Genomic DNA, 72,089 nt, shown 5'->3' with positions numbered 1-72,089 from the left:
TGTAAGTAGAGGTGTCAAAATCTGATCTAACCGTCCCGATCCAAGAAAAACCCGATTCATATTCGACTTGCATGTAAACAATAATTTAACTTGACTTTAGTTTAAATTTAGATCGGACCTTACCAAACCCGACCCAAAAACCCAGATTGACACCTCTACCCTTAATAAGGCCCTAAACACGTACAAGTTATACAACACTAAAAATTTTTGGCTTAAAATTATATACTCCATAAGTCCATACTCTTTAATTTCATTACCAATTGACTTAAATATTTGCAAACATCTACTCTCTTCCCTCCTCTTCCCTCAAAATCTTTTCTACCAGTTCTTCTCTTGCCGTTTTACCAGTTCTCAGTACCGTAAAAGCCATGGAAAAATATTAAGTGGAGTGTTCAAACTGCAAGTGCATTTGTTTCGTGACTGTGGTACTTATCGGCGTTGGCGTTGGCATGAGTATCAGTCAGTTATGCAAGATTTCTGATACTTATTTGCATAGTCGTTTCTAATATTTTGGTGGCTCGGGGCAAAATGATAATACTTTTATTGAATAAATCATTTGTTTTTATAATTATAAATATTTATGTAATTTGTTAATTAATAAATAATTTTATGTAATTTGTTAATTGATAAATAATTTTATGTTTGTTAATTACTTCATCCTTTCAGTGCTTAAAATCAATTTTTTTTATTGTGTCATGTATTTTTCTTATTAGCTTGATCTTGTGCAGTTTTCTACCCTTTCCTGGTGCTTTCTTTACAGTCCTTTTACATTCAGAATGAGCACTGTTGAGATCTATTTCCAACAAATATGAAGACGAGTTGTGTATTTAGGACTTAGGATTGCAACAATAGAGTGTTAAATTGTTGAGGTTTTAGTCTGGTAACCTCTAGTTTTTGAAACGTGTGTTGAGTTGCAGATACTTACTTTCTCGGGTAACAATCTTCTGAAATGAAAAGATCTATTCCCAACCAATATAAGTTGTGTATTTGGGACTTAGGATTGCAACTACAGAGTGTGAAATTGTTGAGGTTCTAGGCTTATATATTGTCAATTTGAGGGTATGTTGTATCTCTGCCGTTACTTTGTGAGCCACTGAGATTAATGGTAACTGTCAATGTATTTGTGGCATGTAATTGAGTGTATATTGCTTGAAATCAGTTAAGATTAAAATTTCATTTTGTAATTATGCAGTTTCGATTTTAACGCCTATTTTTATAGGTGGGATGTACTCTGAAGTGGTTGAAGTGTTCTTTGATATATGCATACTACAAGTGTACTACAGGCGATGCAGAAAAGGTACGGTGTTGAATTTTAAACAAGAAAGACTTGGTAATCTTGTAATGGAAGTTCTTGAATTGTATAGGAGAATTCGGGAGGATGACCTGTCAGCAATAGAATTCTCATCGTTGTTGTCCTCGCTACATTTTCTTGGTGAGTCTATGAAAGTTGACATATCAATGTTCAGTGAGTTTTTTATTTGACAACCGAATGTTCAGTGAGTTAAAGCAGTGAATAGGAAGAGACCTACTAAGTAGAAAAGTAACAGGAGGGAACTATTAAGTAGGAAAGTAGCAACATTTTGATGTTATTGGCATGAACTAATTCGGTAGCTTTGGAGATGTGTACTAGGGTCTAACTGTCAAACTTAGTCTTTCCTTATGCATTATCATGTTTAGATTTTTTTTTTTTTTTTTTGGTGCAAGTGTTCTTTAGATATCTTGATAAACAACTACTGTTTCTTTATGCACATATATACAATGAATATATTGTTTTTTTATGCAAATATATACAATGAATATATATGTTATCATGTTCAATTTTTTTTTTTTTTTTCATAAAAATCATTTATAAGTTATTTGTATTCATACATCAAGAAAATTTCAAATAACTGTTTAAAAACCTTAACCCACAAAGATGATTAATAATTATATTCGTCCACTCATCAATTTTCTCATTATTTTGTTCTTCAACGTACAACCTAATCTGAGTTGGATGAATCTTTAATTTGATGCCAGAGCAAAGAATGCATTAAAGGAGTGTAATATGACTAATATCTAGGGAGAATACTTTGCAAATCACAAGTCATAGTCACTCTCATCTCCTTGCTGATATGGCAAGGTTTTGGGCAGTGATTACTAGGGTACTAGGAACTTTGTCACAGCAAAAGTACACAAGGTTTCATTGATTAACTATTCGAAAAAAAAAGGTTTCATTGATTAAACTTCTACTTTAATTGTACTCGGGGTTCCCTTGCTATCTGCGAGAATGTAGTTAGAATATGCTTTCGCCTTATTAACCCCCCACCAAGTTGCCTATAGTTCAATTCGTAGAGCAATTTGCACACTGGTGGCCATATGGAGCCATCCTGGAGTGTCACATTCTCATCAATGATTAAAGAGATTGGAGTTGATCCGCCACTATCCCCTTTGGATCAGAAGGAAAGCATGGGTCCTTAAGGTAGGATGAGTGCTTGGTCATGTTGACATCAAAAACATGTTTCAGTCGAGAGATAAGACTCTTTAGAAGAGGCATTAGTCTTTTGGGTTTAGGATTAGTATCATGCTTACCCTGTCATTGAGTAAATATTGGAGAGATTTTTTATTTTTTTATTTTTGTATGTAGTAGGTCCGGATTTGGATGCCCAATGGCCATAAGCCCTAAATTACATCATAGTAGACTGGTTGACACATGAGAACATTTATGTCATTTGCGACATTCAACCTCCAAAATTCGTATTGTTCATTGCTTGTGATGTTAAGCGCACCAAAACGATAGTTTGTGATGTTCTAGCCAATTTTGCTTATTTTTCTTCTTTCAATTTCACCTAAAACTCCGCACATGAAGAATTGGAGCAAGTATTTAAAAACGGAGGAAGTATTAAAAAAAAAAAAAATCAATAAGAAGGTGACATGTGTCAAGTCACCTTCTTAAACCGGTTACTAATTTGACAAACCGGTAAAAGACTCGTTTTAAGCATATGCGGGTCAAAGGTGGGATTGTTTCCAGATTTTGAAAAAGTGATATTGTTTTGAGAAAAAACGCCAAAGGTGGGATAATTAGATTCCATTTTTCCAATTTAAATTAAAGGTTTAAATCAATACTCATAATATAAGGCACGGCCATCCGTTTTCTTCAAAAAAACAAAAAAAAAAAGATTAAAGATCGTAAAAAAAAAAATTACTCCACTTCTTATATCTTAACCTCGAAAAATATTGTTGGCTGTTAAGTTTTTTGTATAAAAGATTCAAGGTTATAGAATAGACATCTACAGTATACGTCTCCAAAGTTAAGGTTTTTTTTTTTGGTTAACAAAGATGAACGTGGTATATGTTGACTATATTGGTATATTTTTCAATTAAAAAAAAAAAGAAAAAATTGTCGAAATAATACAACCTTTGGGCCGTTCTTTTTAAAATACAACCTTTGAATTATACCTGATTATTACAACCTTTATGGGTGTTAATTTTAAACAAGATAAAAAACTTATAACCTAGTAAATCGGTTACCCATGACATGTGTCGTCATGTAATTGATCTAAATATTAATTTTTTTTTGAAATAATTAATTTTAGATTTAAATAAAACAAAAACAAGAAAAACCAGCCCTTTAACCCCAACGACCACCACACGCAGCCTTCTTCTCCGGCGAACAACCTCTCCCCGCCGACATCACTCGCTCAATCCCCCACTAGCGAACACTATGACGCAAGCCCCCCTCCCCCGACGACGCGAGCCCCACCGTACCCCGATGCGAACATCGCCACGATGCAGGGGAAGGGAACGGGTTTCAGGGCAGAGTAAGGGGCCGAATAGCTGACATGGGTTCTTCAAATTGAGCAGAATTTGGCTGAAATTGGGGCTGCCTGACGGTTTTTGGTGCGGTGATTGGTGGTTGCCTCTGCAATTACGGGCTTGTGAATTGGAGATGGCTGGTGGTTGTTGGCGGTAGCGTGAGGTGATTGAGCGGGCTGCGGCTTGGTGTGTGCGGGTTGTTGCTGATTGTTGCGATTGGGGAGGTGATTGGTGGCAGCGGGGTTGATGTGGATGCGCCTGCCACTGCAATTTGATGCGGGGACTCGGGGAGCTTGTGACTTGGATGGGTTGTGAAATTGGGGCTGTGGCTTGGTGTGTGCGGGGTGCTTTGGTGGTTTTCGTGGTGGCTAGACTGCCATTGACATGGGGGAAGGAGGAATAAAGAAGTTGAAAAAAAACACAAAAAATAGCTCATCAAATGATAAAGCAACATGTGTCCCATTAACCCGTGAAAACAGATTACCAACCGATTTTTGCCTGTTTTAATTAACACCCGTTAAAGGTTGTAATATTCGAGTATTATCCAAAAGTTGTATTATTTAAAAAGAACGGTTTAAAGGTTGTATTATTTTCGACAATTTTTCCTTAAAAAAAAAGAAAGAATAAAAAGAAGGAAAAGGTAAATTGGGTGGGTAGTTAGTTTTTTTTTTTTTTTTTTTAATTTATGAAAAGTATATAATATTGGTTTGTGGGTAGTAAGTTAGTTTTTTTTTTTTTTTTTTTTTTTTTTTTTTTTTTTTTTTTGAGCACTTATAAACTTTTATTTAAAAGAAAATAATAATTAGTAAATAAGTAATTTTGCAAATTGAAAATGACATTTTGGAGAAAAGGCTAATTTATCAACCAAAAGGATCTTCTCTGTATATATTACTATAGATATAGTATATAGAGTTAATCAAATGTAGATGGTCACTAGAAATCGTGGCAAACTATTTTTACACCAAATAGAAATTTTCAATCTTAAAGGCCACATTTGTTCAAAAACAAAAAAAATCTTGAAGGCCACATGTAAAATTTTCATTCTAGGATGTATGATTATATTATGCACATAATACACAATGCCACGATTGATCGTATACTAATTAAGTGATTAGGCCCTATTCACTTCACCTTAAAAAATTAATATTCAATAAAAATAATTTTAATTCAGTAAAATTAATTTCAGTTCAGCAAAAATAATTCAGTTCAGTAAAAATCAGTAAACTTAAAGAAGAAATATAATAGAAAATCAGTAAAAATAATTTCAGTTCAGCAAAAATAATTTCAGTTTAGTAAAAATAATTTCTATTCAACAAAAATAAGGTGAAGTGAATGGGGCATATTATATGACAAACTATTGATTGGTGAAATGGTGAGAATATTTCTTTAGAGTTAAAGAAAATAGGAAAAATTACTTTAAATAATCCAACCTTTGCCCATTCACCCAAAGTAAACCAAACCGTTGGACCCCATCTTCCCATATCGAACCCAAATGACCTGCTACCTTAGCAACAGGTCAAATTTTTATATTTCTTTTTTTTTTTTCCCGTTTTGATCACCCTTGACCACCTTATACCAAAAACAACCACCTTGTACACCTTTGGCCACCATTAATAGCACCCGCAACCACCTCAACACACCAACATCACCACTCAAGATACCATCACCACTCAACACAGCACCTACCGCCACATAAACAAACACCTACCTATCGACAGCATTCACGCGCATCACGTAATGACCAGCCTGTCACCACCGCCGCTTCCACCATCCTCACCCACCAAAACATAAGAACATACAAACCTCACCACCATCAAAACTCCCACCATCCACACCCCCGTCCACAACGAACAACAAACACCACCCTACACCCATCAAAACCTGTCAACACCACCGTTACTCACCACAGACCACGACCAACACGAACCCCAAACGACCCTTAAATTTTAAATCCCAACCTTAACTTTTAAAATTTCAATTATGGTTTTATTTGGTTAAATTTAACCATTAAAACCTCACACTTGAGAGCTTTAATGGTGGTGAAGAATTGAAAAAAAAAAAAAGGAATTTAAAGTAATCTGAATGGAGGTGGCAATTATAATCCGGAAGGAGGAGGATGAGGGAGAAGAGAGTGAGAAAGCAATTTTGACAACGGTGGTGGTGGGGAGGAGAGAGAAAGACGCGGTAGTTAAAGGAGAGAGAAAGAACTAGTGGTTAAAGGGGATTCGGCTGGGTTTGTGGTGGGGGTGACGGAAATTGAGGTGGGTGGGGATTTGGGGCCGGATTCGAGGTGTTTGTTGTGGGTTGTAGTGATGTTGTTGGTGGGTAAGTGGGAGGGGAGGTAAGGTGGTAGTGAAGGAGGTGGTCATGGACAAAGAGAGAGGAGGGAGAAAGAAGTGGTGGGGGTGGTTTTTTTTTTTATAAAAAAAGAAAAAAACTTGTAAATTAAAAAATAAACCAATAAGAAAATAACACGTAGGTAAGGTAACCGGTTATACCGGCTTGGTAATATGTTGGGTTCGATATGGGAAGATGGGTTCAAAGGTTTGAATTATTCTAGAATAATCCAAAAGTTGATTATGGGAAAATGGAGAAAAAATTGGATTATTTAAAGTAATCAATAGAACATCCCAGGTGACTGACGTTCTACATTACACGAGGGTCCCCCTGCAAAAGGAAGTGCTACAAAACCCTCTGTAATATTTCCCTCTCTATTTCTCTCTCCTACTTCTTCAGCTTCAATCTTTAACTACTTCGTCTTCTTCACCGATCATCTTAGGGTTTCAGAATTTCTCTCTCCTCGACTATGGATTCCTTCCCCTTTCATGACGGCAACATTTCCAGTTTCATTGACAGCCGTAATATCGACTTCCGCCATGTATATTCTCTCTTTTTTTTCTCTCTTATTGATTGTGTAATTATACTGTAAATTCAATTTTGATCATTTTCTTTTAATTTTATTCAATTCGATCATTTTTGTGCTTCGGATTATGCTTTGATTGGTTTTGTTTTCAGTTGTAAATGATTTCAGCTTTGATTTTGTATTCTGAATGTTTGATTTTGGAAGTGAATTTTTGCCTGAAAGTATGAGATTGTGATTGTTGTAAATATGAATATGAAGACATGTGTTTAGTAACATGCTAGTGTAAGGTCAATGTCTGACAAATTGTATAATTTGGAAGCAGGAAAACAGTTAGAGCTGATTCTTGATTGTTCTTTGTGTTATTAGGCGATGGATAATTGATTGTTATTGTTTTTTGAATCATCGAACGAGGTATATTAGTAGGATGTTTGTGAACTTGTAAGAGTATCTTGCCCTGACTGGTATAACTGGTGTTGCAATAATTTTCGCCTGAAAGTAGGAGAGTGTGATTGGAGGGTTGTTGATCAAATTCTATTATTCGGAAGCAAAAAAACAGTTTCTTGATGGTTCTTTGTATCAGTAGGCAACTATAATCGTAGCGTGTAAAATTGTTATTGTTTTATCAGCTCATTGAATGAGGTATTTGTAGGATGTTTGTGAACTCATTGGAGTATCTTGGTCTGACTGTTGTATAGCTGGTGTTGCAATGATCTACTGTTTTGCTGAAAAATTGTGGTTTTCAGCATGTTTGATGTGCATATAAACGTGTCTCTAAAGTTGTTTTACCGCCAAAAATTAGTACTTATTTTTTTTGTTTCGTATTGTAGGATGTCAAGCATACTTTACAAATGCACTCGTCCATGGTGCGGAGGCTATCATTGGAAAGGGAAATGGAGGTTTGGTCTGCTAAGCCAGATTTTTACGTTTGTTTTCATGAAGTTTATGTAGTTATCATGATATTTTAGCTTGAGAGTGTTGAATTTTTCAATTAAATGCAAAACAATGTGAAGGTTACTTTTACTTTTCTTCCGGTTTATGTCATTGATTATCAAAACACAATAAAATTTGCTAGATATATAGTGTTATTAACACTATAATTGACAGTTTAGATTGTTGTTAGTTGGTGAACATGTAGCCACTAGAAAATTTTAGTCTTTTCAAATTTGTTACCGTGCCACATATTTTGCCAAGCAAGAGTAATTCTAATGGAAAGTATCAAAAGATAGGTTTTAAATTGCATTAAAGAGAAACAATTATTCAGTTGACCATTGATTATGTTAGCACCTCTATGTAAGAACAAACAAAAACTATACAGTGTGTCAAGTGTGTGGCTGATTTATTGTCCATATAGTTCCTACTTAGATTTAGATAGCGGTCATAAAGGGAGAGTTAGACTATTTAATATTTACTACGTCAAATGTGAGTTTTATCCCAAAGCCAATTGACAATGGTTAAGAGGGCTTATGTAAAAGTTAATTGTTTACGCATCTGCTCCAATATGGGCCAATTTCTTTGTTGGCACATAAAGGTATAGCAGTATCCCTCCTCTTCTTGAAGTTTTTCCAAGTTAAGCAAATTGGAAAGATGAAAAAGCAATTCTCATTCTGGCTTGGTAATTGATGAAGACCAAGTTGTTATCTAGTTTTATGGTTGAAGGGCCATTATTCTTAACCAAGCTGACTTGAATTCTAATACTATGCTAGATTTGCTAAGTTGGAATTAGGTCAGAACCACACTCATGAAAGGCTTTCCAAGGCGAGTAAAACAATGTACAAACTAACACATTACCTTATGAGGTTGCTCTTTCCCCTTGTGTCTAATGTGGTATGTCAGTTGCAAGCTTATAAAATGATCTATTTTGGGATTGGATCGTTGGATCTTAGCAAGGGCTAAATTTTTATCTAGTTGTATAATTTGAGGGTCATAATTTTAAACAAGTTGACTTGAGTTCTAATACCAATTTTTAAGTATGTATTGAAAATGGGTTTTTCTCACATTTGTGAAGGGCAAAGAGAGTGAGACATTGTACAAACCCTAGCGACAATTTCCATTGCAAAACAATATGGAAAAAACAGGCAAATAACACAATGTATAAAAAGGCGCGCCTAGGCCCAAGGTGATTAGAGATAGGCGTGTGCTTTTTTTGGTATAGGCGAGGCGATTTAAAGTGATGTCCAATTTTCTCTTTTCACATTATAATTTTTAATTTTTTTTTAAAATTACGTGTACTCTCTTCATTGAGATGCAAATAAACTTAGAACCTATCACCTCAATGCGTCTTGAGCCTTTTTTTTTTCTTACATTGGATACAAGGGTAAATTAGGATGTTGAGGAGATTTTTTCCTCCACTTTTCCAATGTGGGAAACTAATTTGTTGGCACATAACAAGATCTCAATGTAGTATTGATTATGCTGCGAATTCTGTAAATTCTTATCCTTGATTTCAGTGCGAAGATAGGTAGACTTTAGAACAGACATTGACCTTCAAGTTAATCAAATAATTGGCTGGAGTCTCTCTGTCACGCAAATCTTTATGTGCAAATAGCCAAAACATGTAAAGACATGATATATAATACATGGCACCCTACCAACAGAGTGTTGAATTTCTTTTGCTTGTTCTTGATTTACATTTGCAGCTCGTTTTTACTCCCTGTGCTTCTGTCTTTTATGTACTTTGATTTTATTTTGCTCACAGGGACACACAGGTTGTGTAAATACTATTGCATGGAACTCAACAGGTTCACTCTTGATATCTGGATCAGATGACACCCAGGTAACTTTCTTTTTACAATCTCAATGTTTTTTTTCATGACTTGGGCAGTGTTTAGGCTCGCTTTGGTGCAAGGTGACTGTGCAAAAATGCAATGAAGCAAAAGGACAGGAAATGTAATTTTTTGAATAGTTGTTCCCCAAATTGGAGTCTGTTGAAATGTGTATATTTTATTTTATTTTTTTTATTTATTTATTTATTTATTTTTGTTGTTGTGTCAACTGAAAATTTTGGAGAAGAACATTGCTATTTTCTAGAACATTAGGTACCTCATCCTTGGTTGAACTAGCTGATGGGGAAGTTGAGTGTTATTTTTCAAAGAATGTTTCTTCTTGGCATTAACCCAGAGATTTACTACCAAGGGATTTCAGAATGTCTATTTATGTCATACATTGTTGCTCACAGATTAATATATGGAGATACTCTGATCGTAAGCTTTTGAACTGCATTGATACGGGGCATTCTACCAACATATTCTGTACAAAATTTATACCTGAGACTTCTGATGAGAAAGTGGCGTCTGGGGCTGGTGATGCTGAGGTAATACATTGTGTTAAATTTTTGAAGATTTCCGTGGATTGGCAAGTAGTGTTGGTTACAAGCTCTTATGATTTTAGGTCCGTGTGTTCAATATCTCTTATTTAAGTGGAGGAAGGGTTGAAGAGACTGCCATGACCCCATACGCTCATTTTCAGTGTCATACTAAGAGAGTAAAAAAGTTAGCGGTGAGACTTTTTATCTTTTATCCTTTTCCTTCTGTGCAATCCTTATTTGCTTTATATGATAACAAGGGCTTCAATATTGTTTCAAAATGGAAAATGCTTTGTTATATAGTCTTAGTATTGTCCTCTTTTACATTGTGGTCCTTGTGGTCTTTGTAGGTTGAGGTTGGAAACCCAAATGTGATCTGGAGTGCCAGTGAAGATGGAACCTTGAGGCAACATGATCTTCGTGAGGGTTGTTCATGTCCTCCCGCTGGATCTTCCAATCAAGAATGCCGCAGTGTACTAGTGAGTTCGCTATCCCCTTTGATTGTCAGCAATTGTCTTACCATGATAATAGTGATAATGTATAGAACTTGATACTCCCTCTACTGTCAAACTGTTGTCATCTTAGATTTGGGTAGCATATTAATTAGTAGATCGTAAGGTAGTATTGACCTTTATTTATTTATTTATTTATGGATATTGGAGAAGTAAAAAATTGATTGAGGGGGAAAGAGATAGTAGAGGGGGGTCGCCACATTGACCACATCACATGAGATATGAAGAGATAGAGAAAGTGATAGTGAGATAGTCACACGGGTTGAAAAGTTAAGTAAGGTGAACTTTCCATTTAGGTTCTGTTTGTTTTGATGGAAAACATATTTCATTTTCATGGAAAATCATTTTCGAAAGAAATCAATTTTCAATTGAAAACATTATTGTGAAAATAATTTTCCTTTGTTTGATTATAAAAAGTTTTATAGAGAAAAAGGAAAATGGATGTAAAAAGGAGAGGAATGATAAAGGAGAGAAAGTAGAGAAGTGAGGAGTAAATAGGAAAATGTGTCATACCTTCTTTACAAAAGGAAAATGGATTTCCTTTTCTTAAAATTAAATTTTCACCTATAGAAAAATTGTTTTCCACCCTTCTACGGAACAAATAAAGGAAAATGGAGAAACAAAGGAAAATCAATTTCCAGGAAAATGTTTTCCATCAAAACAAATGGATTCTTAAGGTAACAAGACAATTATTTGGTGTTTTACCAAAAGCTAGACAATTGATTTGATAATGAGGGGAGAACAATGAATCGATCTTATAGTTTTTATGATTCTTCATTTTCTAGTATTAGGATTTATTTTTTAATTATTATCTTTATATTTCAGTAAAAATTATAGGGTATACTTATGTAAAAGTGTTTTCCGAGATAAATCTAATCATATTTATTTCAAATGTGAAAGTTTGACTTTGATCTCAAAAGAATAGTGCTTTCCTGCTGCCACTGATAGGATATAGCAATCCAAGGACGCCTTTTTTGTTCACACGACTGTTCTAATTCTAATAAAATGTGTTTTTTTTTTTTTTTTTTTAACTTTTTTTAAATTTTTTTTCCTCTCTATATTATGGGGAAATGAATTGTATCTGAAGGGCTATTCATTTATGGGAAAATATCTGTCTAACTTTCTTTGTTTGGGGACAGGGGAATTTGCTTTGTTCAAGTGTCATTAACTAACTACTAGGATTTCATGCCAGCTTGACTTGCGAGGTGCTGCAAAAAGGTCCTTGGCTGAACCTCCTAAACACCCACTTCAATTAAAGTCTTGTGATATCAGTGTGACAAAGCCACATCTGCTTCTTGTCGGAGGAAGGTGCTTTTCAGCTATCCAATCAATCTCTGAATTTCTATTTATTATTTTGTAGCTGTTTAATTTTAAAGAGGCTGTGCTAATGTGTGCCAATTTTTCTTGTTGCTAAATGCTTGCAGTGATGCATTTGCTCGTTTGTATGATAGAAGGATGCTGCCTCCAATGTCTTCCTGCCGGAGAAAAAATTCACCACCTCCTTGTGTTAACTATTTTTGCCCAATTCATCTCTCTGAGAGGGTTAGTATGAAAAATGATTTCTGTGCTTAAAATTTTCCTAGAATTTTGATGTCGCTTAGGTAGTATTTGGTAGCGGTGTAATCTCATATGCATTCAATTCCAGGTACTCTTAAACGGGTTTAGTCTGACATTGCTAGAGATTCCTTTCCAATTGGAAAATTCATCCAATATGGGTAAAAATCTTTAGCAAAATTATAAATATGTCTCCTTGGATAACTACCTCCGGGAAGTGGGACATTATATTAACATAATAACAGATTTGTGCAAGTAGGTCTTGCTTTCTTTGATTAGGTTATTTTGCCATATCTGTAGAAGAACTGAACTCTCTCATAGTCTCCTTTGCCTTTAGTGTACTACCTTAAGAGACTTGTAGCTTTCTCTTTGCTTTGTTTGCACTTGAACAATTGCCCTTTAGTTGGTTTGTCATCTTAGAATATGGGCTGCATCAAAGTTTGGGGAATGTAGGATGCTTAGGTAGCTACGAGAGTGACACATGCGTGCCCTTGGCAGTTCATTTCGGACTTCATTACTTTCTTCTCATCTCTATTGAGGTTCAACTGTTCAAGATAGGGGATAGTTGCATTTGTTTTGGGATGATATTTGGAGAAGAGATCAGCTTTTTTGTACTTATTTCCCTTGGTTACTCCATTTATCCTCTCTCCATAATGTAGTAGTGTCTATTTTTTTTTTTAATTGTAAATCTCATTATGGAGTTGGGTATCTTTCCTCCTCTCTACATTTCTGATGACCGCTACAAGATATGGAGTTGAGTATCTTTCTTCCTCAATGGAGAAGATGGGTTTTTAATTAGTAGCAGTGGATTTCAGGGTGTGGGTAAGAGGGGGAGGGCGTTATCAGGGTCTTCTATTTTGTAGATGGTTTCTTTGTTTCTCAACTCAACACTCTCACCAGCTTTTCCTGCAGCAAACATTATTTGGAAGGTGAGGTTTTGGTGAGGTTTCTCTAAGGTGAAGGATTTTATGTGGGCTTTGGCTTTTGGTAAGAAAAATACTAGTGACATGCTTTAAAGTTAAGGCCGGTTTTTGTTACTTAACTAGCTATCTGCATGCTTGTCAAGTTGCTAATGAAATCCTTTTCACTATATCCTACATTTTGACAAGGCAAGATCCCTCTGAGGGAGCCTGTTTGCTTTGCTCGAGGATTCTAGGTTTTTCCTTTTAGAGGTTGTGGATTGGTGCAGATTAGATTTCGAAGGTTTAATTAGGGTAAATAGAAGAAGTTGTTGTGGCGCAATGCTTTTATGGAATTCATGTGGTGTGTGTGGCTAAAGCAGATTCAAGGGTCAACTCAGAAGTTTGTTTTGTCTTCTCAATTGTCATGGGGACAAAGTAGGGTCAACTCAGAAGTTTGTTTTGTCTTCTCAATTGTCATGGGGACAAAGTCACTTATTTAGCTATTATGGGCTATGGCAGCAGGGGCTTTCAAGAGTCACTCGATTGGGGAGGTCAGTATGTAATTTTGGTACCTGTTTGGATTCGTTAGATGACAATCTGTTATCCCTATTTTCTACTGTTTAGAGGTTGTAGATTGGTGCAAATTAGATTTCAGGGCTTTAAATTTTATTTAGTATACCAAAATATTTCACACTTTATTTGTGAGCTTTTTACATAAATGTGACTTACAAAAGGTGTCAAATTTTTGTGGAAGGATTAATTCAGTCTTAACTTTGTTCATTGTGGTTGATTTAAATAAATTCTTACATGCGCATTCCCTGTAGTTCTTGGACTGTTTATTACTTCCTCCGTTTTTTTTGGTTGACACATTTTGACTTTGACACTATTCACAAATCCTACTTTGACTAGCTTTTGTGATCTATAGTTACGATAAAACATAGTCATATGGGGCCTTAGAACCATCTCAAAATATATTTTCATAACATCAACTTTTTATGATTTTTACTCATTGATAATTAGAGATGTTAACCATTCAAATAGTGCGTTGGCAAACGTGGAAAAAAAGAGATGTGTCAACTTAAAAAAAAACGGAGGAAGTAGTATTTTACGTTCTGCTGACGTCTAATCTTATTTAACTGTGCAATTTTTTATTCAGGGACGATCAAGCTTGCATTTAACTCATGTTACATTTAGTCCTAATGGCGAAGAAGTTCTTACAAGTTATAGTGGAGAGCATGTCTACTTGATGGACCTGAAGCAAGGTTTACAGTTGCATTTACCTTATTTTTATGAATTCTCAATTTCATTCAGTCTGGAGCAGTGTCATCAACTTCAAGGATCGGGATAAATTTGACCTCTAATTAGAGCTTCTGCTATTTTAAGTGTTCATGTCATTTGGTTTCAGGACAATATTCTTTGTTTCTTTGTCAGCACTTCTTTTAGAAACCCTTAGTAGGAACCAATTACTGATCATTTCCTAAAATAAATATGTTGTATGTCTGGGAATTCTGGCATGAAGTTTGAGTAATTCTGCATGAATTCATGACACATGAAAATCTGGTTATTGAAATAGTCAATCTGCTTGAAGATGAATTTTTTGCTCTTATAAAAAATGCTCATTGAAAAGGGACTATGGAGCTGATAATTACAATGAATTGTTTAATTATTTGATATGAGTGTGTGTCTTGGTTCTGATGCATTTCTGCCGTTGTACAGTATTGCAACTGTATATTCAACCAGATGCTATATCTTATCTAGACCTAAGATTCATGGAAGTTCTATGAAACAAAGGCTATAATCAGTGACGGCCATATATTTCTTGTGTGATACTTTGACTTGGGTTCTTGTGTCAGACATGGGTATGTGCCCTAAGTGCTTGGCTCTGCTTTTTTTTATGCAAAACTATTGCCCTAAGCGATGCCCCGGGGTATTATATTATTTATATGTAATGTAAGATTGAAGGAAATTTTATTTACTTCACACAATTGATTAATATGATTGAGGACAAAAGGTTTTGATGAGTCAATAAAGCATAGTTGACAATTGGTTATAAAGGTCGTACACCCATCGGATTATAGTCTCTTTCAATTACAGAATATTATAGCTTTGGTATGATAATGAAACCAAATAAATTTGAATAGATGAGTTTGTAAATTCTTTGCTTTTAAAGTGAGAGGTTGGAGTCTTGATAGTTTCATTTTTTATGTGAGGATTGGTGGTTAGAGAAAATGCGGTAACACATGGCGAGGGAATAAGTCTTTGTCTTGGGTTTTAGGAGTACTATAGATTTCCATCTTACTTGTCTGTGATAAAGGATAATGTCTACACCCATGGTGGAGTGACTGATATGTACAGTCAGAGTTAACATAGGTGGCTGTTGATTAGTTTTTTTTTGTTGCGGGGGGGGGGGGGGGGGGGGGGGGGGGCGGTTGGTATGGAATTCGGGAATTTTATTTACGCAAATTTAGGTTGGGCCAAACTAACTGCTGAGCATCTTTCAAACTTGTTTTCTCTCTTTGGGAAACATGGGAGCAATACATGTATGCCCGCATACACACTGTTTTCCTCGTTTTATATTACTCCTTTTCTTGGGGGTGGCTGCAAGCGGCGGGAATGCTATGCAGTACACATGCAGAGATGTTGCAAAACATAGGTAGTAGTTGACTAGTTGGGAGGATGGGGGGAGAGAAGGGAGGCTATGGGGTTGGCCTGGAATTAGGGAATTTTTTAAATGCAAATTTATGTTGGGCCAAACTAAGTCTGCTGGGCATCTTTTAAACTTGTTCACTCTTTTTCAGACGCGCACACACATACACAAACGCGAACACCCCCCCCCCCCAACCCACACACACACACACAAAAAAAACCTATGACTGCAGTTTATCACTCTGTTTTCCCTCATTTTGTGGTTTTATATTATTTTTTTTCCTTGGGTGTGTTTGCAGGCGGTGTAAATTCTATGCAGTACACATGTGGAGATGTTTCAAAGCATTGGAGCTTTTCCCCTGCTCTTGATGGAGTAGAATTTTCACCTGTAGATGCTGTTGCTTCTAAAAATATCTCCTCAGCAAAAAACTATGATACTGTGCAGGTAATTTTTTTTTTTTTTATTTTTTTATTTTTTTTTTTCTCCTTTTGGAGAATTGGCTTTTTCCTGTTCACCTTCTCTTGAGTAGTACAATATGATCAACTTTTGAACTATATCTTCACAGATAGGCAAGTGCAAAAAACTTATGGAATTTGCAAAAACATGTTTGGAAGAGGGAGCAAAGTATTATTATGGAATTGAAGCATGTAATGAAGTTCTGGATGGAGGTTATAAAATTGATCGCCAGCTTAAGCATGATTGTCTCTGTATACGTGCTGCCTTGTTTCTTCAGGTTTAACTCAAATTCTTGGTTGATGTTGGCGATATTTGTGTTTCTAATTTGGGCCGTGCTTATTGCTGACGACTTCTCATTTTCCAGCGGAAGTGGAAAAATGACGCCCACATGGCTGTTAGGGATTTGAATCAAGCTCAAAAAATTAATTCATCTTCATTTAAAGCACGTTTCTGCATGTCTGAAGCTCTATCTCAGGTTAGGATTCATTTTTTGTGCTACCTACCTCTGGCATTTGGTATATCCATTAGATCATTTATTTGGTAATTAGAAGATTGTCGCTTAGAGATTCAATAATTTCCGTTTAGCCCATTCTTAACTAGAGATATCAACTAATGATTGTACGTTTTATGTGAAATAAAAATAATTAAGAGAGAATTTCTTTTACGCTCTCAATCTGGGACAACTGCCTGACTATTATGAAATATTTGTGTTTAACAACAAATAAGGCATTGGTTTCTGAGACTGAAATATGACTGCCTTGATCCAAATATAAAAGTCCTTTGACTTTTCTAATCTTGATAATTAAATTAGTGATGTTATTATAATTTTGGTGGCTGAAAATTTATTTCTGTGTTAAACCTGATTTGGGATAGTATATTCTTCTGGATGATCAATTTGATGTTGCCGGTCAAAGACTTTCTTAAGAAATCAACAATCAAGAAAAGGCTGATACCTTGAAAATAATTAGTCTTGTTCTCCTCTTGAGAGACATGTCTTTATAGTGTAAATTTCCCACCAGTGTATAGTTATGGATTAGACAATTTGTCGGATATTGATGTTCAGGCAATCTAAAAAGGACCTTGAAAGAGCGCGAACATTTTGATGATAAGAATTTTATGGAAATTGAATCTTCTGGCACTGATTATCACTTACAAATAGGATTTTTCTTTGTTATCGTATAAATATGTACTACCTCCAAATCTGAAAAATGTTGATACATACTATTTACGTAGACTCCAATGCAACCCTTTGGCGAATCTAACAAGATCTCTCGCAAAATTTTGATATCCAAAGTGTGTAATAGTAAGAACTCATGGTCAAAGTTTTCATACTTTGGATACAAATTTCAAAGTGTTTAACACCTTTCAGATTTGGAGGTATATGAGAATCACTTTCAGAATACTGGACTAAATCATGGGAGAGCTTTAAAGGTGCTGAGACCTTGGAATTCCTGTTTCATTTTACTTTATTGTCACAAATTCGATTCAGAAGTTCATGGTAAGCATAAAATTTATGATGTCAGAAGCCCTGGAAGATTCATATTAAATGCTATAAAAATTGTTACGGACATTACACATACTTATGCCTTTCGGACTACAGCTTATTCTTTTCTGGATCTGCTGATTCTTTGGCTCTGTTAATTTATTTATTTTCTTTCATCATCCTTGTATGCAGTTGGGAAAGCATAAAGAAGCTCTAGATTTTGCTCTTGCAGCTCAGTCTCTGGATCCCTCAAGAGCCGAAGCGTTGGATAGGGTAGAAAGTATACGAAAGGAACTTTCAGCAGGTCTGTGTGTAAAACTTATAGTTACATATATTCATATGTCTCTCTGAGTTAGGTTTTTCAGGTTCACCATTTTTTAAACAGACAGGGGATGATTGGTTGAGTGTCGCCTCTTGAAGCTTTTATTTTGCATTATTTTTTATATCTTTTGATGATGGTGGGTGTTTGGCAACATCAACAAGCTGCTGCTTATAATGTATTGAGTTGCTGTTTTGTATCGGTGGACCTCTTTGTCTTTCTATCTATCGATAAGTGAAAATCATTCTAAAAAAAAGTAAAAATTGACTTTGTTGAGATGAAGTAATCAAATTGCATATTCTTTTTATGAAGGAATTGTTATTATTGGGATAATTACATGCTGTATATCCTATGCACTGTGCTGACAGAGTGTTTTTAAAATTGCAATTAAATGTCTTACTTCTCCACTTGATTAATTCAACATTCAAGAAGGAGCATCTGGAGTAGGGACATTGTGAGGAAGTGATAATTGCTGTATGTTAGAGAAGTATGCACTCAGTGGGACATATGAAGTTGAAAAGTTGCAAATATTTGAGAAGGCACTTGCATCTCTGCATGCTTTACATTTTAGAGCTGCAAGGATGATGTTTGTATTCAGTTGTACTGCTAGTCGAGTCTTTCCCTCTCCTTAGGTCTTTGACTCATTGGTTTATAGTATTATTTGAATTGCTGCAACATTCAAACATTGGTTTGTTGAAAGTGCAATTCCATTTTTCTTCTTGTTTTTGGCTTAGACTTTACTGTTGTCAGCTTTGGTGGAAGTGTTGGGACTTGAAGACTTGAAAGTTTGCCTTAGTCTCTGTTTTGTATCTGGTGCTTTGTACCTGATGTGATTTTATTTTTTTGAAACATGAATAGCTGAAGTTGAAAAGAATAAGAAGTTGAATGATGTGGGATCCAAGACTGGACCACGTGCTGGCAGAGTAATATCATTAAGTGACATACTTTACCGCTCAGAAGCTAATAGTGATGCTTCACAAGATGGTCCTAGATCTGATAGAGAAGATTCTGATTATGATGAAGAACTAGAGTTGGATTTTGAAACATCAATGTCAGGTGATGAGGGCCGTGATGCTGAATCGGTTCATGGAAGTCTGAATTTGAGGATTCATAGAAAAGCTGGTAGTTCTAATGGCTCTTGTGGATCTCCATCTTCTTCCCAAACTGACAGAACAAGTTATCAGGTTTATTTAACTAAAGCCAGCTTTTAGCCTTGTGCATGAAGACACAGATACACACACACTACATTACTTTTTAGCGGCACGATGAGATCAAATTTTCTTTCTTTTCCATACTAATTGAGAATTGCGTATGTGATGGCCTATTGATGCTGTATAACCAGCTGTTCAAATGACCTCTACTTTACTGTTCATTTGTTTATTCTTACGTACAGTAGTGAACAGTTCCTTTTTTGATCTTGCATTTACACTCAAGTAGAGGCTGTATCTCAGTGTCATTACAGTATGAGCAATGTGGTTTAATATTTAAATTTTGGTCGGTCCTTGTCCTCTGACTAAGAGTTTTCTTGAATTGCAGCCAGAAGCAGTCATAGATATGAAACAGAGATATGTTGGTCACTGTAATGTAGGAACAGACATAAAACAGGCTAGTTTCTTGGGTCAGAATGGTATGGTGTACTTTCTATTTTTGTTATGTTATCAATTGAAAGTTATCATCTATTATTCTTGACTCCTGTAGTGATAAGTTTTACTATGTTTTTTTTATTTTTTTTTTAATTGAAAGTCTAATATCTTGTAGTGAATTCCTATGTAATTAGTGTTCTATCAATAGGCCTTGTACTATTGGGTAGGGAGCCAAACATGGTGAAGGCCAAGTATAGACCTTTAATATAAAATGTATACTTCTTTGTAAAACAGAATGCTATCCTCGGCTACTTATTTTTGCTGAGTGTTATTTAAATATATTGAGGATGACATTGCCTTACCCTTTTTTTTTTTTTTTTTTTTTTTTTTGTGCAACCCCCCTAACTTATACTGCGTATTACTTTGGACAATTAAGACTTTGAATTGTTTTTTGAAAGTAACTCTAACTTTGCATTATGATCGCCATGTTTATGAAGTGCTGCTATCCATTTGTTGCAATTTTAAATGCTGTGACTTGTAATTCTGCCACAAATTCTGGGTTAAACACACATCTCAGGATATCACCCCAAAAGTGTCAATGAACAAGGTAGAGAAGTATCATAAACTCTTTCCAGAAGCTCCCAATCTACTCATAACAATCCTAGGACTGGAGCAATGAAATGAACCCTTTATTGTAATTTCGTAAAAATCCTAAGCTGTATGATGATCTTCTTGTAGTGTGTCAGGAAGGCAGGAATAGCCCCATAATTTATAAAATGATGAATAATTACTTTTGGACAAGTTTGTATTGTTTTGAGATTTTATTTTTATATTTCAAATTGATGTTGTTTTGAACTTTTTCTGGTGCTTCCCCTTTTTTCTCCTCTGATGCATTCACTCTGTTCTTTGCCTATGAGTCAATTGGTTTGTCTTTCTGGTTACCTGTGCTATGTGGCCTAAACCTTGTACCTTTTTCAACCCTTATACATGCCTCTGCTGTCTTACTGCTAACATTTGTGAATGAATGATTATCCTGCTGCTTAAATGGGCTCCTTTAAGGTGCTCATAATGTACCTAGCGATACCCTTTTGGTAACTTGGTATTATCAATTGCAGGTGATTATATTGCCAGTGGAAGTGATGATGGCAAATGGTATATTTGGGAAAAGAAAACTGGCAGATTGGTCAAAATGCTTGTTGGAGATGAAGCTGGTAAATTTTCCATATTCTGCTTTTTTCATAGGATGATGTTTATCCTCATCAGGGTAAAATCTTAATGCTTTATTGAACTTCTCATCCCTTCCTTTCTTTTTTAGTGGTAAATTGTGTCCAGTGCCATCCATTTGATTCAGTTGTGGCTACTAGCGGAATTGATAACACAATAAAGGTGAGTGCAGGAAGGGCCTAATGATGTAGCTATTTTTTTTTTTTTTTTTGCTCATTTCCTATTGTTTACTATGCGGAAGTGTGCAGTTCAGTGATTGTTTGATATTTTGCAAAAATGGTTCTAGATTTGGACTCCGAGTGCTCCCACCCCATCGGTGGCAGGTGGTTCAGCCAATCTTGATACGGAAGGTTCTGATGCAGCTAATGTCTTGGAAGCGATGGAAGGCAATCAACGCAGATTATGCCAGACACGTGAAGCTATTCTGTAAGATTTATGTTCTTTGGCATGTGAAGCTATCGAGTACAAACATTAATTAGAGAGCTACAATAAAAATCCTGATTTCTTTTGATGCCAAAGGACCCTTTAGTTGACTGTAGCACACTGGTCTTGTTTCCTTAGTCACCTCTTGCCACTTTTAGGTGCTTATGTTAACCTCAAACCCTGTTTAGTAATTAGGCCATGACTGTTTTCATGTCATTATCCTTTCATGTGCTGCATGGGATATTCTAGTGTTTTCTTTGGGTGTTTTGCAGCTGTAAAGTGAGCATTGAACTTTATATTAACTTTTAATTTGCTAAAACTTTTACGAAGTATATATTTTATTTTTATTTATAGCTTAAGGATAAGCAAAGAAGTTGAATAGAGTTTTGGTCTATCCAAATTATATGCTGTGATTCTAGTCCCTCATAAAATGTACTCGTAGAAGATTTGACCAGTTGCCTTGTCTGTGGTTAATTTGTACTCATAAAACTTGAAGGTTCCTGTGATTTTTCCCCATATGAGCTTTAAATGAATTGGACATGAAAGTCTAAAGTTCTGTATTCCATAAAGTGAAGACTTTTATAACCATACTAACCTAAGGCTTTACCGCTGGTTTTTGCTCAGCCTATTGCCGAATTTGTCTACTTCGAAATCAGAGGGTTGCCCAGATAGGCTAGCTTTGACATGGTTTAAGCTGTAATTTTTTTGAAAATAATTGCCTTTCTAATTGTTACGGCCCTTTTTGTGTGTGGGTGATGAATTTTTTTTTTTTTTTTTTTTTTTTGGGGGGGTGGGGGGTGTCTGTTTCCCCCCCTTGGAGAAAAAGTAAACGAGGGTGGAAGATTAATCCCCCATTAACTGAGTCATAGCTATGTACTCTCATGTTGCGAATTTTTCTGCAGACGTTACAGATTTTGTAGCTCTCATTGGTTTGTTTACTTAAGCCATTTCCTTTAATGTCCTGCTGATGAATATGATCACCACATCATTTTGTAAAGTTGTCATGTAGGTAATCACATTGTTCTAAAATTTAACCTATATATTTTCTATTGTACAGGCCACTTGAGCTGTTGGAGAGGTTTCGCATGCATGATTTTGCCGAAGGAACGCTGCATCCCTTTGAATGTGCTCAGAGCTAGTTTCCCTCCATTTTCAAGGCTAGTCTCTGGTAGATATGACTGCATTTTTGCGCCATAAGCTTCCCTGCATCTCATTATCCTGTAAAAGTTCTTGGTAAGAGTTTCAGCTTCTTTTTTTTTTTTTTTTTTCCCAATTCTTTCATGATCCATTGAGTGGATATTGCATGGTTAAACATCTCCCATCTATTGTTTTTAATCTAAATGGATAGGTCTAGATGAATATCAATAGCAATATATGCTAGGGGTCCTATGACCCAGGTAAAAGTTTACAAAATGCATGAGGATGTCAACCAGAGATTATCGAGCCAAAATGGTGCACTAATGTTCATAGGATACATTTAGCCAATTATTCATTGAGGGGACCTATTGTATCTTCTTCTTTTATTTTATCAAACAAAAAAAATAAATAGAACCACATTTTCTAATTCTCCATTTTGTACACAGTAGCAGCAATACGAGCTTGTTGTCTGAAGCTGGACCTTTATACCTAATCGTCAAAATATGAAACTACACGTACACTAATTTTTCGAACAGCAATTAATAGTGTTTTGATATTTTAAATGACAAATCTTTTGGATTGAGAAAAGTTCCATGGTCCTTTTATAGAATAGAGGGAGTTTTATCTTTGTAACACCTTTAATAATCAAGGCATAACTCGTTTTTGCATTAATGTTTACTGCTATATTGGAGTTCAAAGGGAATAATTGTAAGTTATGCAAAGCAGCATAATGAAAACCTTGAAGTTTACAAGGTCCTAATACATGTCTTTTGAAAATGCTTATTAATCTTTTGATTTCTCCTGAAAATGCAGAGTAAATATCTTTCAGTCACAATCTGTTACTAGCCAAGTATCTTCAGCCTGAAGAATCCGATGATATACGAAGCATAATCACCCATGGGTTTTACTGCAGCTTACTTAGTTGCTTGTATATTGTGAAGCACTGAAGCAAGCATTGTTTCAACATGTTGCTGGTTTTTTTTTTTTTTTTTTTTTTCACTGATACGATTTGCTTTTTTTTTTTTTTTTTTCCTTCCTCCCGTGCTGAGCCGCTGACTGGAGGTCGGAAAGCCAATACTAAGGTAAATGGTTGTACTTTGCTGTATGTAAATTGTTCAGTATTAAGCTTGGGCAAAAAGTACAGGCGATGTTTTTTTTTTTTTTTTTTTTTTTTTTTTTTTTTTTTTTTTTTTTTAGAAAAGGGATTGGGGGGAAAAATCAACATAGGACATTTGTATCTTGTAATATTAATTGGGCTCGATTCAATTGTGAAGTAAATAAATTTCTGCTATATTAGTAGGCTGAAAGGTTGGTTGCATAGGCAAATTTTTCTAACTCCTTGAAAAAGATTTTGTTTCTTTTTGGCTTACTATTTTCTATTAAGCAGAACTATACAGCATTTACAATCATAATTTGCCTTGTGTTTAACTGTTAAGGACAAATCTCTATTTTATACGAGTATGTAGTATTTCCTTATTCCAACCTCATAAGTAGAACTCTACGGTTAAACTCGAATAATATGGTAATGCTCTAAATCTTCTAATTATTGATTAATTCTATGGCCTGACATCTTTATTTGCTTCTTTTGACTTGTATTGTACTGTATTTCCTTTGTTTTGGGCGTGTGAAATTATAGATTACCTCAAATAGCTCAAACTAGTGAAATTTCCAAAAGGTGTACTGTATACTACGTAAATTTGGACCGTGTAAGCTAATTCAAGCTTATACGAAACTATTGCTACAAGTGTTAATTTGGGAGTTTGGGATCAAGCCCTATTTACTTAAAAATCTTTATAGGCTCTATGACACCATGTACCAAAAAACGTGTGTTAAGTAGAATTCCATCCAGCTAATTATTTTTGGGGGTGTTAAAAACACCGTCCTCCAAATTTATCAAAACCGCCATCATTTGAAGTAAAATGCCCAAATTTACCAGCCATCGGTTTTCACCTCCAGTTATCAGCGCAGTCAATCGGATTTGGCGTCCGGTTACCGACAGCGGACAACCGGTTTTCACCATCGGTTACCGGCCACCATATTTGTTGTTGTTTTTTTTTTGTTTTTATTTATTTATTTTTATTTTAGGGTTTTTTAATTTTTATTTTAATTATGCTTTTATATTATACATTAATTATAATTATTAGTAATGTTAATGTTGTTGGATTTAGGATTAGATTATTATTATTATTATTAAAGTTATTGTTATTATTGTTAGGTGATAATTATTATTAATATTATGATTTCTTATTTTGATTATTATTGTTAATATCATTTATTTAAAAAAAAATATTATTAATATTATTATTATTATTGTTTTTGTTGTTTTTTTTTGGTATTATTATTATTATTATTATTATTATTATTATTATTATTATTATTATTATTGGTTGCAAATATTTAGTTGATTTGGTTATGACAGTTGGATAGGCTCAAAATGACGTTTGATCGTATTGATGGGTCGGGTGAGCGACATACTAATTCTCGTGTAGTGACTGCTTCGGCTAGAAGACAAAGGTCATCAGTTCCTATAACCGAGGAAGCGTGTGTTGAAGATGAGTTTGAGAAGGACAAGGAGGATAAGGCGGAGTGGCACGAGGATCAAATTACGACTTTGATGGGTGATGATGGGAGTTCGAGAAATGTCCAATGTCGGCGAGGTAGAGAGCAAGGCCAGGTGTCATCTGGGGTTACTTTTAGGAGAGGTGTTGATGGTAGATTTCAGAGTTCCGGAGCTGTTGCTCCCAGACTAGAAGACCTCGTGGTGCCCGAGCGTCGAATGATACTACGTGGCTTGTTCAGGGTGAAATTCCTGGTGGTCCCAAGGATGGTAGTGTCATTCCTAGTTACGCAGGTCACATTGCCACTCAGATTTGGATGGGGAGTGGTGCCAAAGATCGTCAGATTTTAAGGTGTCATTCTAGGACTCAATGGTGCCTAGGTTTGCAGGAGACGTACAAAGATATGGCGGACGATGTGCGTAGTCGAGTAGATAGTACTGGTCTGAGTAGGCTAGTTCACATCATGCATCATCACATTGACTGGGCCCTGATTTTGGCGTTTGTAGAACGCTGGCAGCCGGATACAAACACTTTTCACTTTCCTTTCGGCGAGATGACTATTATGCTCCATGATGTCCTGTACATACTTGGGTTACCTGTGGAGGGTGTTGCTGTTGTGGAGCGGAGCAATGGTGCGTCTTTGAGGGTTGACTTTCAGAACATTTTGGGGGTAGGAGTAGCAACTCTTGTTGCCAAGCCGGGAGCCATTTGGGATAACGGGGCGGTGTCATGTCAGGCCATAGCTGAGAGGTGCCTAGCAGAGAAGGGAGACGCTGATATCCACGTGCAGGGTTTCTTGATGTTAGTTCTTGGCAGCACTCTCTTTGTCAATAAGAGTGGTAGTCGTTTTCCTGCTTCTTGCATCTTAGAGGTGAAGAAGGAGGATGTTCAGCTTTCTCATTATTCATGGGGTTCAGCTACCCTTGCTTATCTGTATCGGCAGTTAGGCATTGCCTCACGGATAAATTGCAAACAGATTGCCGGGTGTTTGAAGTTGCTACAGTCTTGGATTTACGAGTATTTTCCCGCATTTCGACCTATTCAGGGCTGTTTAGCCATATCACTGAATTATGCTCGGGCCGCCATGTAGGACACGCAGGCACTAGAGAGGGACTACCATCCTTTAGTTTCTTTTCGTAGACGCCTTGATCAGATGACATATCATGAGGTATATTTGACGCTAATTATTTATTGGAAATTAGTTGTTTTCGCACTTACTAGTTATTAACGCTTCGTTATTGTTTTGTTGTAATTGCTTGTAGGTTAATTAGAGGCCCTACACTCTGACTCCAGCTCAATCGGTCCCGAGGACTACGTACCTTGGGTTGGATACAGTATCGAGACATTGTTGAGCCATACTACCCTGACAAAGTTGTGCGACAGCTTGGATACGTTCAGCAGATTCCTCCTCCCATTTTTAGACCTGATTATGCGAACCGGTCGGTGTATGAGACACGGAGTTACGTGGTTACCTCCTCAGGTGCACCTCAGTTCTGGGACAGATTTCACTTTGGGACTTATCGTATACCCTTCTCGGACTATATATATTTCCCTTTGTTGGAGGAGGAGCCTACTTGTTCTGATGATTACTTGGAGTGGTTCTATACATACTCACATATATGTCTTATGAGTCCTGATGAAGTGCTTCGCCCACCACCTCGACCCAATAGGACAAACGTGGATTACGTAAGTTTATTTTATTTTTCTTATTTATTTCATTACTCATTTATTCAATTATTTTACTTTAATTTGACTTCCTCAATTTAATTTCATTTGTGCAGTGGGTGCAAAAATTCATGTCTCCGTTGCGCAAGTTCATAGCTGAGAAGGGAGGCAACATCACCCCCACGGTGATCGAGGTGCAAGAAGCAATCATGGAGTGGAATGCCAGGTTAGAAGATTGATATGTTTATTAAATTATTATATTTGGTTTTAATAAATATTAGATTCAGTTTAATGTTGTAAGAGTTATTAGATTTGGTTATATTAGCTATTAGATTTGGTTTTAATAAATATTAAATTCTGTTTAATGTTTTAAGAGTTATTAGATTTGGTTATATTAGCTATTAGATTTGGTTTTAATAAATATTATATTCAGTTCAATGTCTTATTAGATTTGGTTATATAAGCTATTAGATTTTGTTTTAATAATTATTAGATTTAGTTCAATGTTTTAAGAGTTACTAAAATATTTCATGTCTTAGATTTGGAGTAAAATAGTTAATAGCAATACAATACATGTCTTAACATCGTCATTCACTACCAGATAGATTTTGCCATGAAGCACGCCTATGTTGACATCAGTCCTTCCAACCTATAACGGTATCATCACGTATAGGGAACCAAGTAGTAGCAATAGAAAGAACTGGGAAATTATCTTCGAACTCTAATCGCACGAAATGCCACCCTAATGATAGTATGCAAAACTCCCTATATGAATCAGTGGCAGTTGATGGAGCAGTCCAAGGTAGCACAGTGAGGCATGGGTAGACATTACGACCGTCCCTACCAACACCAAAACACATAACAGCGGCATTATAAAAGTTGGCAACCAGAAACAAGTCATCAATAGCAATCATCCAATGATCCATGCCGCTTCTCCCTCCTGTCCATGTGATACGGTTTATTGCTCCATCTAACTGTCCAGCAGTGTACACTTGAGAATAAATGTCGCGATGAGCAGCAACCTCATTTGCAATCGAATGTCGAGCTAACACCCATTCATTCTGGTCACCTATGAAGAAATCTGCAACACATCGAAATCCGCAGTTCCCATCACCAAGCGGATCACTCCACCCTCGTAAGAACGAAAGCATACAACAACAACAACAACAACAATAATAATAATAATAATAATAATGAACCCGAAGGTGTAAAAATGGGTGGCCTACGACCACCGTGACGACCACCCCTAAGACCACCTCGACGGCCACGAGAACCCAAAATATGCTCAAATCTGCTCCGATTACGCCTAGTAGACGTAGAACACTGACCTGTCGGTGGCCGACCCCTTGCAGTCTCGTTGATCTCTAGATCAGTAAAATATGTCAAATCTTGGTGTAGCTCCTCAAATAGGACCCGACTGACACCCCGCACAAAGCTCGGATCACGATCTACGACCTCGTCCACCAAAGATCTAAACAAGGATGCATCCTGCTCTGACTCCTCAGCAAAAACAGGAATGTCAACGCCATCACCGATCACTAAGGTCTTCCAAAATGGATGGACCTGATCCAAATACAACCTAGTCCGAGCACAAATTTTTGTCCACATGGTGCACGCACATGGGAGACTGTGCGTTGTCAGCATTGCACACCCACACCTATCAAACACGTCATCAGATAACTCTCTCATCCTCCTCAACTCCTCCTGTAAAATATCAAGACCTCAAAATGACATAAAGTCATTAAGATGAAGCAAAGGCATGACGTTGTGCTGCGACCCCATTCGCCGTCTCGAGTCCTCTAACTGGTGACGAATCTCAATCAACATACCCTCAATGTTGTTATGCACACGGCGAAAAATAGTGTCTAACGCTCCTGTAGAACACTTGAACCATTGTTTAAGCACAGAATGTTGGCTCTCTACTCTACATGTGTTGATGTTGCCGAAATGCATCACCAAATTCGTCCAAACTCATACGAATTTCTCCTTGTGGACCAACCATTGCTCCTCAACGTATTTTACAAGTGGTGGGTTCGATGCTCTCCATGTGTGTTTCATAGTTTGCAACTCTAACTCAAATTCGACAACAGTGGTCGAACACATTACTTTTGTCCATCTACGATTCCGAAATTTCTCGGCCCTTGACATATCCTTCCCACATAATACGTGCGCCTTTGCCAACACATCCTTGTTAATGTGCCACCCGCATAATAAATGCGCCATTCTGGAAAGACCTCTTTCAACGCCTTCATTAACCCCAACTCACAATCAGTTACACAAACTTTCGAAACCACCTCATATTCGATGTACAACTTTAATCTCTACAAAACCCACTTGTAGCTTTCATAAGATTCACTCTTCAATATAGCATATTTGATCAAAAAGTTTTGGTTTGTAGGCGTGACACCAACGAGCTTGAAGAATGGCATGTTATATCTGTTGGTCTTGTACGTAGCATATTCGCCATCTCTAGGTGGGCCAAAAAAACATGGGTGATAGCACGGGTATCTGGGTCGACATTTATCCAAGTGACATACTTGTGCTCATTTGCCAAGTGAACAAATTGGTGGGCAACATCTCGATCTTCACAAGCATCTAGCGAGCACGACTTCTCACATTGTAGATATGTCGCTTGTTAGGGTTCTCGTTTGAGAACTTCTCTTTCACGGCTGCCATAATGTGACGGGGCTTGGCTATAGCAGAACTCATGTCAATAATAAGCGCCTTCACAGCTGGACTAAGACCACTAACTTGTCGGTGACCTTCTCGATATACCAGAGTGGATGGTTATGCATGCCTTTCAAACCCTTTTTCGATTTCATGATCCATCCTTCCATGTCCCTTAAACATCGATCCGAGATTTGAAACGTACATTTACAACCCTTGCTCTTCGTGTTCTTGCGTAAAGCATTCTCTCGATCCCAATTTTCCCCTTTGTTCCTCTCCCCCCGATCACATTTCATGTAATTATTTGGAAGCCCGTTTCTTTGTTTCTTATACGATGAATTTGTCAAAAAAAAACCCTAATGGAGTGGCAATCTCTCTCGCCCAATCAAGAGTTGCTTCGTAGGTCGGGAATACTTCTCTAGTCTGAAAATGCGAACTATAATCAACACCATCACCGCTGTAGCCCGGTAATGACACCTGATACAAATAAAAAATTCTTTTTATTTATAATAATAATAATAATAATAATAATAATAAAATTATTGGCCAACCGAAGCTCCACAGTAACCGATTTTCAGCTCCGATAATGTATGGTAACCGGAGGCCAAAATCGATTACCGTGGACGGTAACCGAGGGCCAAAATCGGGGCCAAAACTTGTTACCATTCTGGTTAATCAGTTTTTTACTCCGGTTGACCGTCGTCAGCTAGTTTCTCCGGTCAATATTTCGAATTTCAACCACCGGAAAAATGTCGTACCTGTTCAAAACGCGAAGTTGGTGTCCCCGGTTCATTTTCCGTCGAGCCACCTTGATCACCATCCATTTCTCCTCGATTTTCGCCCTCGTCGTGTCTATCCGGTGTAGAAGGTGGTGGTTCTCATGGTTGTGGATAATGGACTAATGTTAGAGAAAGAAAATAGAAAAAAAGTTAGTAAGGGTAAGATTGTCAGTTTGCTTGAAATGATGACGGTGGCGATAGATTTGATGGGCGGTATTTAGCATTTCACTTATTGTTTCCGTTTCATCTTTCATTATGAAAATGTGCATACGTTCTTAAAGCTTGGAACCATTTTGTGAAAATGTTTCCAATGTGATATCAAAATTTATCTTCCTTCACCCAATATTCGAAACTAAAGCACCTAATAGAGTCACTACATAGCACGGCACAATGTTGATATAATTCAACTTTCTTGGCCTTCACTTCATCACTTGTATCTTTCATCATCGTTCACCTTTATATTTTCTTCTCTTATTAAGATGCTTATCTTTTTATGCTTTTACCATCATTAAAATAAAATCTTTATATGCTTTTTGTATTTTATTCTCTCGTGCAAACTAGTGAATTTACATATGATAGAAATAGGAATCCATTCCTTTTACTACTTTCTGCAAGCATTTTTAGGTATAGCCGTCTAGGGAAGAACAAAATTATAAAATAAGATTGTTCCAAAAAAAAAAAAAAAAGTTGATACCAACTTTTAGCTAGTCAATCAAAAATTGTGAAATTCACAACAACCATTAAGGAATAATTAATGTAATAGGCCAAAGATTGAGTATATAATTTGAAGGGTGTTGGACCAAATTAGGAAGTTCAAACCTCCACCTCTAAATCTCTAATCTTATAATAACTAAAATTAAAAATCATTGAAAAGCTTGATGTTGACATATCTGTTTTATTGCAACTAGGAAGCAATTTGTTTGTAGAAACTAGAAAGAAAAAGATAAAGTTGCATTGGTGTTTGTCCCGCAACTTTCAAGCAATGGTGCAATCTATAAATGTTTATCCGTATATTGCTTTATTTTCTACATCAAATAAATGAGATGAGCATCTAGATTTATCTTTTTGCAATATCATAATATCAACGTCTCCATCCTTAGGTCTTGCGGAGTTGCTTCCTGGCAAATGAGTTCATCCACATTTTACATTTGTTTTGTTTTCCACCCAAAAAAAAATAAAAATAAAAATAAATGCACACACAGTGCTTCTGTTGTCTTAGGCCTTTATGTTTTGCTCGATCTATTTTGACTTATTTGTTACTTTGTATTTCAAAAGCTCAGATAATATACTACCTTCGTTTTATTTTATTTGCAACTTTTAAATATTTTATATTTCACAAATAATACCCCTAAGCTGCAAATAATAAGAAACGAAGGTAGTATAATTGATAGGCATACAAGTCTAATAAGTACTAGATTATTTAAGTTTTAATGAGTTCAGCTCACACAGAATAAGTCAAATAAAACAGACCTTAATAGTTGTTATTCGACAATACAATTAGATGTATAATAGTGATCAAATAAAATATTGTATTAGCAGTTAATGATTTATCATTAGCAAAAATTCGGCAAAGTAATTGATTTTCATGTAGCTTTTCGACACAACAATATTTTGAAGTAATTAAAAGAACGAAAAGCTATTGTCGAACACATTCTTAAAAAGTTCAATTTGATTATTCAATCCATGAATTGCATTTAAACATTGTATATGAGTTTCACTTATTGATTATTAAGCTTAATCACCCCAATTAACAACTAGATAAATCCTTTTGAAGGCATGCATGGTAGAAGAATCTTACAAAATTATTCAAGTCAGGCTATATCTATTATGCCTCATAAGAAGACCAATGGAGCTGAGTTAAAGCAACGAAGATAATATTGCAAACATTTGGTGTTCAAAATATTTGGGCATTTGTCTGAAAATGTGGCCCCTAAACTGTTGCACATATGCTTTTCTTGATCGCCTCATACTTCCATAGAGCAAAATCGGCCAAAACACCTTGAAGTATGGCTTAGGTGCATTGAGTACCCTGAACTTTGCATAGTAGTCAAAACACCACCAACTATAGCGTTAGGTGCGACGCGTGCCTTAAATGAAAATTTCCAGCCACTTATTTCACCGGAGGGAGTGAATCTTCACTCTCTAGAACAGTTTAAAGAAATGATGAACAATTCTCATCCACTTCGCACGCGCGGATTCACCTCCTCCGGTGAAATAAGCTGCCGGAATTTTTCATTTAAGGCACACGTCGCACCTTACATCACAGTTGGTAATGTTTTGGCTATTACGCAAAGTTCAGGATGCTCAGTGCACCTAAGCCATACTTTAGGGTGTTGCGGCCAATTTTGACTTCTATATATCAATACTCAACTTTTCAATATAATATACTCCACATTCTAATTAAAGGACCACTTCCACTACTTTCATTATTATTGCCTTGAAGCAATATACTAAGACAAAATTATGTCCTGTGCAGCTGCATGGACACAGGGTCATCGTGCACCTCCATAACTTTCACCACAGTTGTTGCCACTTAAGCTACGTGCACGTTTTATCAGTGTGTACACCTCACTCGCCAGTCATGTATATATATATATGATAGATATTATATGTATGATAATATTTTGTATCCTTATCGTACTAGGTTTTCGATTCTAACGTGATTAGAACTAGTATTGTAAACATTGCTATATATATTGATCAATGATGCACATTTTAATTTGAGGAGTTTTTCCAAAATCTAACAATATCTATACCATGAATGAATGATACACTACTGATATCGTAGATGCATGCATGCATGATACACAATCGTGCTCTTACATAATACGGAGTACTTGTATAATTTATGATATACTTAGCTTGTATATGATCAAAAATTAGTTCACTATATGGTTCGATTAAATATGTACAAGTTGAAAAGACTAGTAGTGCGTGATTTTGAGGATGTTGTGATCTTGAACAACCAATGTACATGGAATGATGAAAACTATAATTAATAGAGATTTTAGTTTTCAAGACTTTGATTAGTATATAATATTGATTAGTACTTACTGTGGTATATAATACTATTATTAGCTAGCTGTGAATACAAGTGCATGCATGAAATTGGAATAAGTATAAGTAAAGGACGTTACTTTTGACCTAAAATTAATATTAATGCGTGGGTACAATTTTACATGGTGTTTCAAAATTTTAGCTAGTTTCATTAGATAGCGTAGATGATAAATTAATACATATTGTCGGCCAATATCTCAATAATTTATTAATTTTGGAAGGTGACACCCCTTTTTGTTCGTATAGAATACTACTAATATTAAACAAAGAGTCCACAATGTACAATTATTTAATTTATTTTCAATAGCGTAGTATATTGAACTGTCAGCATTTTGCAATTTCTTCGTTCAATAAAATCCTGTTCATCATCTTTTACTTCCTGTATTAGTCAAGTTTGTTGCTTTATTATAGTCATATAAATGACTTGTGTACGTATTCAATTTTATAAATTTTATATTTGGGACTTGGGAGGTATGAAGGATGGCACGTCTTGCAAGAGAGGGGAAGAAAACCCCTTTGAGTGTGTAGTTTTTAGATTCGACCTCGCATGCTTAAACTTTGAATCGATCTCCACAACTAATTATCCCGAACTTCCAATCAATATGTATATATAAGTACAAGTACTTTAATTTTAATGAAATATGCTAAGCAAATGTACATAAACATTTTCTTTTGTATTGTCTTGCTCAGTTTCTTGGACATTAATCTTGTACAAGAGCAAATTAAAACACATTGTCACGTATCAAATTTACATTAAAATTAGGGCATAGTACAAATCAAGAAATATTTCTAAAACCTTAAAAAGACATCTATAAAATTTATACAAATTAAAAAATACATTGGTTAGGTTATTGAGGAGTAGTTGACACTTGACACCATGGCTCACATGATTTTGAGTAATATTTGTTTGTTGTTGTCGTTGACTCGTGGAAGATACAACATTGTTTATTTAGTCTCCTTCTTATGACCCTCATCGCAGTAGCAAAAAATAAACTTGAATTCCAAACATTTGGGTCAATAATATTATGTCTATAATTTATTATTTATAATAAATTATTATTATATATACTTGGGGATAGATGTTAAGACCACCATTCTCTAAATTATGAGGTCGGTTAGAGAAAATATTAAAATTAAAACTTACCTAAGCAAAAAGCCATAAACTTATACAAGTACACAACAGTTGTAATTTGTGCCAACAACTTGTTTCAATTTATTTTTTTAATGAATGTATATAACATGCTAAGTCGTTTTAACAACTCTTTAATCACAAAAGTTTAATTTTTATGTGATTCAAAATAACAACACTTATTAAATATATAATTGTTAATAGTTACTGACCTAACTGTGAATTGTTACATCCATTATACACGACACTTTTGTAGCTATAAGGATAAATTTATTTGAAGCTTAGGTATTATTTAGGGTTGGGGAATCTAAAGAAAGGAGTGGTGTGAGAATCAAGATAATTTGGTCGTTTACCTAACAGGCCAGTCACGTGCGTTCCATGTGATTTGTGGGAGTAAGGAAGATTGGAGGGACCAAATTCTTAATTATCAAATTTCTAAGGTTTCTTCATGAGTGAAGTGGTCAAGGTCAATATAATAAATAAAGTTGGAAATTTTTTTTTTAAGGAAAAAAAAGTTACAAAAATCCAGTAGCATTGCTTTATTGGTCATCTGGACACGTGTTGCTATTTTGTCTTCTTCTTCTGAAGTTTCCTTCCAGTTGCTTCTGGAATTATCCCTAGAATAATCTGCAGGTGTTACCTCAAGTAATTTATATTTCTAGATTATTATTTCTTGTTTGTTTATTTCGTGTTCTAATTAAGACTTTGTACATGCAAAGTTACGTAGTTGCTCCCTCGTATGAACCAGGCCTGCAATTGTTTACTAGTTCTTGAGATTTTGATGAATGAGCACCCTCAATATGAGTTTAGTAATGAATGAATGAAATATATAGACTACATTCTTTCAATACGATTTTGGTTTGGGTTTTAAAATGGCTATAGAGTAGAGTTTTTACCAATTTGCCTTATTTAATTTAAGGAAAAATTAGAAATAATAATCCCAACTTTCACGTATTTTGTTTCAATAATCCCAACTTTGGATTATTGTGGAATAATTCGAACTTTTTGGGGCTATTAATTTTCTTCAATCCCTAACTGGTCAACAAAAGTCAATGACCTATTATATCAGGTCACTTGACACTTGTCAAGTCTTGATAGGTCAAAAAAAAAATTTTAAAAAAAATCAGCCAACTACCCTTTCCCCCACCGTGCACCTTAACCTCCACCACCACAGCCAGCCCGCCGCCTCTCCCCTCGCCAGACCGCCGCGTCTCCCCCACCCCTTGCGTTGCCGTTTTTCCCCCTCCACAAAACCCCCTTCTATTCCCCCACTCAAGCATCGAAACCCCAAATTCGCAGCCACCGAAACCCCAAAATCACAAATTCAAGGGAGTTTCGCAAATTCAGGAGTGGGTTAGGTGTTTTCGGGGGGTAGGGGAGGGGTTACAAAGGAGTTTTGTGGCCGATATGCCAGCCGGATTTTGTGTCTAGGGGACTTGAGAGGAGAGAGAATATGATAGGGGGTTTAGCCGGATTTCGTGGCTGGTGGCCAGATATCGTGGTTGGTGGCCAAATTTCGTGGTTGATGGCCGGGTTTCGTGGTTGGTGGCCGGGTTTTGTGGCTGGTGGTCAGATTCAAGGGTTTTCTGATTTTTTTATTAATTTTTTTTAACCAATTAACTTGTGACACGTGTTACTTTTTAGAAAAAAAATAAAAAAAAATTAACCCATTCAATCGGTCACCGGTTATTAGGATTGAAGAAAATCAACAGCCCCCAAAGTTCGGATTATTCCAGAATAATCCAAAATTAGGATTATTGAAATAAAATATGTGAAAGTTGGAATTATTATTTCTAATTTTTCCTTAATTTAATGACATGTAATATTTAGTTGTAATTATTTGAACACTTTTTTTTTAACAGGTAATTATTTGAACACTTCAATTGAAGAAAAAAATAATAATTTAATTACCTTATTAGCTTGATGCCTTGATGTAATTTGGAAGTTCAAATTTTGATAACGAAGTAAGAGGGGCATAAGGCCATTTAGGGCTGGGTCTCTAGTGCATACAAGATACAACTATACAAGGTATCCATATTAGCAAATGATAGGATGTTGTGCATTTGTGCTATAGTCAACTTTGAACCTTCTTCTTCTTCTACTTGAATGTCTTAATCCTATAAGTGAGGTTGGCTACATGATCAACATGAGGACTTCTCAGGAGGTCACCCATCCTAATACTAATCTCAATCATTGTGGCTCATGTCAAGCGATGTGACAAAGTTTTACAATGATTGTCACTGGCCTACCATAACCCTCCTCCTTTATCCAGACTTGGGACTAGCAGTAGAAAAACCATTGGCGGAGTTTATAGTCAACTTTGAACCAAAAAAAACATTTTTTTCCCATTATTTACTTATAATTTAAAGGCTACATAAAGTTTTAATAGAGTTTATTGAGAGCTTACACACAATTAAGTGTGTATATAAACATATAAAATAGGCTTAAATTAAATTGAAGATCAGATTCCTCAACTTCGCTTCTAGCTTAGGTTTTATAGTTGATTGTTTACAACATCATATATAATATATCCAACACAGTATATGTACTCGTAATACTTTTAATCTAGCTCATGAGAACAAAAAGATACGAAGTAATTGGCACAACACATACACCCCGTGTCCACAGACCAGGGTCATGTCTCATGTACAATTTGAGACTTCAACTCTTATTATGTTCTTTTTGTTTCATTTTGTTGAGGTCAAGAGTTTACTTTTGTCGTGTAGCTATAAGACTTAAATCTCATTGATGGCTGCCATGACCAATATATAATACAAGTTTATCCTAATGAGATAGAATTAGGAAACTAACAAAAGATAACTAAAAGATATTCTAGCCATAAAATTTGATCACAAAATATATCCTATGATTTTCCAAAATATATCATCAATAACCCCCTTTAAGTTGGAGCATGGGGATCAAAAATGCCCAACTTGCAAAGAAGGTAATCAAACCGAGTCTTCCTAATTAGTGCCTTAGTAAAAACATCCGCCAATTGCGCCTTAGTGGAAACATAGGATGGAGCAATTAAGCCCTCTGTAATAGCATCACGAACAATATGACAGTCAATCTCAATGTGTTTCGTACGTTCATGAAAAACTGGATTTCTAGCTATATGTAGGGCAGATTGACTATCACAGAACAACTTGATCGCCTTAGGGTGTTGAACCCCCAAACTCAATAGTAAGGCTTTTAACCATTTCAACTCACATGTGATCGACACCATGGTTCGATACTCGGCCTCATCAAAAGATGTTGATATTGTAGGTTGTTTCTTGGTCTTCCAAGAAATAGGAGAGTGACCAAGAAACACAAGCCAATCTGACAACGAACTACAAGTAAGAGGACACGCCGGCCAATTCGAATCACATCAACCCTGCAAAGTCAGGTCACTATCTGCACTCAACAAAATACCTTGGCCCGGGGTGCCCTTTAAATATCGAACCACCCTCAAAGCTACCTCCCAGTGCTCACTACGAGGCTCTTGCATTTATTGCGAGAGAATATGAACAGAATACGCCAAATCCGGTCTAGTAACCGAGAGATAAATTAACCGCCCTACCAGTCTGCAATAAGACTCAGGATTCGCAAGTAACTCACCACTAGCAAGGCAAACCTTGTGATTTTGCTTAATCGGAAAACCACTTGGCTTTGCCCCTAATAACCCTGCTTCTGAAATAATATCCAAGGTGTATTTTCGTTGACACAAGAACAAATCAGATTTACTACGAGCAACCTCGATGCCCAAAAAATACTTCAAAGGATCAAGATCCTTCATCTTGAAACAATCACAAAGGTAAGCCTTGAATGCAGTCAATGCAGCAGAATCATTCCCATAAATAATAAGATCATCGACATAGACTAAGACATTAATCTGAACATTGCCATTAGTGTATGTGAAAAGAGAATAATCAGAGTAAGATTGTAGAAAACCGTACCCTTTCAGAGTCGTAGTCAGTTTTGCAAACCAACACCTTGGAGCTAGTTTCAACCCATACAAAGACTTTCTCAAACGACACACCAAACTCGGATCCGAGCTCTCAAAACAGGGAGGTAGTTTCATGTACACCTCCTCATCCAGATCACCATGTAGAAAGGCATTATGAACATACATCTGCTGAAGCTCCCAATTTTTAGAAGTGGCTATAGCAAGAAAAGCGCGCACAGGTAGTCATTTTTGCAACCGGAGCAAAAGTCTCACCATAATTGATACCTTCTTGTTGATGATTACCAAAGACAACTAATCAAGACTTGAGACGTTCAATATCACCATTAGACAAAATTTTGTCTTGTGCACCCATTGACTGCCTAGAGTCTTCTTGTCGGGAGGAAGATGCTCTAATGTTCAAGTCCCATTGTCTTCTAATGCCCGTATTTCCTCTTTCATAGAACATCGCCAACCTTCAGATTTCATGGCTTCTTTAAAGGATCTTGGATCCTTTCCCTGAACAACTGCTGCAAGAAACTTGCGATAATTCACAGAAAAAATGTCACAGTTTATATAGTGCGCTAAAGAATAAGGCGTACCTGAAGGAGAATTGGAAGATGGAGTGGAGGGAGACGGATTTTTAGCAAATATAGAATGAGTCACATAATCCCGAAGCTTGACCGATGGAAACTTGTCACGGTGGCCACGACCCATGGGAGAGTGATCTGTGGACTGCTGCTGTACCGAGCTGCTGTCTTCGGTAGTTGTTGTGAGCTGCTATGGGCCATAGGGAGCTGGGCTGATTGGTCTGCTGTCCTCGGCTATACCCATATCAGCAGGGCTGCGAGGCTGGGATGTAGCAGACCCAGCGCTTGAGGGTTTCCAACGCCCTGGATAGAAACCGGGGCTGGCTGTTGCTCTCCTATGCCAGTGCCCGTTGGGTCAGTGCATGGGGAAGTAACAGCCACCTCCTCGTCTGTACCCCCACCATTGCCCTAAAAAAATGCACCAATTTCATCCCATAACTCATATTCAATAAAATCATCATGCACACCACAATCAGGCTTAGAAACCTGAGACTTAATGTTTACATCTTTCGGACAACTAAACGGAAACACATCTTCAATGAATTTTACATCACGAGAAACAAAGAATACCTTAGACTCCAAATCATACAATCTCCACCCTTTCTTCCCAAACGGATAACCCACAAACACACACTTTCGACTCCGACTAGCAAATTTATCACCACTCGTTTGCTGATTGTGAGCGAAACAAAGGCACCCAAACGTGCGAATAGCATCAAAATGAGGTGGTTTATTAAAAAGAATTTCGAATGGAGTTTTGTTTTGAAGTAAAGGAGTAGGAGTTCGATTAATTAAGTGAGCAGCAACAAGAACACACTCACCCCAAAAATAAATGGGCAATTTGGCTTGAAATCTCAAGACTCTCCCTACTTCCAAAATGTGTTTATGTTTTCTCTCTACCTTCCCGTTTTATTGCGGTGTACCCACACAAGAGGTTTGAAAGATAATCCCAGTTGCAGCAAAAAAATCAAGCAAACAATTAAACTCGGTATCGTTGTCACTTTGCACAACTTTAATTGTCTGGGAAAATTGTCTGTCTACCATAGCAACAAATGACAAAAACATACGAAACACCTCAGTTTTATCAATCAACAAATATATCCACACTACTTTAGAATAATCATCAACAATTGTCAAAAAATAACGAGCTCCGCACGACGATACATGACGATATGGACCCATAAATCACAATGAACTTTCCCAAAAATCAAGCTAACAATTAACTTTCTCCGCACGACGAAACACAACTTTTTTTTTTTGATGGCTGCCATGACCAATATATAATACAAATTTACCCTAATGAGATAGAATTAGGAAACTAACAAAAGATAACCAAAAGATATTCTAGCCATAAAATATGGTCACAAAATATATACTATAATTTCCCAAAATGTATCCTCAATAATCTTGGTGAGGAAAGTATATCTTTTTACGTACTCCATTACATGTCTTCTCGTTGTGCTAGATTATCATTTAACAAGATTAGTTTTTTGGTCAAGATTATATTAAGGCACCAAAAATATTAGCAGAAGAACTACCTCTACATTTAGCTTACGTCTACTTACTTATAAGAGTTAAATCGGAGATGTAACAAGCTAAGTTTTGTAAACAATGATCATATGAGAGATCGAAGTTTGGGCTTGGAGATTGTACTGTGTTATCTTAGCTTTGTTTAATCTTCTTGTTGATCTTTCGTAGAAATTATTTCCTTTTTAACTACTCCATTAATCTACTTTAAGCTAGATTATTGAACATAGATCTTAGATTGGATCGAGATTAAAGCACCAAGGAGGGAAAAGGACACTTGCAAAAGGAGTGCATCTAGTTTAATGCTAGCTTGTTCATCCACACACGACAAATAATTAAATAGTGACCTATATATTAGTGATTTTGTCTCGAGCTAGGATTTATAGAAACCTCTAAGAAGAGGAAGTTTAGCTGAGTTTTATTGATGACAATTGACAAATTAATAAAACTCATCAATTTATGTAAATCATCTTTAATTTTCATACATGTGAAAACCTATGTTTGTTTTATGCTGTACTAAGTATATATGTATGCGAGAAAGAATACATAAAAAGTGTTTTTGGAAACAGAATTCTCCTCGGTATGTAAGGGTATTTTAGGTAACAAGATGTCCAAGATTCAATGTCCAATGTCCAAGCAAACACACTCAAGCTCCGCCTTGCAATGGTATCTGAGAGCTACATACGCTAATACACTTGCAAGAAAGAGAAAGTAAGCTGTCTCTGGGTGTTGACTCGAGAACGCCCCTCCGACGCTCAAGTCAGTGAATGTACTTTATAGAGAGAAAAAGTAGAGAGAGAATGAGAGATTAGGAAAGGTTACCATATTATTTGGCAAAGTTGTACTTTATTGGACAGATAGATTAGGAGTAAATTTATACTTTATGATGATTAATGGATGATTACAGATGATAAGCTGGATCATAGAGGGATTCGTCGTTTCAGGAATAATGGACTTAGGACATAGACTAGGCCCAAACAAAAAGCAACAAATAAGAACATAGATATTTAACGTGATTTAGGCCTTGTTTAGTTCAACTTATTTTTACTTATTTCAGAAAAAATAAGTTCATATCAGATCAGATTAGAAAAAATAAGTTCAGATCAGAACATCGTTTTATGTGCGGTTTTTTATCGCTAAATATTCTTAATTTCGTAATGGAAAAATTGTGAAAATTATTAATAAACTACACATTCTTACGAATCTAACAAGATCCCACTTGATATATTTTTTCCTTATATATTATCGTACACTTAAGGTCAAAGTTTGGTCAAAATAGACAATCAGATCAGATCAGACCAGAACAGATCAGACCAGATCAATAAAAATAAGGTAAACCAAACAAGATCTTACTCATACTTTGTATTGTGTTAGTTACGTTCTGGACTTCTGGGTAGATGAGAGGAGTTTTTTCATTGAAGAAAATTAAAATTAATTACAAAAGACCAAGGTAATAAGCTACAGATTAAGAGCTTTATATATATCATATACCTATACTAAGCAGAGTATTTTTGGGAGGAAATTTACCCTTCTAAACTCTACTTTGTTTTTATTTTTACTAATTTGACTAGGAATTTTAGTATTTATTGTTACAATTTATTTTTGAGTTACATTTTTCTAGAGACTTGGACATTTGAATTTCAATTATCATATTTTAAAAACTAAGCATAGCCCAGAAATTATCTAGTTACTTCCAAAATAGAGTTGCCCCGAAAAAGAATTGAAAAGACTAATTATAAGGGCATATTGAAAGACACGCTCCACTATTTTGTACTCAATCAAATTAAAATATACTTCGTATCATTGAAGACATACTCCAATAAATAGTAATCTGCTTTAAATCACTCGTAATGATATATTGATTTAAGGCTTATTCCAACAGTTTGTGCTTAAATTATTAAAGATTTAAAGATGATAATTTTTCACTTATTCCTTTTGTCCTATTGAAGTAAGTTATATATATTACATGCTTATACTTTAATATATAAAGGAAACTTCAACAAGTCGATCACCACCTACATAATTGATGAGACCGAAATTATTGAGACGTTTAGCCAATTTGTCTTCTCATTACGTTTCCCTTTAATTTCATTCATCCAATTAGACAAATCATCATCAATTAAAATGAAAACAAAGTTCCCTCAAACTTTCTCATGTGGAAAACTTTAGATTGTCCAAAATTATTTAATTTTGATGATGTTGACATCATTGTCAATTCAAACAACCACCATTTTTCTAAGCGATTTACTAACAAAAGAATGTTGCCATCACTCCCTACCCCATACACTACGTTATTTATTTATTTTCCTTTTTTTTTTTTTTTTTTTTTTGGGGTCCCGATACTCCAAATATAATTATATTAAAATTATATACACTATAGTTTTTGTAATTATAGTACTATTATAACTTTTCATACACGGGACACGGAAAATGATCTAATTTAGTATTTAAATAAAGTCTATTTTACTTTTATCAAAAAATAAATTAAATAATCTAAAAAAATGAATCAATTTAAGGCAATAAAATGCCGTGTGAGGAGCTAAGCTTCGTGTGTGGAGGACTGCCTACCCACTTATTCTCTTCACTTTCTCTCTCTAAAAATCTCTTTCTTTCTCTCTCTAAAAATAAATTATCTCATTATTTTGTGTTTGTTCTCTATCAAATGATCATACGAGGAAGGTGATGACAACCAAAACACACAATTATGAATGTTGCATGTGTGGTGACCATGGCCTTTCTTATGAGCTCTTTCGTTGCAAAGTTTGTCATTTCAGATCTCAACATAGGTATGTATTCCCATGGCCACTTTTTCACTATTTCATCTCGCTGCGGATTCGACCCTTACTTATTAATTTGCCGGTTCTGTGCACATATCTTAAATAAACCGGCATCCTAAAAAAAAATCGTCTATTTTTAAGTACTAATCTTTATTATAGCTAGTGAAAAACTAGTTTTTATTGATCTTAATTAATTAGAAAATATATATTACTTATATAATAGTTCAAAACTGAGATAGTCACAAAAGACAGTGATAGATTAAACCATGAAATATAGTTAATTTTAAGTGGGTTTTGGATTGATCAATATAATCAACTTGTTATTGTGAATCAATATTAAGTTTACTTTTAATTCATTATATCATTGATTTGAGCTAGATCTTATCAAAAAGTATAGAGCACATTAATTGATTAAAACCCAATTAATTAATTTGTTCATTAATTCTAACCTTATATTTGGGATTTCTCGGGATAGGTATTGTAGCAATCTATACCCAAAAGCGGAGTCATATAGAGTATGCAATTGGTGCCTAATTCAAAAGAATAATAATGATCATCAACAAGACACTCTCACTCCCACCACAACAACTACTACATCAAACTCTCCTTCTTCACAAGATCACCACCACCAATTAGCCAAGACTCCCAATAAGAGGTTCATCAACAACCATGTTGGTGGGCCGAGGACCGGTATCGGGGCGAAAAGTTTACAACCCACAAGCCCAATTAAGAAGCCGGCCGGGGCCGAGACTCGATCTCCTTCGGGCCGTAAAAGGATCGTCAACGGAAGAGAAGGCACAGGGCAAAATGATGAAAAGATAAGGAGGACTAAGTCAGAAGAAATATCAAATAATAATAATAATTCAAGTAGTAGTAGTAGAAATAGTGGTGGTAATGGTGGTGGTGGTGGTGGTGGTGGTGGTCCAGCTGTTATCAAACATGTTTTTAGAAATAAGGTGAGAAGGTATAAGCTTTTGGAAGAGGTCTCTAGTTGACATTGATAACATCTCTATCAATTATCATAGTATTATAAATCATAATAATATTAATTACAAGTATAATATATAGTTATTATAGTATTACTATTAATATCAATATCATCTAGCTAAGCTTGCTCCCACAAATGTATTTTTGTGGGATATTTTCAAGTTTTTTTTTTTTTTTTTCAAAAAATGAATGAAACACCTTGATAACGTATTGTATATGTATGGGAATCCGAATTTTGAGTTTTTTCTATATATCTAAACCAATGGATTCTATATTTTCAGCTGTCTTTTTTCTCCATTTTTTAAAATTTTATTTAATTTTTTTTTATTCTAGGGGTTGGGGTATTTGTTGTACTCATTTGGTTGCATGGGATATGGATTAACGTGCCATAATGCATGCATATTATCTAACCTATGCTTCTCTCTAATGAGCGCAAAAAATATATGTATGCTTAATTAATATGGAGTACACAAAATTTAGCTAAATTGTCGTTGTTAATTGCACATTATTGATTGTAGAGTAGTTGAATTGTTATTTTGTCCATGTCTTTCATATATAAGAAAATTCAAACGAAAACTATAGTATTGAACTACTTCTCGATTATCATCTTTATTCTCCACATACTACATGGCTCCGATCATGCTTGCTCCCATCGACCTCAGTTGTTTTAGCTTAACATTGTAATTTATCAATTATGTGGCTTGTAGAGTTTTTATTCTGTTGATATCATTTATTTTTTCCGTTCTTTAATAATTGCATCACTTGGAGTCAACAAAATATAAGTAATTAGCTCTCATCTCATAACTTCCAAGTCATAAGAATGGAGTAAAGTATGGTCGATATTTCATGGTACAAATCATACATACTCCTCTCTTTAAAAATTGATCCTTCAACATTTGTAGTAACTGATAATTTGCGAGTCTTATATTCCAAATAGTTATTTTTGAATGATAGAAATATTTTTTTAGTTTTTTTTTTTATATATCTCGTTTTATGTACATGCGATAATAGCAATAATGCATACGACTTAGTATACATTTTTTTTCATCAAAATATTAACTTCATTTGAGTAAGATTAGTGTGCTAGAAGATAATCTTACAAACTAGCTAGTTGCATTGCGTTCATTAAATATATCCTTTATATATATCATTCATATTTCCATTTACGTATCTTTGCTTGCATTATCAAACACAGAGTGTTTCCCATAACAATACCCTAGATCTCAATTGAATAATAATTAAGGATCCTTAATTTGTTGATACTTTTAGTAAAAGTGGTCTAAAGAGTAATCATGTCGCTTAATAGGCGCCATTAACCTTGTTTAAAGCCACATATAATTATACGTAATAAAAATTAGATGATATGAAACTAATGAAAGTATTATCTTCACATTGGTTAGTGTAAATTGTAACCTAATGATAATTAAAAATGGCACGTTGTTGATTAAAATAGTAATTAATCATGATTGTGAACGTGTGGAGTACCCTTTCCCGCTATTTCTGCCGAGAACATGCTTGATTATGATTTGAAGATGATAATGATAGCGATTACAATCAGCAGATTGGATGAAATTAAAATAATCAAGACTTAATATATGGTTAATTAAATAAATCATAGAGTAGTTAAAAAATTATAGGTTGCTTTGCTAGAATGATGATTGATGAGGCGCCAATTTCGTTATTAATGTATCATAAAGTTACTTTTGACATAACATATGATCTGATGAAATTCTAGGTTGCTTTTATTTATATAGTCACAACTAATGGACCCTAATTTTTCTTATAATATTGGACATTATTAGTGATTGTGTGATTAACAAATTAGTCAAAATAGTACTACAACTTTGGCATCCAAGGCGTCAGAAGTGAATTGCGTATGCAAAGTGTGTCTACTAGCACTAGCAACAACTTAACTTTCTAGTTTCTACCACGTAAATAGAACGTAGCTACTAATACCATGACTTCATGCGCAGTTCAGTATTACTCGTATGTAAAGTCATTAATAGTAATATTAACATAGATGTCAACTAATTTAATTGGTTAGTTAAAATTTTTAGATCAGAAATAGTACATATACCCAAGATCTAAAATTGAATTTTATAACAATTTACGTACGGAGTATTACTCATCAATGATTAACTAATTTTCAAACTGTGTTATATCATCTCAAAATTCATACAGGGTTTATTTGTTGTAACATCATTCAATTATTCATGGACAAAATTGCTTATGCCTAATAAAAAGCGACAAACTATATAATCTACTATTTGAAGGTACAATATGAAAGTAGACCATATGCAAGTTGCAAGATCCACGTTATAAAAAGTTGTAAAAGTAGCATACGTAATTCAAAGCGAGGTTTACCACTCAATATAATTGTGGAAATTGACATTGACAAAACTTAAGATTGAGGTTAATATAAGTTAATCATAAAGTAAACACACGCATAAACCATTCACACTATATATTATAGTAAGTGAATATATGAAGTCATTAACTACTCCCAATAAAGTAACTGGTAGTTAGTTGAGTGAGTATATATGTAGTATGATAATTTAGTTGACTTGGGTGTGAATGTGGGGGTGCTTATGACATGGCTCTTAATTTGGAGTTGAGGGCACCAACATCAAACAGGTGTGTGGTGTTGCTGTTTTGCATGGTTTAAAGGGTAATTCATGTGTATCTTTTCATGCCTTTGGATTATTGGAAGAATATTAGCCCATAATTCAATCCAAAGTAGAGGTGTTTGTATATCTTATTCCTCTGTTTCATCATATATAATTGATATGTTTTTTAGGCGTTTTTGTCAATTCACATATTTAAACATTTTAATAGGCAAAAATTATAAGAAAAAAAATTGATAACTATACATTGAAATGAACCCAACGAGATATCATATGACTTTATTTCTTAGGTAAAAATCACCGGAAAAATATATATATATATATATATATATATATATATATATATATATATATATATATATATATATATATATTTATCAAAGTAGCTTATTACTTATATGGATAATGTCAAAGTATCAAAACGTGTCACCTAAACATCTAATGAGAAAGAGAAAGTAAATATTATTAGACTTAACTTATTACGGAGTAATTACTTCATATATGGAATTGGTTAGTGTTAAAAGGTGTGATAAGTTGCTCCAAAGAAGATAATAGGGTTAGAGCCTTAGAGGTGAAGTAAGGTGGCAAATTGGTCAATTTTAGTATTTTACAAGTCTATATATCATTGACCCTTCTGTTAATGAAGTAAGAAACGGCCTTTCAACTATAATAAAGGGTGTTCTTGAAAAGTTTTCATTGAAGACCTAACTTAATACAGTATGATCTCATCTCCTGAAATGTTAGAGTTGGACTGAACTAACCTACTAAGGGCGTTTGGTTAGAACAATGGAAACGCAGTGAAAAGGAGACAAATAAGAGGGGGGGGGAGGAATCATGTAACTATTACCTTTTTATTTGTTTGGTTTAACTATGAAAAGAAATCAATTTGTGTTTGAGGAGGGTAAGGGTATTTATTACCTTAGGTTTTAGAGTGGTAACAAATGGGTGAAATCCCTTACCCTTATGTAAAAGGTAATTGTTACCAAATCTCTTAACCAAACATTGTATAATGGTAATGATTTAACTGAATCCGTTTCCAACCTAAAAATACACTAAGCAAACATGCTCTAAATGTAAGTGTATATGTGATTACTGATCTAGTCATGACAAAGAGGTCTTAGAGTCTCAGGGCTTTCTCTTGGTTAACAATTGATATTGGGCTTATGATTTTGACTTGCAATATGATGTTGTACTTAGGAATTAATGATGGTTGATGTTAGGCTAATTGAATGCTTAATGTACCGACTCATGAGTGGAGTTCCAATAAATCTATCTACGGTATCCCATTTAATGCTGGATTGAATTGGACATAAAACCTTTAATTTTTGTAGAATGCATTTATAACATATTTTGCGCATAAATATTACAAAGTACTTCGTATTATAATTTCATATTGAAAAAATATGTGTGGATACTAGTTTTGATAAGTAAAAATCTGTTTTTGAAACAACCAAAAAAAAAAGAAAAAAGGATCTATTGAAATCGCTTTAGTAATTGATAGTTTGAAAAAAAAAAATCGGTTGTTATCAAGAAAATTTTGTGAAAAGTATTAGCTTTTTAGGCCCTGTTCAGAGTACTCAAATTCAAGAATGATAGATCATCCCATATTATCACAACTGTAGTATTAGCTTTTAGGCCCTGTTCACTTTCACTTTAGTAAAAGTTAAGTTTAGTAAAAATAATTTTATTTCAATAAAAATCAGTAACTTTAAAAAAAATAATAGAGAATTAGTAAAAATAATTTCAATTCAACAAAAATAATTTCAATCACAAATTTTCATATGTGGTTGACCACACCGTGTAGCCGGGGTTACTTATTCAGTGGTTACTTAGTCAGGGGTCATTCAGTCAGCGGTTACTCAATCGATCAGGGGTTACCCGTTAAATGTTTTGGTGAGTGTCAACAGGCCACACGGTGTGGCCAGCCACATAGAAATCGGGCTAACCGATCGAGTAACCCCAGAATAAGTAACCCTTGATTGACCGAGTAACCCCTGAATAAGTAACCTCAGCCACACAGAAAACGCACTGAATTTCAATTCATTAAAAATAATTCTAATTCAGCAAAAATACGTTGAAGTGAGCAAGCCTAAATTCAGTTCAATAAAAATAAGTATAATTAAGTAAAAATGATTTTGGTTCAGTAAAAAAAAAAGTAACTCTAAAGAAAAAATATAATAAAAAATTATTAAAATAATTTTAATTCAACAAAAATAATTTTATTTATTTACAATTAATTTCAATTCAGCAAAAATAAAGTAAAGTGAACAAATTGATCGCGTACTTTAAAATCCTCGAAGTGTAAGATTCTAAGATCCGAATTTAGTATGAGATTTGGGTGGCCCGTTCAAGTCAGGAATCTGATTTGTCCTTATTTTTGGACTAAAATATTTGTCCACAAATTTAGTCAAAATCGTGCTAGGCTAGTGAAGCCTTTTCGGAGCCTATAACCAAAGCAAATTTGCGCAGAAAAAGCCCAATTCGTGGGCCATACCCATCCCAAAATTTGGGCCACTAAACTTGGGTCAAATTAATCAACTCTTTAATACTTTATTAGCAAATATAAAATCTGAATCTTCCAAACACCAGAAACAAAGTACTCCGTAGTAGGCCCGAAACGATTGCCCATAATACTTAATTACTTATGACTAATTTGTATAGCCCAAATTTTTTTAGACAAGTTGTTGAAGGTCACATTAGAAGAACAAATTGGTGTTCTCTCTTTCAAAGTAGCTAGAATGTCTCTTTCAATTCAATTCAATAAAAGGGGAGAATGAATGAAACCTTTCCATTTACCAGTAATCTAAAACGGAATGCAATTTATTCAGTCTAATGTCACTTTCTACGTACTTGCATTATGCTTTACCAAATCAAATAGGTACGAAGTCATAAGACATTTCCTTATCTGATAATGTTGATGATTGTTATCAACTTCAATTTCCGATAGGAAGGTGAAACGTTCAATTTTAGGGACATTTGGTTATTATGGACATTATGATAGGCTTCGACTAAGTCGCTATTATCATTTTTATCATTAATATTAGAAATTGGTTAGCTATAAGCAAAACCAAAGTTCAGTGAATTGTGAAATAATAGTATAATCTAACTTGTTACATGAAACTTGGGATAGCTATAATAATATCAAACTCACTCAAAAGTCCAATTAATCAAAACTACTTACATTTGAATACCTGAGGTGAGTTAGAAATTGTTTTTATTGTATTTAGTTTTTTTAACAATAATAAAAATAGAAAAATAAAAAGTTGTGTTTTTATTGTAGTGTGTACCACTGCATAAGTTGACTTTTAGAGCTCTAAACTTAGAAATAATATGCTTTAAGCACCTGGGAATTAGGTGAACATTCTAATTGAAAATAATTATAATTTTGGATAGGTGAACATGAAATTTGGACATACATAATGATCCTTAAACATTGGGGAACAAGTTTACGAGGTTTCGTTTGTTTGCATTAGCAGCCATATCAGAAGAAGTTTGCTTCCTCTCACTTGCCTCATTTTCGGTTAGCACAATTCAAAAGGTCAACTTCTTCACCTTACTGTCTTCAAAATCAAAGAAAAGTATTTTGATTGAAAAAAGAATGCCTTTTAATAAGCATGAAAATAGTAATCAAACAATAGAATAAAATCTAGAGTAAAATTATTAACCCAACATACATGTAAATATATAAATTACAGATAATATATCACATTATCACCACATCCAATAAAATAATTTTAATGGAAATAAATACTATACGGATCATTAAAGGCAATAATAATCTACAATTAGGCAACACTAACCTATATTTTTAATAGTACATTTTCTGCTTATGAATTAATGCACTACATGATATCGTCGCTCTTTGTTATTTATATAAAAACGTGTTTGAAGCTATCCAATAATTGTAGTTTGATCATTGTTTGTTTATTACCTTAACAATTTATTAGTAGATGATACCTATTTATCGAAAAAAAAGGATACACAAGAACATGTCACTTGTCACTACGTCCGATGTATGTTTTACTATGCAGCTTGTTTATAATGTCAAATGTAATAAATTTCTTATCTCAATCTAATGTTTCAGCAAAATATAATAATTTTTTTAAGTGCGTAATAACAAAAAATTGATTGATATTTCACATTTTCCTACAATCAGACAAATGATATAATTGTCGAACACTCTATTAGTCTGAGAAACAAAATATTAGAGGTATTTGGAGGGAAAAAAAAAAAAAGTGATGTTTTAAAGTAATTTCTTTAATATCAATTATATGAATCAATTTTATTATCACTTTTTAGGTAAAATTCAATAATACTCCCTTTCAGGCGGTAACAATAGTAGCTTGTACCTGAACCAGCTTACTTTTTCAATAATTGAAAAAAAATTGGAATAATATTTTAGGTAATTATGTATGGAAGAATTAAGAACACAAAATAAAAAGAAATACATTTTAGGTAAAGATAATATACTGTATGAGATTTGGAACAATATTAATATAGTTGTATTATACAAATATTCCAGAAATAAAAGATTTTTTTTGCTAAAAGGGAGGAGGAGTTTTGGAGGATAAAAACAGCATCTGAAAGTGACACGTGTCATTCTTAGGGCTTATTTTAGTATTATGTTATTAATTGATTGTAAAAAAATTATTTACAATTGATATAATACTCCGTGTTTAAATTTGATTTTAAAAATTGACTCGAGCTATTGATTGGACTAGATCAATTCCATTTGATAATCGAGTAGATAGCGTGAGCTATTTCATTTTCAAGATAGATAATGATTCCATCTTATCCTTCCATTTGAATTAGAGTGTATCATAAAAAATATTTAATAGGTCAACAAAACATATAAACTTAACTAGTAATATTAATAAATTCGGTAGGTTTGTTTTTTCTCCTTTCCATGCAACCTTGCTTTAATCTTACTGTATACTTGCTCTTGGAGTCCTTTTGTTAAGTTAAAGTATATACAATACTACTATTTGAGTCTAGGTATTAGATTTTAAACAAGTTAATTAGTCGAGACTTATCAAAAGAGGTGACCGGATCAACCTCACTCATTCTATCTTCAATGTATTGTTTTTAATTAGAAACCAATTTTGTTATACGTTGAATAGTGTTATTTACATTACTATTACTCATTATTAAGTTTAATCTAATTATTGGAGTAGTTTTACTATGATCGAATGATTAAAACCTACATAGCTAGCTAGGTTAAATAGTTTGTCAATATTGATTTTAATTTATTCATTAGCCTTTCAATTGTCTTTCGTATTTTACATCTAATAAAACTTGAATGCAATATCCCAGTATAATTCTTAATTAAAATAAAATGTAATAGTTGAACAATCTTTGAATGACGAAAAAAAGTATAGACTACGGAGTATTATTTAAATAAAGTTATCTCTTGCTTCCATAAGACTATAACCCTATCACTTTTTAAAAGTTAGGGGGTTATAGGATTTTATTTTAAAATAGTAAATTGTTAAAAATATATAATTAGTTAATACTCTATGTATTACTTGGCATTTGCTATATAATAGTTGTAACTTGTAGTAAAAGATTTTTTCTGTTGTAAGAAACCCTTAAAAAAATTTCTAATGTATTACGAGAAAAAATAGCATATAATTCTCCATTATAATCAGAAGTAACATGACTAATATCCATACTCCTCTCCTAAGACATACAATAATTTACAATTTCCACTAATAATTTTGTAGTAATTTAGAAATTAGATTACAACACTTACAATCTATACTAATAATGCAACCTAATCTGCTACACGATTAACCTCACAACAGATACGGAGTAATAACATATAAACAGGCATGATGTACTCTTGAAGTCATCTTAACCTGGAATTTAAAAATTTGGAATTTGGGAATTGGGACAAACGAAACAAGAATCTGAGTTACATGACCCCACGCCCAATTAAAGAGCTTTGTGACCTTTATTATCACCGTCCGCCTCACGTCTTTTCATACGTACGTAAATAAATTAAAATTAAACAAATTTAAACTACACACCATTTTCTTCTCCTTCTTCTACCTTCCTCCATGCATTCACCATTTCCCACCTCTTTTCTCCTCCCCCATTTTTTAAAAATCATAAATCAAAATAAAATAAAACTATAATAAAGCTGTAAAAATCCCAAGCATCATGCCACTTTAACAAAAAAAAGGTGATTCTCATTCTCATTCTCTTTCTTTAATTTCTTTCCTTCAATGGCTTTTGGCTTTCTCTTTTCTTCCCACTCTCCCTCCATTTTTCTCTCTCTCACACAATGCGCTTTCTCTGTAACACCGATTCCTCCATTTCCACCTGCAACAACACCTCCTCTTCTTCCTCAACAGCCAACCCTATTAAGCTAACACGCTTCTCATACTCCGCTATCGACTCCGCAACCAATGGCTTCTCCCCACGTGTCCTCCTCGGTAAAGGCTCCCACGGCGCCGTCTACCGTGCCGTCCTCAACAAAGGGTCCCTCACCGCCGCCGTAAAAAAACCAACCTCCTCCGTCTCCGAAACCTCCGAAAACGAAATCAGCATTCTCTCCACAATCACCAGCCGTCGGATCGTCAACCTCATCGGTTACGCCGTTGATCCCGATAAAAACCTGTTACCAATTGTTCATTACATGCCTAACGGCTCACTCTATGACTACCTCCACGTAAATAACAAACCTCTCGCTTTATTGACCCGGGTTCGATTCGCGCTGCAAATTGCAAAAGCGGTTCGAACCCTGCATAATAAATCGAACCCACCCGTAATTCATCGAGACATTAAGTCTTCCAACGTGTTAATCGATGAGAGAGAAAATGCAAGGTTGAGTGATTTTGGGTTGGCGATTAAAGGACACGTGGCAGATGTGCGCGTCATGTCCACGCCACCGGCGGGCACGTTAGGGTATTTGGATCCATGCTATCTTGCGCCGGGTGATTTAAGCACTAAGAGTGATGTTTTTAGTTTTGGGATTTTATTGCTTGAGATTATTAGCGGGAGAAAAGCGATTGACGTGGAGTATTCTCCACCGTCGATTGTGGATTGGGCTTTACCGTTGATTAAGTCAGGTGGGTATGCAGGCATGTTGGACCGTCGGATTAGGGGTAGGGTTGATCAGACGGTGGTGAGGGAGTTGGGGTTGTTGGCGGCGAGATGTGTGAGATCAACGGCTGAGAAACGGCCACCTGTCACAGTGATTGTTGATTGTTTGAAGAAGGTTTATAGGAGGATTAAAGTTGAAGGGTTTCCTGTATTGGGGAGTTTACGACGGCGCGTGAGGAGATTAGAGCCGTCGGATGAGTTTGACGGTAGTGATTGGGATGAGAGTAGAATGAAGGTGGGTCCCACTAGAATAAGGAAAAAAGGATCCAATGTTGACAATTTGACTGATGAGGAGATCACTACACGTGGCAGGCATCCAACGGTGAGATTAAGATCAAGGTCAAAATCAATTGGTGAGTTTAGGGAAATTGCAAAGGTGGGGCCAGAAGCAGTAACTATTGATGAGATTAACAGTGGTAATAATAATAATAATATGGTGGTGGTAAAAGGGAGAGCAGCTAAAGTAACAGTAAAAATATCTTCTGTGAGATTAAGTAAATCAAGGTCAATGAGTATGTTATATAGTGGTAATAGGGTGAAGAATACAAATGGGAAGGAAGTGGAAGTGTTTCCATTATTAGTAAAATGTAATAGTAGTAAATTAACTAAAACTCCCCAATTAGAAAGCTAATAGTATAATTTAACTTGGTTTAATTAAGTAGGATAAAGTATGTTGGCAACTTTGATTTGTGTAATGATAATTGTACTAATATTTGTTTAATTTGATAAGATATGATTTTTATGTGTGAATATTGAAATCTGTTTTTATTGCAAGTATAACTGCTTTAGTAGTAGTAGTAGTCAAAGATTCTACTAAAGGAGCAGATATATGAATTGGATTGGACCAACATATTTGTCTCAATTATTGTTAAATTAGTGTCTACTTTAGCAGTTCAACTACACTTTTATTTATGAAAGTTGTATCATTATACTCACTTTATTACTGTACATGCTTTACTTTTTTGTTTTTTAACACTTTTCCCTCTTAAAGGCATAATCATCCCAATTTCACAATCCTTATAAGTCACGATGGAATAAGATGCCATGAAGATGTTAAGAATCTTAAGATTGTTAACTACGAGTACATTAGTTTTTTTAATTTATTTTTTGGAGATAGGATGAAACTCGATATGTGACTGGGATTAATTTCGTCTATAATGTTGTTCAATTCTGTCATATGTGAAGTAAATAACATAAATATGATGATTATACAAAATGTTCTTTTAAGAATATGTTATATTTCGAGTGTTTTTTAAAATTTATTTCAGATAGAATATAGTGCTCAATAATTAAGTATAACTAGGTTCACCCAACAAGTTAATTCGAGTGTAATCAAACTTACCTAAGTGATGATATATGACATACTAAGGCCCTGTTCTTTTGCTTTGGTCTATTATGTTCTGCTTTGCTAAAATCTACTCTGCCCTGCCCTTTTCTGCTTAAAAATAATAATTAACAATGATAATAATAATTAATATTTAATAATAATAATAATTATTATTATTAATATTTAATAATAATAACTAATATTTACAGATAATAACAATTAATATTTAATAATAATAATAATTAATATATAATATTAATTGATAATAATAACTAATATTCAATGATAATAATTAATATTTTATATTATCTAACACATTTCCTAATGATATAAAAAGAGTAAAAAAATCTATAAAAAATCAAATAATAATAATAATAATAATAATAATAATAATGATAATAATAATAATAATGTTATTTGGATGGAGCACACAAGAGGGGGGGGGTGAATTGTGTAGGAACTAGTGTTCCAACATTTTGCGGAATTAAAAACATTTAATGCTATGGAACAAATAAAAGTGCAAGAGAGATTTTAGCGTGGAAACTTCTTGTGCCCAACAAGAAGAAAAACCACAACCACTTGGAATTTTCTAAATTGACTTCACTATATAGGAAATACTATTACAACCTATAGGAACTCGATAGGAATTTAAGTTCCTTTAGAACCTAAATCTACCCCCAAATGCTCTTTGCAGTTTCAACCCCGAAGCTTGAAAACTCAAGACTCAATTCTAAGTCTTTACAAAAGGTAACTCAACCTTTTTCTTAAATTACAACTCAATAATAGATTTAACTTTAATACATAGAAACTCAAGAACAATTAGGAACTTGTAGTACTAACTTACTTACGTGAAAACAAAATATATTATATGAAAATCTTTTCAACTTAAATTAGACCCATTTGAAATGACTCACTAAAGCCAAACGTGTTTGGAAAGACTCACTATGGTTAGACAATCTGAAAGTGAAAACAAAGCCTCTTATTTATAATGTACCCAAGCATACCCACTTCCTCTATATTCTCTACAACTAACATGTAGTGTTCCTAAACTTTAAGAACAATCAATATTAGTATAGTGGAGAATGTGGGAAGGAAGTGATGAACGTGACATATGGGTAAGCATTTGAAAATTGTTTTTTTGGAGAGAAATTATAGGGTGTGCTAAAATCAATCCTTGGAGAAAAAGAAAACGTTTTGTAAAATAAGGTAACCAAGATATTTATTTTTTAAAACATTTTTGTAACCAATTTAATCACAAGAATAAATTCCAGTAAAATAATTCTCAACTTAAACGCAATAAGAAGACTTATTCCAGTTACAAACTTTTACAAGTTCCTTTGAATATTCAGTACTAAAATATCTCAACTGATTTTCCCTAAAAATAGCCAGTCAAAACAATATGATTAATAAAAAATATATTTAGGAAAAGATAAGTTTTTGTAAAATAATATCCTAGGTTTATTTTCCAAAAACAAAATAAAATCTTTTCTTCCAAAAAAGATTCACTTTTATCACATTAATAAAACTTTGTTTATAAAGCATTTTCCTTAGGAAAAATATCTAATAAATAAGAATGCAATATAATTGAACGCTTATTTAGAGAAGATCAATTTTGTACTTCCTTCAAGTTCCTTTTAGTACCGTGAGTTCCAATACCTTTCAAGTTTCTACATACGTACATGAATCCTAGAAAATAAACTCATATCTTCTAGCTTTATGCTCAATGCTACTCCGCATGTTGATTGTTCCTACAGGGAACTTCATAGTGCTTCTCATAGGATCTTATATATAGACTCCTAAAGGAATACTTGACATGAACTTCTCTATTTTCTTCCTTCGATTAGTCCGTAGTGTATTTCATGGAGAGATTAAGGACTTCCTTTGTTCCAACTCTGGATCTTGTTTCTTTCTCAAGAACGTGCCTAAAAACCTGTACACTTAACACACTTTAATCAAACCGAAGTGAAATATATAAATAAAGTTCTTAAACTAACATAATTAAATAATAATAAATATAGTAATTATAACTTTATTACTTGTTCCCTATTTATTAGGAACTTCTCTTTAAAAGTACCTCGTGGGAACTTCACGGATAATTGCTTTAACCATCTTCATGATATACAAGGATCAATCTCCATGACTTGTTTAATATGCACATCAACACACAAGTTAGTTCATAAGCATCATTGGTTTATAATCATCAAAACCATATCATCTCAACAAATAATAATAATAATAATAATAATAATAATAAATAACTAATGATAATAATGCGATAATAATAATAACAATAATAATAATAATAATAATAATAATAATGATTATGATGATAATAATAATAATAATAATAATAATAATAATAATAATAAATAATGATAATAATGCGATAAGGTTGTAGGTTGTAGGTTGTATGACTTTGTCTGTTTTTGAGATATAATAATAATAATAATAATAATAATAATAATAATAATAATAATAATAATAATAATAATAATGAAAATGAAATATGTTCTACCCTGCTATACTATGCTCTGGCGAGAAGCTCAAAAGAATAAGGCCTAAATATTATTCCTTAAGAAAATTGATTACATAGCATTGTTCATAACATATTAAACTCACTGAGTTTGCTTACTTTGGTTATGAAACATTTTTGTTACTTGGACAATAAGTTAGCTAACTCTGGTCTCTTGTTGCATTGACAATTGATTCAAAAACAATAGGAAGAACAAAAAACAAAGAGACTAATTATCATTTGGCTTGAACGCTGGCTCTACTACTGTAATTAAATTAATTGCTATTCAAGAAAATTAAACTTCAATTCCTTTAAGAATTTGAACTCCTCTTAATGCTTAATATTATCTATTACGTATGTGTTGTGTAATACTCCTATATCAACCAAACAACTACTTGCATAAGTATTATTGTGGCCAAGATGCAAAATAATGGCTAATTAATAAAAATCTGCTCGGATCTCGATGCAACTCTCAGTAGTCAAGGTCTCATGAGTCATGAAGCAATAGTTTTTGTGATGAAGGGATGAAGGAATTATTGGACCACATTCTTGATCAGTAAGTTTGTAGTAACTTGTTAATTAGAAACAAATAGCTGTTGATGTTGAATATATTCCAAAGTACATTAATGCATAAAACCAATGCATAAGAAATCAGTCATTAATGTTTATTTTGGATGTTTTCTATATATTTTGTTTACGTACGTTTCATTTTGTTACTAATCGTGTCTTCTCTATCGTAGCAGTTCAACACATTTGTAGTTTGCATACGAAAGATGAAGGAGAAGTTAACAAAGAAAAGAGGTTGGAATTATTATCATTTTTGTTTGATTATATTATTGAATCATCAATCTCGATCAAAAAATTGCCGCTTCATTAGGTCATCTACTACTAAATAGTTTAATATTTGATTATAATTTGATAGCTAGATATTTTGCAAAAAAAAAAAAAAAAAAAAAAACCCTCTTATCTCAAGAGATAGTTCTCTAATTATATCTTAGTAGAGCTACTAGAGTAAGACAATTAGGGTTAGTGGAAGGTAAAAGAATTTAACCTTTAAAGTGTTCCTATAACTGACAAGTTTATTCTTCGTGAAACTGCAAAAAGTGTGGAAGACTTTCCAATTCAACCAATCAAGAAGATATTTCAAGGTAGAATATACATACATGCAACTTGTCTACAATGAAAAACGAAGATGACTAATAATACTGTATCTAGCAATACACAACATATTACATAAACTTGTTAGGGCTACAAAAGAATATTTTGGTGAGATACACTCTTACAAATATAAGTTTAAGTTTGTGTGTTGGGGTAGCTAAGTTGGTAAATTAGCCATCAAAATCTTAACATATTGTAATGACAAAAACTCTAACTTGTATGTTCAATGTTCGGGTGTCCAAAAGGTTTACTTTTTAGTGTTGTTATTAGCTAGCCTAAATTTGATGGAGATCTTGAAACATGTACATTCTCTAATTTAGTATACCCTCATAAGTCATAATATAAGTATGATTACGTGATTAAACTCTAACTCCAAACTTAAGAAGTTTTTTGTATCTGATACATATCAAATATCATCAAGGTGATTGTTTCCTATCCAAAACATCATTGTCAAGTAACTAGAGATGACTCCTTTGACGATGGTACATGTTTACTTGGATTGGTGGGAATACAACCCCCTTGTTAAATGAGTAACACACTAACATGAGAAGAGATGAAAAAATGACTATAACATTAGTCTAGCTAATAAATTCATCTATTTTCAATTGCTTTTAAACTAAATTATTGTTCAAACTCAAGACTAGCAAATCACAATTTTTTATGTAAGATATTCCCATTTTTTTTTTACCTGACACTCCTACATACACTTTTTAGTCGTAGCCCTTTCTACATTGTTTACATTTTGTTTTGCTTCTCAATTGAATTATGATAGCATTATAAACCGAGAACGGTACTATCCTTAGTAAATTGGTCGAGAGTCAAGGCATATAATTGATCTTATCCCAACTATTCAGATGAAATTTGATGTCGAAGCTACTCAACTAGAAAATAAGCAATACTTGCTGTTGGTCTAATTGCAATTTGTTTTTGGGAAAGATCATTAAGCTTCCAATAGTGGCCCAATGTAAGGCCCTGTATTAAACACGAAAAATTATACGAAGTACACTAGTTAAAAATGAATAATGAGGCCCAATAATAAGCTGCCAATAAAATAGTCAAATAAGCAGGCCTTTTTATTGGTGAATGGTGAACCATAAGCCAGTACTTGAAATGGGTCGTCTAAATACTCGCAATAACTGTAGTAGTACAACAGTGGTAGGTCCAATAATATAATACGGATGATATTAGACAATGTGTGCAGTCACAATCTCTGCTTCTTAGCCACGTCCTCTCTGTGCAACCATTGGCCCCTCCATCGCCATTAAATGCCCAAATCTATGACTTAACTATTAACTTTTACTTTCTCCGCCCTTGGCCTAGTGACAAAGACTCCGCGTGTTTGTGTACGATACTCCAATTTTTCTGAGTGTTACAAATTTACAATTGATCAAATACGTATGTCAAGGCATGCCTTGTGTTCATGATGAAAGCTGAAAGAATAAATTGCGACTAATCTAACAACATACAGTAACCTTGGTTTTTGATATATAGTACTACGTATATTATTAAAAGTAAAAGTCAGAAGTATTATGTGATCAAATGGTAAGAAATAGGCAAATTGTAACACTTAAAAAACATAAAGAGAGTTTATCAGATATTCGAATCTCCTCTTTCCTATGTGGCTATTTATGATTTGCGATGCCCTTAAGAAAAAGTTACTTCTTTCATCTCACTTTAGTTTACAAGTAATAAAAACGTATCTCATCTCAACATACGGTCTTAGTCTCTTATATATATGGCTATTATATGTTATATGTGTTCATTTTTGGTAAATACACTCCTTTGTAAACTTGTAAGGAATTAATAATTTAATATTCACTTTATGTTTAGTTACCTCGGCCAACCAGAGTCGAGCATGAGTAATATTGTAGTACAGTACTCAAGCTTGCACTTGGAACCGATTGTAGAGAAACGTACACTACTAAATCAGGTGATCAAGCCCAAGCACTAGGCTTGTTATGCCTCTTTAATGAGCTTTGGTAGAAAGTTGTCTTTCCAAACAAAAAAACAAAGCCACTATGCCCCAATACAAGAAACCTGAAGACAATCTAATACAGTACATATGTTTAACAGTATTCCAACTTATCAATTCAATCACTTTCTAAGTTACAAATTTTTTGTGATACTCGCTTTGTTTATTTTATGTGATATATTGAGACTTTTTGCGCTATTTACATAACTTGATTGAATTTATTTTTTAATTTATTTTTTGTTTTTTTTATGTTTTTACCTATATACGAGTATAAATTTTTGTTATTATTGTACAATATCATAAGTATTTTTACTCATAAAAAATTGTAGATACTAAAGACCAAACATACTTGTATGTTAAAACATACTCATAATGTGTCACTTAAAAATACAAATCAAGGGAGCTAGAATAGAATAATAAACATGGTACGTAGAATTGATCCAATTCATTCAAAGCCCAAAGATATAGGTGCAAATGTGGGGGGCTTTTAACTTGCTAAAAATAGGGGGATAAACATTGAAGAGTTGATAGAGAAAGAAAAAAAAACACTTGCATTAAAATATCAAGATTGGTGTATAATATTATATACACAATGAGTAATTAACTAATTTTCTAGTGTAGACAATCACAATTGACAATTAAAAATTAACATAAACAAAATTTGGAATTGCGAAATAATAATGCTTAATCGTAAATGAATACTCTTTTTAAGTACTTATTTAATCAATTAAAATAGTTGATATTCACATAACTAACATAAATAATAATTAAATTAGTAAAGATTAAAGAGTAAACAAGTTGCAAAAGAGCTAGCAAAAGATACGAAAACATGTACATTAAGTGTTGAAAAAACTTTAGACCCACCACTTAGCTATGTCTTGAAACAATTAAGAAAAAGTAGTTACCCAAGAATTTGGACCACAATTTTCACGAGTGTGTAGCAATAATTCCATCACCTTATCTAAAATTAGTCTAGTTAACCTACAACCTAACACCATGTGCAATTTTCAGGTTATGTATTATACGGTTGTTGAGATGGGATTGAACTTACTTTTGAATCTTTGGTGTTTTTTTTAATATATATATATATATATATTATATATATATATATATATATATATATATATATATATATATATATATATATATATATTCAAATATACTGCTAGTATTATATAGCAATATTAACTTACAACTATCATAGTGGATTTATTTTTCATGATTTAGGTTTATTAAGGTTGACTAGGGTTTGTTGCCAAGCTGACTCATGGTAATTTGATTGTTAGTTAGAAAGAACCTACATAATCCTAGTTGTTAATTATCCTAACTAAACTTCTCTTAGACATTAGACTGACCTGAGGTGACTACTTGTGATGATTGATTATCCAACCTAAAGTTAAAGTGTACCTGAATTTACTTAACAAGGTTTATTTGACCCAAAAATACCAGAAGTTATTAAGATTGGTTAATCATGATTAATTTGATTTAATCATGAATATATGTGACATTGGTTATAACGAATGGATATGATACAAGAAAGAATAAGCAAGCAAAAACAACAAATAATATAATACATAGTAATATATAACACATAAATTCAAAAAGTGCATGTAAATATGTAATAACAATGTATTATATTATCTATGTTCGCTTAAAGGAATTGAAGTAGATATAGTGATCCTAATTAAGGAAAAATACGTAATAAGCTTAAGCAAGTTCGTTACGACTTAGAGAATTTATATTCTCAATTTCTCACATAATTCCCTAAAACAATTACTAAATAGTACGTCTTAAAATATACGGAGTAAGTCTTACTATAATATCAAAGGGTAAGTGTTAGAATTATATAACATGAAATAATACTAAATTGAACCAAATAATGACTTATATTCTCATATAATTTTGCTAATCTTGTGTGGATCGATTAACCCTAAAAGACTGCCCCGTTTTATTTTTTGAATCAATCTTAAAGAATTTCTCTAGTCTTTGACTTTGTTTTTTTGTTTGGGTCGACCCTAAAAGGTAACACAATTTCTGATTACGTTAGCATTGTCCCAAAATTCATCTACACTTTTACTATCCCGCTTCCCGCATACTTAAACATGTTATATGCAAGTGGCAATTCATGCCTCAAGTTGACTTTTTCACTATAAAAACAAATGTATTTAACATTTTATTTAGATTTAAGTCATTGTATAGTTTCAATATTTTAGATTTTCATAATTTTTACTAATTTATCAATTAAATATATTAATAATCAAAGTTATGCATCAACAAATAAAACTAGTAAAATTGTTGTGTTTAACTTAGAATGGAGGGATTGAGTATCTATCACCATCTTAATAAAGTGAAAATAGGGATGGAAATTTTTAAAAGGAGGGAAGGGATGATTGTATTTTTATTAGTCTATTCGCGTTATATTCAAACTTGGATCTTCAATTAATCTAAAAAGATTCGTACTAGGTAATGGGCTAATGGCATATATTTATTGATGTTTACTAGACATCTAGGTCATCTATTTGTACCATATATATATAGTGAATTAGTGATCTAAAATGTAGTGGAAAACCAACTTCCAATTCTTTCACAAAGCTGGACATTATGGAGTGGCTTATTATAGCGTTACAGAAAATCATTTTGACTGTGAAACATGGCATTGTACTACATTACCCAATTAAGATTTGTTTGTGACAGCATCAGTAGTGCACTATTACATGACAATTGACAAATAATCAGATCTTACATGATTTTGGAGCCTATATGTCAAGGTAAAATTAGTAAAGTTAAGCAATTTCGCATTGAGATAATCCATGAGAGTATCAACCCCTTAAATTTAAATTATTGACCACATTTGAGGTTAGTTATTATTGGATAAACAATAGTATCAAATTTAATCGTTATCACACATTTGAGGTTAGTTATTATTGGATAAACAATAGTATCAAATTTAATCGTTATCACATATATCAAGTTTAATCATATAGATGAAGACCTTAAATTGACTCTTCATTAACTACTAGTGATCATGCATGTAATTAGAAGTACAAAGTTGAATTGTTGAAGTAAAATATTTAGAAAGTCTATGTGTTAAGCAATACAAAGTTGTTGAAGTTAAATGTTTAGAAAGTCTCTGTGGTTAGCTTGATTTGAATATATACTGTTCATGTTAACTCTTTGATGTTGTGCATCTTGATCTTTGGTACGAGAATAGAACCAAAAGTAAACGTATGTGTCAAATGGAACAACTAAAATTTTAACTTACTAAAATTTAAAGTTATTACATGGAACTGATCAAATTCTAATTACTAAATTAAATTAGATAGTTTCTACAAGTATTAATTTGTAGGAACTAATTAATAAAAATAAAAATAAAAATGTGACACATACAAATTGTTCTGCGATGGATGGAAGAAATATTTAATTTTTTTTCATGAAAATTAATTAAAGCAGTGATTTATTGTATAATTAAATAAATGTATTCTTGGATGAAGATGTATTTCAATTAACAATGTAGACATATTCAATTATATAACTTAAGTAATAAACTTATTAATTTAAATATATTATTGTAGAAAAATGTATAGATTTTAATAAGTTAAAAATATATAAATAATATTTGTTTGAATAGAACACACCGTACCCTAACATTATGTTAAAAAATTTAAAAGCAAGAAACTCAATTATGATTTCCTCCATCATATTTATTATCTCATATGTACTACTCCATAATAAAAACTGTTTTAATTTAGATAATGTATCTTCCCATAAATGTTTGGAATACAATTTAATTAATTAATCAAATAAGCCAATGTACTTGCATAACAGAAACACGAGGTTAGATTAAAACAAGCTTTTTAATTAAACAAGTGCATAAGAATATTGAAAGAGACAATAATAATAGAGCAAGGTACAAGTTATATAAGGTGATATATAGATAGTACTAGATGTAGGGCTAAAGAATAAGATGGGCATATAATTTAGGTGTAGAAATGTCCCACCAAATTAAAAGCTAAGAAAAATAATTTTATAACACATTTAATATTCATAATTTTATTATAACTCCAAATTAAGCAATTTGTTTTTATTATTTTGGGAGGTTCACAATTCTCATACACAAAAAAATTGTACTCTCTATTCTTCCCCCTGAAAAAAAAATAAAGAGCCCACATGTTCCCACCAGAAGGGAATAAAGCAACATTGAATGAGACGAATTGAGGGGTTGCAACACTTACTATCTTAACCCCTTATTTTTATTTTTTGTGTTTGAGATCATTTTTCCAGACAGCTATTACAATGGCGTAGACTTTCCCCAACATTTTATGTGTCTTGTTTCTGCCCACATATTTTCTCCTTTCTCCCTCTTTTCCCTACGATGGAATCTTTCCCTTTTCTCTCTCCTCGCTCTTTTGTCTTTTGCTCTATTTCTCGTTTTTCTTTGCTTGAACGAGCTAATAAGCCACAAGGGTGTTACAAATTTACACCTACGACAACAAACCTATACTATATACGCCCTTAATATAATCATGTGTTAGTGTGTTATTAATGTATGCCTTAAGTTTTATATCATGGTGCATGCACTACTTTTTGGATTTATGAAAGCTATAGTTTATAATTATTTTATAAACATGCCCATAATGGAAGGATTGCATGCAGATGAAATGAAATGCAACTTTTAGATAGTTGGGAATTCTGCAAATCTGTATGTTATAAAGGTCCATGATGATGAGACTAGACTAAGACTAAGACTATTCCATTAAAATAGGAACTGTAACTAGCTAACACAGTAGTGTACACAGTAATTGGCGTGGTGTTACTAGATTTGACTTGTCACACCACGTCTAACATCTACATACCAATTTAACACTTTGGGTTAATGTTTATTTTTGCATTTATATCGGCTAGTTTTAGTAATGATCATGATGTTTCTAAGATATTATAGTTCTACTTAGAGTTCATTTCATTGTCTATCTATAAGAGAATCCTTGTTTTTGTACCTCTTCTAGCTTAGACCAATTGGAGACGTGAGGGAGTCAAGTGAATAATTATTGATATTTAAGTAATAGCCTTGTTCGGACATCATAACTAGTTTTGCACTCATAATGATTATAGGAACAAAAACTAATTCTAAATTGGAAAACTACTTTCTTTGGTTTTGAAACACTTATAATATACTTTTATTTATCAAAGTTAAAAACTAAAAATCGCAACGGTAACAAATTTAATAATATGTCCTAAAAGAGCGGAGTTAAATGGATCGGATTACACTTTTAAGAATCGTGATTGGTTACAGGATTACAACACTATCCTATACTGGATTGCATTGGATAGAAAAGGCTATAGTTTAGCAACTAGAGTAGCTTGTTATAAACAAGAAATGTTCACCTTATAATTTAAATTTACTGCCACACCACAAGGAAAAGCCAATATGGTTTGGGTAGCTTAGCTTAATTAGCTTCTTCCATCAAAGCCTCAAAGGACTCCTCACCTAAGCTCTTTGAAACTTTCTATCATAATCATTCTAATCAATCTTCTTAAGAACAATTAATTAACCTAGTTTATTACTGTAATCAATCATTAGTAAGTGGTTAATTTGCTGCAGAAAATAATGGGGAAATGCTTTAAGATCACCAAGAACTCAAACTAGACCTATTTATCAAGTTCATGATATATGGTATACATACAAATGGAAAATGGTAAATGACAATCAGAAAATATATAGCATCCTTATACAATAATGTCTCAAAATATGAAACATACCAATGAAATTTTCGAATTATAAGGGCATGTTTGATAGGTTGTCTCTTCCATCTCACATATATCCATTTAGTTTTAAGGAAACCATATTTTTAAAAATTAAAAGAAAAAAACTTATAGGCTCAATCTTTTTCTTAGGTTCTTCTTTTTAATTCCTCTCCCTATCTTCACCTTTATTTTATACTCAATGCAAGTGTATATGTTTTCTCTTTTCTCCAACAACATTGTGAGTTTAGTAAGTGTGGTACTTGATACATCAGCCTCCTTGCTTCTTCATTATCAAACACTTGTTGCTGGTGAATAAGTAACATGCTTGCATTCATCATTTTAAAGTCACTCCTTTTTTACTCCTTTTCATTCAAGGGCCCCTTAAACTCCATGATTCATACCTTAACAACACCGAAATTATGAACATCATTTCCATTTTTATGACTATGTACTATTTAGATTAACTAGACTCCATAAGTTCTTAATTAATGTAAGTCTCTTTTATGATGAGTTGAACTCAAAGTGACAGCGCTAGAGGTTTCACCATATTCGTGACCCTTCATCCAGCGTATGAAGATGTTCAAGTAAAAGTAACTGGAGGTATCACCATATTCGTGAGTGCAGCCTTCATCCAGTACAATTTAGATTATTGAAACTCGGATGAAAATTTAATTTCTAATATATCACATTATAAACTTCTAAACTGCAATCAATTGAAGGGAATCACATAATTAGGGTACATTTTGATCAATGAAGTCTTAATCTACTTGGTAAGAACCGTATATGGTTATATATTAGGTTGCATGTTTATTTGAATCTCTTTTCACCATAGTAGATCTAGCACTTGCACCTCTTCCCCTTACCATCGTAGTATCTTTCCTTTGATCATAACACTTCTCTAAGTCATTTAGGTTATGTAATAATCAAATATTTCCTTCTTATATAACCTAATAATAACAAGAAGCACCTTTTGAGTAACTTCATGAGCCACATTCATCAAATGTCATTCAAATCACAATCTTGTATTGTTGAACTTGCTATGTATTTTATTTACAAGTTTCACCACTTTCATTATTTTACACTCATGTTTTTCATCAAAATCCCTATATAGCTTTGAAGATTAGCATAAGTAAAAAACATGGCCTAATCATCTACTCAATGCTATGCACTCTCTAGATTCAGAGAACCAATTCTTTCACAAGATGAGCTATATAATAAAAGTCATCATTTTGAAGATGTTAATGTTCCAAAAACAAACCCATATTAATCTATGAACATATGTCAAGAGATCGGACAATTACCGATCCCAGAGATTGATTTATCACTACATGAATAAACGGGGCTGGGGAGGAGGGGTAGAAGCAAAGTAACAGCTGAAGAAAGCAGAAATAAAAGGCATACAAACAAAGGCTGAAGTGGGAAGTGCAGGAGGAAGTATTGAGGCAAAACAGAAAAGAAAAGAAAGATAATTAATGAGAGTTAAACCAAACAAGTAACGGGCGTAGAAATGAAGCAACCAAACACGAAAGAGCAAATGTGCTCTTTCCCTAAATTCAGTAGTAGTTGAATACTTGATTTGCTCATACCCCTTCAGTTTTTATTTATTTTTTTGGCCTTACTAGTTAATATTACCTCAGTCAGGATGTATGTCCACACCCAAATCCTTGGTCCAATGGTTCGCTCCTCAAACCCCCATAATGAGCATAAAAAATAGCCATGGTTCAGTTGTACAATAGAAATTACTACTTTACCTCATCACCCCGTTTGAATAACGCCTCGATCCACTTACTCCGCCAAAAAATTAAAAGAAACTAATCTCAAAGCCTAGAAAAAAGAAGGAATAAAGTTGAAGTATCTTTACTTAGCCAATGAAATGAAGAGCAACAAAAACCGTGACCTGAAATTAAAATTAAGGGATAAATACCAAGTAGCAGTAAAAATTACTGGGAATAATATTAAGATGAAAGAAGATAAAGCTAGAGATGAGGCAAAAGAAAGGAGAAGATGACAGATGTTAATGAGAACAAAATAAAAACCAGCACCATGTTTGGTTTGCATGCTAAACACGTTTGATTCTAGTTGGAAGTGTTTGATTCATTGATGATAAGAAAATTTGATGATAATGTACTATTAGATGAGCATGATATCATATGATCTCACCTTTCCTCTTAATACTACTACTAGTAGTATTACCTTAACAACTTGGTTGTACACAAATTAAGGCATATCCCTTCCCCAAAAATATTTAATTTTACTTCCTAGTACTTCTTTCGTTTTAAGACTAGACTTATCACGACATGGGATACCCCCTCATAACAATTGTGTGATCGATATTAGTTTACAACGATAATAATACACTAAATACCGTGTTCGTTCTAGCTAGGGCTACGATTTATCCATGGCAATTCGAGTTTCTTTAGTAATCTCGACTTGTTTATCTATATGAATTGCACAAAAATCGTAAGTTAAAAGCTCGAAAAAAATTGAAAATGATGATGATGATGATAATAGTAGTGTAACACCAAAGGAAATTAAACCCAACAAATAATTGTAAATAACAAGAGAAATGGAGGATGAGAAATTGCTCAATAATGTCAAATATGATATTAATAAAAATTTAAGAATAATCAACTCAATCTCAAAATTCCTCATCCTAAAAGCTAGCAGCAGTACCATGAAGAAGCTAAGTACATCATCATCAACGTCCTAAAGAGAGAAAAACATGAGAAAGAGAGAGTTTAATTAAAACCCTAGAATTAAAAACCTCTAGATTACTAACCACAATGACACAACCAACAAAACACAAGAATAATAATAATACTACTACTAAAAATAGAAATTATTAATTAATAGCTAATAATAGTAGTAGTAATAATTTAACTAGCTTAGCTTAGCTTGGTTTAGTACGAGTAAAATTTATACTCTATACTTTACTTATTTTGAAATAATAAAATTAATAATAATAATTTTAGGTAATGGATATGATATAATTTTAGGGCTTTTTACCAAGAGTATGCTTGTTGTTATGCATCCAAACTTTGAGCACTTGACGCTTAACTTGAACTTCAGCACAGAATTGTTGTACAGCAGTTTCATCATGTTTTTGAATTCTCCAACCCAATTTCTCAGCAAATGCAAGCATCTTATCCTTTTGTTCTTGACTAAATTTTGTTCTGTGTCTTTTTTTGGGTACCATCATCATTGCACTTCCTCCACCACCTACACCTCCACTACCGCTTTCCCGCCTCCCCTCGCCCCCGCTGCTACTCGGGTGGGACATATCATCCCCCATGTCCCCACTATGTGTCCCACCCGATGTTGACGGTAGCACAGCGAGGGGCCGGTAGTGGTGGTGATACCCGGACCCCGGAGGCGGCGGGGTCCGGTAATACCCCGAGAATTGCGGGTACATTGTACCCGCAGGTGCCGGAGGTGCCACCGCTGGAGACGGACCCGTATTCGGCGATGTTATATTATCGCCGCTGATGTCGGTCTCCTTGCGGTGGAAATTACGGTGGCAGTTACAGGCAGCGCACTTTAGCGCGTCTAAAGTGCCTTCCTCGCCTGCCGCCATGAACTCACCGCAGCCGTCTACGGCGTGGCCACCGATGTTAACAGCGTGGTTTTTTAAGCATTCTCTGTACCTTACAACTACGGATCTTCTCTCTCCTCCACCTCCACTCGCTGAGCTAACTCGGGGTCGACTCGGAGCTGAATTTCCACCACTACCCCCAATTGGGTCGTAACTCGGTGGGACTACTACAGCTGCAGCTGGGGGTTGTATGGTAATTTCCTCTTCGTCTTCTTCTTCCTCCTCTTGCTCTTCATCGTGTTCATCTTCGAACTCCATTTTTTTTTTTACCTAGTAATTTTTAAAAAATAAATAAAAAAAAAAAAGGGAAAAGGGGTTGTTCTAAATTCCTAAATCCTAAATTAATTGCACAGAAGATCTGGGTTTTGGGAGTTGATGATGATGGAATTTGGTCGGAGAGAGAAAAATAAAAAAGGTTTTGGGTTGTTTTTTTTTTTTTTTTTTGACCCTCTATTTTTTTTTTTATTATTATTATGTAAAATAAAATACAGAAAGTTGAACAAAGCAATTTAGAGGAGAGAGAAAAAAAGAGGGGTTTAATCTTAAAAAAGAGAGAGAAGGGGGGTTTAAGTGAGGGTGGGAAGAAGATAAGAGAGGATTGGGAGAAGAGATGAGTGTTTGAAAGAGAGAGGAAGAGAGAGAATGAGAGTGTGGACATCAATTACCCGATCTGCTGCCAATTTTTTTTTAAAAATTAAAAAGGAAAGTATGTCCTACTTTCATTCCATACCCCCCCCCCTCATTTTGCTTTTCATTTCTTTCTAATTTGTAATTTTCTCCACCCATATCTAATTTTCGCTCAATTACTCCGTTATCTATTCCAGTTGGGAGTTACTGAGTTTTACTTACAATCTGTTTCAAAGTAATGGTTACGCTTTTACAAGTTTTAAAGTAATAGTTATACTTTACAATAGATAAAGATAGAGTTGGGTCTGATCATGGTGTAAAACTATGCATGATGAACTAACCCTTGGCAATGTTTATATTGTTGGAAAAGTATGGCGGGGGTACAACATGGCTCAACACAACATGAACATGGGTCATCTTTGATATAACAAGCCATTTGTTATTAGCATTATGTCGTAGGGTGTGTGATTGTGTGGTGCTGACCCTCTGACATGTCAATTGCATCCTATGTTATTTTAAGAACTTTAATAACAAGTTTATTTCATACGACATGTATAACTGTCCCAAAGTACCTAATATAAAAGAGCAAAAAGAAACAAAAAATGTAGCAATATTAATCACTTAGCTTTGTTAAATTTTCCCTTGGTTAAGTTATGTTAGCATCTTCTATGAAAAAACGAAAGAAAAAAAAGAAGTTAAAGATAGTATGAGTGAATGGGTTCAAGATATAACTTAACTTTATATAAAAATTAGAGACAAAAAAACCTTACTAAGAAGAGAATGTTCATATTTTTGTAAAGCATCCAAAATGAAAGAGGGAGTAATATGATAGTGTTGTGTCTCAACAACTTAGTCAATTGCCCCCTTTTCCCTTACATGTGTATTTCTAATCAACACTAATTTGTCTCATAATATATGCCTCTATGCCATTTTTATGTTTTTTAATTTGTGGTATTCAACACGTCCTTATTATAGATATTTTTATCTTGAATCATTTTGTATTTTAACTAAAAATGTATGCCCATCATCAACAATATATATGGAAGAGTCGCTATACTATTAAAAACCAAGTAGTGGTTGTAACAAGTCTTCATAATGCTTTGGATTAGCAATGTACCATGTGTACGTATTGGAAGAAATGGTGTATTTCATTTTCCTGATTTTTATTTATTCAAAAGTTTAGCTGAACTAGATTAAACTTATTTAAATTATGAATTAAACCTAAGTAATCTCATATAATCCCTAATTTAAATAAACTTATTATTTTTTAATTAAATAAAAATAAGATGAATTAAACATGGTTTGATTCCATTCCATCAATGACCGCCAATGAATTTCAAACTTACATATCATTGAATAAATTACCCTTGTTAGATCAACTAATTTGTCACATGCATGATTAATAATTAATCTCAATGATTTATAAAATTATTCTTGGTTCTAATTGCATAATTTTCACTTCGCATATCTAAGCATCAATACTTTAAAACAACGCATTATATATTTACGAGTTGATTATGTTCATGAAAGATAACACTTAGAAACTCATCCATTACCGCATTGTTTGTTAT

At 33.9% G+C, this 72,089-nt stretch overlaps 4 protein-coding genes across 6 annotated transcripts; 3 read left to right on the top strand and 1 right to left on the bottom strand.

The window, feature by feature from the left end:
- The first annotated feature begins 5,831 nt into the window (after positions 1 to 5,831).
- Positions 5,832 to 23,543, top strand: LOC110709715 (WD and tetratricopeptide repeats protein 1-like). 2 transcript variants are annotated; one of them, XM_021887942.1, is made up of 20 exons: positions 5,832 to 6,670; positions 7,483 to 7,551; positions 9,351 to 9,428; positions 9,831 to 9,965; positions 10,043 to 10,150; positions 10,307 to 10,435; positions 11,661 to 11,776; positions 11,893 to 12,010; positions 14,081 to 14,186; positions 15,870 to 16,015; positions 16,137 to 16,304; positions 16,392 to 16,502; positions 17,703 to 17,814; positions 18,688 to 19,013; positions 19,366 to 19,456; positions 20,528 to 20,623; positions 20,728 to 20,798; positions 20,923 to 21,062; positions 22,117 to 22,292; positions 23,010 to 23,543. In XM_021887942.1, the coding sequence occupies exons 1-19, from the start codon at positions 6,599 to 6,601 to the stop codon at positions 22,196 to 22,198; spliced, it is 2,274 nt and encodes a 757-aa protein (XP_021743634.1). In that variant the 5' UTR covers positions 5,832 to 6,598; the 3' UTR covers positions 22,199 to 22,292; positions 23,010 to 23,543. The 2 variants fall into 2 exon arrangements, with proteins under 2 accessions (XP_021743634.1, XP_021743635.1); XM_021887943.1 differs by lacking the exons at positions 5,832 to 6,670; positions 7,483 to 7,551; positions 9,351 to 9,428 and having other exon boundaries at positions 9,881 to 9,965; positions 10,072 to 10,150.
- Positions 23,544 to 42,596: 19,053 nt separating this feature from the next.
- Positions 42,597 to 44,342, top strand: LOC110709714 (homeobox protein 10-like). The gene is made up of 2 exons (XM_021887941.1): positions 42,597 to 42,879; positions 43,346 to 44,342. The coding sequence occupies exons 1-2, from the start codon at positions 42,776 to 42,778 to the stop codon at positions 43,863 to 43,865; spliced, it is 624 nt and encodes a 207-aa protein (XP_021743633.1). The 5' UTR covers positions 42,597 to 42,775; the 3' UTR covers positions 43,866 to 44,342.
- Positions 44,343 to 52,168: 7,826 nt separating this feature from the next.
- Positions 52,169 to 54,338, top strand: LOC110709713 (serine/threonine-protein kinase-like protein At3g51990). The gene has a single exon (XM_021887940.1). The coding sequence runs from the start codon at positions 52,768 to 52,770 to the stop codon at positions 54,217 to 54,219; it is 1,452 nt and encodes a 483-aa protein (XP_021743632.1). The 5' UTR covers positions 52,169 to 52,767; the 3' UTR covers positions 54,220 to 54,338.
- A 13,084-nt stretch (positions 54,339 to 67,422) lies between these two features.
- LOC110709711 (zinc-finger homeodomain protein 1-like) lies at positions 67,423 to 70,638 on the bottom strand. 2 transcript variants are annotated; one of them, XM_021887937.1, is made up of 2 exons: positions 69,306 to 70,638; positions 67,423 to 68,196 (listed from the first exon to the last, which is right to left on the bottom strand). In XM_021887937.1, the coding sequence occupies exons 1-2, from the start codon at positions 70,147 to 70,149 to the stop codon at positions 68,117 to 68,119; spliced, it is 924 nt and encodes a 307-aa protein (XP_021743629.1). In that variant the 5' UTR covers positions 70,150 to 70,638; the 3' UTR covers positions 67,423 to 68,116. The 2 variants fall into 2 exon arrangements, with proteins under 2 accessions (XP_021743629.1, XP_021743630.1); XM_021887938.1 differs by lacking the exon at positions 67,423 to 68,196 and adding an exon at positions 68,855 to 69,005 and having other exon boundaries at positions 69,306 to 70,635.
- Positions 70,639 to 72,089: the final 1,451 nt, after the last annotated feature.

Source organism: Chenopodium quinoa, unplaced genomic scaffold (genome assembly GCF_001683475.1).
Source record: "Chenopodium quinoa cultivar QQ74 unplaced genomic scaffold, ASM168347v1, whole genome shotgun sequence".
Lineage (NCBI taxonomy): Eukaryota > Viridiplantae > Streptophyta > Magnoliopsida > Caryophyllales > Amaranthaceae > Chenopodium > Chenopodium quinoa.
This window is presented reverse-complemented; position numbering and strand designations above follow the sequence as displayed.

Excerpts from the sequence above, each read along its gene's own strand:
- LOC110709715 (XM_021887942.1), top strand. The coding sequence starts at position 6,599 with ATGGATTCCTTCCCCTTTCATGACGGCAACATTTCCAGTTTCATTGAC. Across the intron at positions 14,187-15,869 it reads CTTGATGGACCTGAAGCAAG|GCGGTGTAAATTCTATGCAG; the intron begins GTTTACAGTTGC and ends GTGTGTTTGCAG. Across the intron at positions 19,457-20,527 it reads TAGTTTCTTGGGTCAGAATG|GTGATTATATTGCCAGTGGA; the intron begins GTATGGTGTACT and ends TATCAATTGCAG.
- LOC110709714 (XM_021887941.1), top strand. The coding sequence starts at position 42,776 with ATGACAACCAAAACACACAATTATGAATGTTGCATGTGTGGTGACCAT. Across the intron at positions 42,880-43,345 it reads CATTTCAGATCTCAACATAG|GTATTGTAGCAATCTATACC; the intron begins GTATGTATTCCC and ends TTCTCGGGATAG.
- LOC110709713 (XM_021887940.1), top strand. The coding sequence starts at position 52,768 with ATGCGCTTTCTCTGTAACACCGATTCCTCCATTTCCACCTGCAACAAC.
- LOC110709711 (XM_021887937.1), bottom strand. The coding sequence starts at position 70,149 with ATGGAGTTCGAAGATGAACACGATGAAGAGCAAGAGGAGGAAGAAGAA. Across the intron at positions 68,197-69,305 it reads TAACAACAAGCATACTCTTG|GTCACGGTTTTTGTTGCTCT; the intron begins GTAAAAAGCCCT and ends TTTTAATTTCAG.